The sequence below is a fragment of the Natator depressus genome, chromosome 4, assembly GCF_965152275.1.
Source record: "Natator depressus isolate rNatDep1 chromosome 4, rNatDep2.hap1, whole genome shotgun sequence".
NCBI lineage: Eukaryota > Metazoa > Chordata > Testudines > Cheloniidae > Natator > Natator depressus.
Genome location: NC_134237.1, coordinates 11,435,289 through 11,496,236, shown reverse-complemented (window position 1 = coordinate 11,496,236; position 60,948 = coordinate 11,435,289). Strand labels below are relative to the sequence as shown.

Sequence of the window (60,948 nt, the reverse complement as noted above, 5' to 3'; positions counted from 1 at the left end):
ACTGCAATAAGACCATCACGAAAAGTTAAGTATGAGCTCAGGTGCTTTGCGGGATCAGGGCCAGAGTCAAGGACTGCACCCTTATTGGTTGAGTAAGAACTGCTGCCAACTGATTCACTGTTGACCACATTCCTTCTGCAGGAAGCCACCATGCACCAGACACCTATCAAGAGATTTTTATCAGGTACGGAGGCTACCCCATCTTCTCATGATGGCCTTGCAGTAACAGCACATGCTCAGATACTGCAGCTCTCTGAGCGGGGCTGCTCCACCATGTGGAATGAAGCAGCATGTTAGTGGAACCCACACCCATGCGGGGTGGTGCTCTGGCCCCGGCTAGTGGTGGTTGGACGGCAGATAGAGGTTGATGATCCTGCTACGGCCTTATAGAGTTGGGCCTTTTAGCTCCAGGAGTAGGGTCTCATAGTTTAAGATCAAGAGGTTGCAGGTTCAGTCCTGGCTCCAATATCCCCCCCCGGGGTGTTGTGTTACAAGTGGCTGCCTGTGTGAGGCTTGGAGCACAGTATTACATTTGCACAGTATCTGGAGCTACCACGATGCCCATCCTCCCTCACCGGCTACCTTTATAACGGCCAGTTGATTTTCATCTAAGACTGTTGGTTTTTAAAGTACGGAATGTTGCACAACCGGGCTGTATTCCAGACCTGCTCCTCTTAGTTTAATGGGTATCTGGGTACGTGCACACCCTTTAAGGATCCCACCGCTGCAACTTGAGTCAGTCAGAGCTGGATTTTCAAAAGAGCTCAGCTCCCATTTATGCTCCAGAAATAAACAGGCAGATTTTCAAACATGCTCAGCCTGTTCTTTTGAAAATCTGATACGTTTTCATCCAGCTTAGAGAGCGGTCACAATTTTTCCAAAATGTGACGTTTCAATGGAAAAATTTCAGGACAATTTTTGGAAAAATTTTGCAAAAGGCTTTCTGCATTTTTTTGACCAGTGCCATCTTTGAAATGCATTTTAATGTATATGTATTATGCAGTACAGTGCCCTGGGATCGTAAGTGTATTTATGTGGAAGGGCTTTATGATTACAATTATTGATGATTTCTCTCAATATTATTACATTTTTTGTTTGCAAAATTCTAAAATAACTTACATTTCATATTTATTTTTGCACTCGCTCTCTCTCTCTCTCGGGTGTACAGTGGTTTTTACTTCTTGTTTGCCGTGTTGTTATACCCATGTTCCTCCCATGATTAGAAAGACAAAATGGGTGAGCTTACATAGAGCTTCTCAGCAGACCTGAAGAAGAGCTCTGTGTAGCTCAGAAGCTTGTCTCTTTGACCAACAGAAGTTGGTCTTTTTACCTTATCTTTTTACTTCTTGGCAGTTGTCAGATTGAGACAGGTTGGAAGTAACTTGTCTAGGTTGTAACTGAAAGAGGAGACCATTCATTGTCAGCGATGCAGGTAAATCAGGGGAAAAAGGAGAATTTTCCTATTACAGGAAATGTGTTAATTATCCAATTCCAGTCATAATAAATCCATCCTGCCCCCACATAGACAAACACCTATCAGGGATGGTCTAGGTATACTTAATCCTGCCTCAGCACAGAGGGCTGGACTAGAGGACCTCTTGAGGTCCCTTCCAGTCCTGCATTTCTATGATTCTGTGTAAAATTTAAACATTTAACCATCATTGACAAAAAAAAAAAAAAAGAGAGAGAGAGAAAGAGAGAGAGAGAGAAATAGTTTTGTATCCAAGTGGCAGATTTCTACCACAACCCTTCTCCTGCTCACCACCAACACGTTTCTTCCTCCAGGGACTGGTGCTCTGAACCAGACTTTCATCTCACATCTCCCTAGTTTTACACCAATTTATTTCCATTGACTTAAGCTGAGCCACCTGTAATTTAAATGGAGAACAGAGTCAGGCTCTAACTCTTCAGGGAGATGTAAGCTGGGGCAGTCCAAAAAGAGGAGAAAGAGGAGTCCAAAAAGTGATGTCCAGTATGCACAAGAGTCTGCCACCCTCACTCACCTTGCTCCAGGGGGAGTCATATTGAAATCAATGGAGCAACTAGTGACGGGACATGTGCCAATACACTTAGTCATGTTGATTAGCCCCTTGCTACACCTGAATAGAGCTTCTCAGGGTGGAAGGTAAAACTCATGTGAGAAGGGTATCAAATCCAGCTAAAAAAACCAAATATTTTTTAAAAAAGGAGTGCTCAGTGGCAGAATGGCTGAATGTGGCCTTGAATAAGCAGAGATATGTGGTAATAGATGTTTGAGGACAAGGGAAGAGATAATCAGCTGAACATGAGCTCCCAATGTGATGCTGTGGTCAAAAGAACTAATGCGATCTTGGGATGCATCAACAGGGGAATCTCGAGTAGGAGTAGAGGGGTTATTTCACCTCTGTATTTGGCACTGGTGCAACCACTGCTGGATACTGTGTCCAGTTCTGGTGTCCACAATTTAAGGAGGATGTAGATACATTGGAGAGGGGTCGGAGAAGAGCCAGGAGAATAATTAAAGGATTAGGAAACCTGCCTTATAGTGTAGTCTCAAAAAGCTCAATTTATTTAGCTTAACAAAGAGAAGGTTTTAAGGGGTGACATGATCACAGTCTATGAGTACCTACATGGGGAACAACTATTTAATACTGGGCTCTTCAGTCTAGCAGAGAAAGGTTTAACATGATCCAATGGCTGTGGAAGTTGAAGCTAGACAAATTCAGATTGGAAAAAAGGTGTACATGTTTAATGGTGAGAGTAATTAACCATTGGGCCGTGGGGGATTCTCCATCAGTGGCAATTTTTAAATCAAGATGGGATGTTTTTCTAAAAGATCTGCTCTGGGAATTACTTTGGGAAGTTCTCTGGCCCGTGTTATACAGGCAGTCAGACTAGATGATCACCGTGGTCCCTTCTGGCTTGGAATCTATACATCTTGGATGTGTGACCAGAACCCAACTCTCCAGTCTTCCTAGCCATGTGTTCTGTCAGAGGGGCTTCTTCATGGCTTCAAAAAGTAGCACTGCTTCTATACAATTGCAAACTTCTCCCTGCCAGAGGAAACAATTAGCTACCGAGTGTGCCTTGGAAGCCTCATTCAGGGCCTGATTGCACAGCCTCTCTGCTAATGAGCAAGTACTCACGCAACGGTCCCCATTGGTGCTCCCCAAGGTGAGTAAGTGATCCACAGTCCAGCCCTGCTCCCTGCGCATAGGAGCCGCTCTAAGAAGTAGAATGGATCACGGTGTGTGCACAAGTTGCAATATGTTCGGATCGGGAGGTTGGTAGTAGCCTTGCAAAGCAGTAACCCCTCAGTGCTATTTCAGCACGTCAAAATCAATGGCCGTATATGGCCGTGGTCGACTTATTCCAATGACACCTTTCACCTTTACAGCGCATTCATTAGGGCCACGGCATAATTAATTAAAAGCCACCAACGTCACAAGAGTGACTCCTATGCAGGCATATGCAGGTACTCCCAGCAAACAATAGGATTTCCAAGGAAGCAAAACAAACATGACTGTAAAATTGAATGCACTCTCGGGTCTCTTTGCTTATTCACAGTTTGTGGGACAATAAAATCCAGCGAGGTCTGCGTAATCATTATGTACGTAGAAAGGCTTGCCTGGGCTTTGTTGTGGTGAAGTTTCTACTTTGTAATAGAGCTAGAAAAATCTAGTTTTGGCAAAGATGTAGAGGAAAGGAATTTTTAATTGCTTCAGTCTTTGCTTTGTGGTTCATTGTTTCTAAACATGTAAAATTCCTTTAGCAGGTAAAGTAAATAGGACATTCAGTACTCGGACGGGAAAAGCTAAATGCAGGGGACACATGGTATAGTCCGTTCAGAGTAATGATGACAGTGAGATGCTGGCTCTGATCCTGCCCTCCCTGAAATGGGTGTAAATCAGGAGGAAATCTATTCAAGTCAGTGGGGATATATGAGCCACATTTACACTGATGCTCCTTTATGCTGCTCAGGCCGTGGGAAGGGACACTAAAGTGAATGTAAATGTACCTTACGCCCACTCTCAGGGCTCTCAGTGGAGATGAGGATCAGGCCCACACAAACGTAAAACTGGTCCAGATGAGAGGAAAATAGGAACTTAATGCACAATTCTAAACTGATTGGTACCCTTTGGGCCTGCTTCTGATCACGCCACTGAGTTCGGCGGAGCTAGAGTACTCCTGGGTCACCTGCTGTAGGATGATCAGCCAGTGCCCCTCCACTGTAGACAATGGGCTTGCAGAGACAGGAGGAGTACTTGGGTCCTGCTTTCGCCCAGCACTTAAGCAGGTCCTTATTTTTAATCCCATGTTTGAGCCTCAAGGAAACTGATGGGAGTTAAGGTCATGTTTAAAACTAAGACCCAAGAAAAGAATTGCATCCAGGCTATTTACCAACCGCAAAGATCAAACTATCTGCAGTGTCAAAAGATGATTCCAAATGATTTCTCAGATTTTACTGTTGGCCCCACTGAAGTCACTGGGAGTTTTGCCATTGAATTCAAGGAGGTAGGGGGAGGTCAGGATTTCACCTCAGATGTTTGTATATGCACAATAGAGCGGGAGCATCTCGGCACAACCATCATAATAACAAACAAATAAATAAATAATATTTAATAATGATTTTGCATTTCTATGTGCTGAGAAAGGCGTTTCTTTTGAAATTCCACCATGGTTATCAGAGGGAAAAGGGGCCACTTTCTCGTTAAATAGCACGAAACATAGGAGAGAAAAAATATGATTGCTCTGTCATGGGCTGCCAACAATTGCCTAAGACTACAATCCCCAAAGTGGACAGATGCCCTAGACCTTGCTTGCATGCAGTGGGTTGCATGGGGACTTTTACATTAGCTGATACGCATTTTCAGATGCATCATATCTAAGCCACTCATATAGAAGTATAATTAACCCTGCTGTACAGAAGCAGTTATTCTGCCTATGCAACCTTCATGTTTTGGACTGTGCTTTGCACTCAAAACATCCCCTTCTGGGAATCCTTTTGCTCAACCCGGAATTGGTGCCACTCCAACCTAGACCCCTTCTGGATAGATCGTCATGATTTATGTATTGCATCAATGTGACCATCATAATACCTCATTTAAATGCTATCTCTGATGGCAGGACTGAGCCCTTGATTGTATCAACGCAAACATGCTTTTTATGGACTAAGGCTAAGGTTGGCCCGTAGTGTCTAAAGAGTTTTAACGGCAGTAGCACCAAGCACGTGCGCTGACAGAAAGTCTTTTATCACAGTTACAGGTAACATGATCATCAGGAAGTAGTGGGAGATGAGCGATGTTAGGGGGCTTATTCCTTCACCCACTTACTTCCCTGGTCCTTCTCGCATGAACAGAGAGCAACAATACCCGAAGTCCAAAGGTGCAAACAATTCGATGTTTATTGGGGTGAACTTCCAGCAAGCATGATTCCAGTTTCCTTCCTTAGTGTCCCACTTCCCACCTCTGACACCACAGAGCCTTATACCTGTGTCCTTGTTCCCATTCCTGCCCTTAGCCAAACATGATTCCAATTTCCTTACCCCCATTCCCTGTTCCCATTTCCCCCTTTAGCAAAACATGATTCCAATTTCCTTACCCCCATTCCCTGTTCCCATCTCCCCCACCCACACACCCAAGCACACACCCACCCCCTCACTTCCTGATTGACTGCAGACTATATAGTAAAACTTGAGTTCGGCTTAGCTACACCTTAACCAATCATTTTCCTGAAATTTAACTAACCAATCCTAACATATTGTAACATGATTATGTAACCAATTATATCCCACCACCTTAATTAGTTTACACCCAGCAACATTAATTATACAGCAGACAGGAACAATCACAGAACCAGACAGAGATTATACAGACAAACAATAGCAAAGAGGGAACTATAATGACAAAACAATACAGAAGTGAGGATTTCACATCCCAGTATTGATAAGTGAGTTCTTGCCAGACAGGATGCTATCAAACTAAGTTTCCTTTTACATCTTCTAGGCACTTCCCTTTCTCTGGAGGTGATAGGCACTATCAGGACAGGATTGTATTCCTAACAGCCCAATAGCACCTTATTTCAATGTGACTAGTTTGGAATGTGAGGATGTGACCGGTCGCTTCCCAACTTATGGCTGCCTCTGTTGCTTAGCCAAAGGCCTTAATTTAAGAACAGGGCCTCAGACTGTCACAGTAAGAGAAGAACCTTACACTGGCAGACAGTGATTTTGATTCTTTCTTTTATACCTCTAACTAGCCAAGTGATAAGAATACACCTAAATTCTTAAAGTACAGGCCTTTGCAGACAGGCCTGAATATCTATATCCTAACAAGCGGAATAGAAGATGCATGACTAACATCCTAGGAACGAAGTAGTAGCCAGACTCAAGCCTTTAAAAAGCACTGGCTGATTTAACATGTTGACAATTTCTCTTTAAATGTTCAGCTCCATGCTCAGGAATTGGCTATCAAACCCCTGGGAGACTGAAGAAAATGCTTATTGTATTGAAGTACCATCATCATTGTCCAACTACTGTACTGAGCATATAATTGTAGTCGGTCTATACATCTCTTGTGTTCTGTACAGTAGCTGTCAGCAGGCTGCGAGAACTTTGAGACCTATTCAATTGCAATAAAGAAGACCGGGCCTTTGAACTTTCCAACATAGCGCCACACTTAAATGGAGGAGCACTTAGAAAATGACATGCTGGCCACATCACAGTCTGAAAACTGACTAAGAGGCTGTTGTACTATACGAGTTGCAGGCTGGCCTTCATCTAATGCTGATTACTGCACAGAAATTTTACCGGGCGAACGCATGAAGTGATCCTAGTGTTAGTCTCTAGCAACTAACTAGGTCTATTAATACGCAGGTTAGCAGCCACAGTTTTATTTTCAAAGCAGCAACAGCCCATGGCATGATAGACAAAGAGCCAGATGCTCAGAACGTCAGTGAAGCTGCAGTAAATCACAGATTCCCCCCTGGTGAGGATCTGGCCCCAAATCCTCATATGACCTGTAACAATGACATGGAACTGTTTATTTCTTTTCGTTCCATAGTGCCAAGCCAGCACAGTCACTAAGACTGTAGCAGTCTGTATTACCATGGAGATCTAGGGCTGGCAGGGAACTTGAGGACTCAGTCCCATGGGTAGGGCTGAGCACAGATGCTCCTGGAGGATTCGGCAGACAGTTTCCCTGTGCCACCTTATCTATATCTAGTAGCAACTGGAAGAAAGGACACAATTTATGTTGCTTTCAAGCACGCCAATAGGCTCGGTCATATCGTACGCTGGCGGAAGTCAGCTGTGGGCCAGATTCTGCTCTTAGTGATATACCAGCATAAATCCAGAGTAACCTCACCAAAATCACTGAGTGGAGTTCCTCTCAATTTGCACGGCTATAAATGAGGTCAGACTCTGTCCCTGAGTGCCTGCAAACTGTCCCTGCACAGAGCTGGTTAGCACTGATGAATTTATTTAGTTATATTTCACATGAGAAGATGCTCTATGCACCATGCATAGAATAAACACACGCCCCGAAAATACAGCAATAATACGCCAGAACTTAGCTCCAACACAACAGAGCTTCTGTGAAACCTTTCTTGGCCTCCAGCAAGGTCTCTGTCATGGCCTCATTCCTGGGAGAATAGGTGAGCCTTGCAGCATGTCTTGAAGATCACTAAATCTCAGAAACTCTGCCAGTTTCTGCCCTCACGTTTGTCCCACCCACAGAGCTCTGGTAAGCACAACCGTGAGGGCAGCATCTGATCCACCAAAGAGCTTTGCTAGACCACATGGAATTTTGGATGGAATGGGTGATTGGACTGCACTTCAAAGAGACTCGCTGCTCCCTTTGCGTTGCTCCTTCAGCACAAGGGAGTGGAAAGCAGCCAGGGATTCCCTTGGCATGGAGAGCCCCCAGCCGGCATAGAGCTAATGGAGCTGGCTCCTCCACCACGTCCCCATCCCTGCAGCCTTGGCAGTATGGGTTGGGAGCCAAGAAGACTGGGTGTGGCTGGAGTGTTGGCAGACAGCCATTTGGGGGCCCTAGCCAGCTGGCATAGTTTAGAGGCTAGATTGTGCTAACCCTCCCTCTCAGCTGCACTCTGAGAAAGCAAATGGACAACAAGGGGGCCAGGATGTGCCCCAACATATGCAGATATTAGGCACCATTCCCCGTGCCATGCCCCTCGGGTGGCTGTTTACACATGTACAAGGCAGATGTTAAAAATCCTGCCATTCTGAGTTGGTAGCATTTTACACCCACTTTGCAGGGGGGCAGGGCTGTGGAGAATCAGGCCAACTGGCCCAAATACTTTAGTACAGTTGTATGTTTCCTATCTGCATGAATTGCTACTCTATTTAATTATGGGCCAGATTCTCAGCTGACTTACCCTAGTTTAACACCAGGGTAACTCCACTGGGCCAGATCACCAGATGGTGTAAATCAGCATTACTCCACTGAAATAACTGGTGTTATGTCAGTTTACACCAGCTGAGGATCTAGCCCATGATTCTAATGGGGCTACTTCTGAGTTACACTGCTGTAAGTGAGAGGGGAAGCTAGCCCTGTTTGTCACGTAGACCCCTGGGTTCAGAGCTTCTATTGTATTTTTTGGAAATGCCACAAAATTCACTTTTGGGTGGGGGTTGATTGTTAAGACACTCAAAATACATGCAGCCAGACAGCTTCCCATTGGCTAACCAACTGATGATGGTCAAAGGTGTCAATTATTCCATCCCCCATCAGTTTTCAATTACACGATCATGCTCCAGTCCAAATCTTTCTGGGAAAAGATAGAAAAATTGCAACAGTTTGGAAATTGCATCTCTCTGGGGCCCAGATCCCAACCCCTTCTGGAGGCTGTGAGCTCAAAATGCATACGTCATGTGGATCTGCAGATCTTGGAGGCTGTGAGAATTTGCATGACCAGCAAAATGGCTACACTCAGGCCTTCACTTGCACTAGAAGTATGACCAGATCCTCAGCTGGTGTGAAATGGTGCAACTCCATTGTCTTCACTAGGGCTGTGCTGATTTACAGGAGCTGAGGCTTGGGAAGGCAGGTCACCAACCCGATTGCAGCACTTCTACCTGATAGATGAGGGCAGTACTGATACCAGAAGACAGTGTCATTTGCCAATCAAAAGCTGAGAGAAAGTCCAGTGAGCCACCCAGACAAATGTAAATTCCGTTTGAGTCATTGCTTTTAGCAGGTTCCCATGCAGTAAGTCATATGCTGGAATGGTGAGAAAGGATAAATCATGCTCTAATACCCAGGTCAGTCATGCCACACCCTTAGAAAATATACATTTTATTCTGCTGGAGCAATTGATGTGTATGCACTTGATCCACTTCCTTTAGATTCATGCATTTCAGTGGCACATTAGTGAAAGCAAATCGGATGAATAATGAGAGATCTTAGTTGGCACATGTACTGTCACTGAGGATGGAGGCCCGAGCCCTCTGCATCATGCCAAGCTGTTGTCAGGCTCAGTGAGTCTGGGGCAGAGCTCACATTCACACCACTTACTGCCACATTCACCGGCATTCTTGAGTAATGGCGTGTGACACAGAGCAGACTAGCTTGTGCCTCAGTGGCTACTGGATTGGGGCTCTGCATTGTTGGGGGGAGCAAAACTATGCAATAAACTAAACCAGGACAACTCGGGGGGGACACAAGGCTTGATCTTCAGCTGTGGCTGAGATACGCTCAGAGCTGAGGAGCGGGATGGGAGAAAAGGAGGTTCTAACCTCCCCAATCCTTTGGCTGACTGGGAGGGGGGTGCCATTCTGGGGCATAATGTAGCTCTAGCAATATATAACTTCACACACCCCTTGCACGTTACCTCTGGAGCTTTGCTCACTCCGTCTCAGAGCGTCTTAGCTGGTGTAATTACCTGGCGAGCCCAGAAGAGAATGGTGTAACAGGAAAAAGCAACTAATACCAGGTGTAAGTTAATACAAGATCTGGCCTAAATCTAGGAGCCTTAAAATTCCACCTGTCGTGTAGCAAGAGAGGGTCCTGTTAACATGAACTCAACGATAGTCAATGGAATTCACCATGTAGCCAGGAAATTCCTGCAGAACAAAGCCTGATTCTTCACTCTGTTATGCCAGCTTATGCCAGTGTGGCCTTCTGGCTTCAGGACTAGACAACGGCAGCCTTTTTATTTATTATGAAATGCAATCGTCTCATTAGATGCTCAGCTGTTCTATGGTGATGAGCACGGGATAAGTGCGATTTGGTAGGTAGACAGATTCACTTAGTCTCCCCGGTGAATTAGGTCTACTGAATAGGAAATTACTGCATTTCATGAAACCAGCGCCAGGATAGCATCCATCCGCTGGTGTCAGGAACAGATACTTTGGGCATTGGGGGCTGCTTCAGCGAGTCAGTGTGTTGTCAAAGTTTCACATGCCCCGGGTTTAACAAAGTCACAACAAAAGTCTTAGTATTACCTGCATGGTCCTAGGCCATTCGTTTCTGTAGGGAAACCTGCAGCAGCCATTCCTCCAGCATAAAGAAAAGGAGTACTTGTGGCACCTTAGAGACTAACCAATTTATTTGAGCATAAGCTTTCGTGAGCTACAGCTCACTTCATCGGCATGTCGTCCCCTAGCTCTGGCCAGGGGGATGGTGGCCTAGCAGGAAGGGAAGGGCTGGGGTCTGTAAACCGGATGGACCCCACATATCCCTGGCTAGAGCCACCCGTCAGAAGAGCCTCTACTTTGCCTCCAGCTCCTGGCTTCCCATCTAGCAGCACAGCTGGTCGATGTGTCACAATGGCACTGGCTGCTCCCTCCAAGGAGGACTTTAATGGCTTGGGGCAGGGACTAAGGCCGGCCTCAAGAGCATTAACATCCGTGGCAACTGGCTGTGGCATTTTAGTCCTGTCCCAGGGAAGCACACAATATAGACGAGCTACTCACTGGCTCCACCCCTTTCTCCTGCCAGCCTCCCACCCATGTACAGCAAAGCCCCAATCACACGGTGTCGATGCAGAATAATTCCCACCTGCTCAAAATAAGGAGCATGCTTCAGAGATACCAAACCCTCCTCCTCCATCCCCCACGAGAGAAGAAGGATGGTCCAGTGATTACAACACTGCCTTGGCTTCAGTTTCTTCCTCTGCTACAGACTTCCTGTGTGACCTTGGGCAAGTCACTTTAGACTTACATCGCATCAGCTCTCCACCTGTAAAATGAAGACGATTTGAGATGCTTGCTCCAATGTTACCTTTCTTCTCTGATGTGAACAATAATTTTCTTCTGGTTTGCAGCCACAACAATGGAGGCGGGGATCGCATCAGGTGTCCTGACCTATGCAGGCTAATGGGTTCCCCGGCCAGGAAAATCCAGGTGCTGCAGGAACGAGGCTGGTGATTCAATAGGTGGCACCCTTCCCTCCATTGGAGTTAGCACTGAACCAGTGTCCGAATGGAATGCTGGAGGCGTTGTCCTCCAGGTGGGGTCTACGTCCATCACCCACAATGAAGAACAATAGATCTTTAAGAATGTTACCAAAACCGATCTTTGAATTATTGCTGGTGAATGATACAGGATGGACAGTCCTGGCATCCTCTGTTTAAACAGAAATCAGCTATGGGATGAGCAATGGCAGTGCCCATTTCCCAGTGCCCCTGCCAATCTGGGCATGAGAACGGAACTTTGTTTCTAAGACCATTTCATCGGTGGCATCTCTGCTGAGACTGGCCAGAAGAGACCAAGGACTGACAAGTGCTGGTATTTTTCATGATGCCACATTCTGCACATGTTTGACACAGGGCATTGGGCAACAATAACTTTCACTCACTACCCGCCCAAGGCAGAGTTGAACCGGCAACCCAGCAGTGAAAGTGTATCTATGTCTATCTATGTGTATCTAGGTCATGCCTGACTAATCTAATCGCCTTTTATGATGAGATTACTGGTTCTGTGGATGAAGGGAAAGCAGTGGATGTATTGTTTCTTGACTTTAGCAAAGCTTTTGACACGGTCTCCCACAGTATTCTTGTCAGCAAGTTAAGGAAGTATGGGCTAGATGAATGCACTATAAGGTGGGTAGAAAGCTGGCTAGATTGTCGGGCTCAACGGGTAGTGATCAATGGCTCCATGTCTAGTTGGCAGGCGGTGTCAAGTGGAGTGCCCCAGGGGTCGGTCCTGGGGCCGGTTTTGTTCAATATCTTCATAAATGATCTGGAGGATGGTGTGGATTGCACTCTCAGCAAATTTGCAGATGATACTAAACTGGGAGGAGTGGTAGATACGCTGGAGGGGAGGGATAGGATACAGAAGGACCTAGACAAATTGGAGGATTGGGCCAAAAGAAATCTGATGAGGTTCAATAAGGATAAGTGCAGGGTCCTGCACTTAGGATGGAAGAATCCAATGCACCGCTACAGACTAGGGACCGAATGGCTAGGCAGCAGTTCTGCGGAAAAGGACCTAGGGGTGACAGTGGACGAGAAGCTGGATATGAGTCAACAGTGTGCCCTTGTTGCCAAGAAGGCCAATGGCATTTTGGGATGTATAAGTAGGGGCATAGCGAGCAGATCGAGGGACGTGATCGTTCCCCTCTATTCGACACTGGTGAGGCCTCATCTGGAGTACTGTGTCCAGTTTTGGGCCCCACACTACAAGAAGGATGTGGATAAATTGGAGAGAGTCCAGCGAAGGGCAACAAAAATGATTAGGGGTCTAGAGCACATGACTTATGACGAGAGGCTGAGGGAGCTGGGATTGTTTAGTCTGCAGAAGAGAAGAATGAGGGGGGATTTGATAGCTGCTTTCAACTACCTGAAAGGGGGTTCCAAAGAGGATGGCTCTAGACTGTTCTCAATGGTAGCAGATGACAGAACAAGGAGTAATGGTCTCAAGTTGCAATGGGGGAGGTTTAGATTGGATATTAGGAAAAACTTTTTCACTAAGAGGGTGGTGAAACACTGGAATGCGTTACCTAGGGAGGTGGTAGAATCTCCTTCCTTAGAGGTTTTTAAGGTCAGGCTTGACAAAGCCCTGGCTGGGATGATTTAACTGGGAATTGGTCCTGCTTCGAGCAGGGGGTTGGACTAGATGACCTTCTGGGGTCCCTTCCAACCCTGATATTCTATGATTCTATGATTCTATGTCACAGCCACATCACCAGTCCCTTGAGCCTCATGGGGACTTGATTATAGACCCTGATGCTGTGGGGGTATCTGACACTGGACTCAGGTGTACATGTTGTTTCCCCAGGAGTAATGGTCCCATTAAGAGCTCTTGATGCTGCTAAGACAGTCCATTGAGAAGGGGCCTTCCAATCCTGCAGTAACACTGTGGCGAATCGGGCCGACTGTCTCCGTAGGGCATGCAGTGAGTTGGGGCATCTGAGATCAGAGACCACAGGCCAAAATCAAAAGGCCATGAACGAAAGAGGGCGCAAATCCTGCCAACTTCACTCAGGCAAAACTCCCAGTGGCTCCAATAACAGTTTAATCTCAGGAAGAATATGGTGAGCACTTCAGGATTTGGCCCTATAGATTTGAAAGGTGGGATTCTCTAAAACAGAGACTTCTATGGAAGCAGAATGAAGCCAGTGCCGAGCGCTTTATGAAGATCCCACCCTACTTGTCTTGTATTAGACACCCTTGAAGAATGGCTACCCTGGGGAGCAATCAAGTTCAGGAGTGGTTTCTCTGCTTCAGATTTCAGAGGCATGAGTTGCATTCTTCCCCAAGCACGAAACCCCCAGTATCTACATTACTGAGTCAGGGCTGGGTTCTGCCTGTCTTACTCACTGAGTAGCACCTACTCCAAGAGTAGTCCCATGCACTATCCTGCACAGTGCTGACACTGTGGCTCTGAGGAGGTCCACAAGGCCAGATGGGGGCAACCACTATAGCTCCAGGGGCGTGGTGCCAATTTTCCCAGGTGGGTATCTGGGCCGTAGGTTTCAATGGGACTAATAATATTCTTAAAGTTAAGCCCTTAGATGCTATTCGGGGTGAGTAAGGATGGCAGAGTTGGGCCCTCAGTAACAGAAACTAATTGAAATGGGCATTAATTTGCAAGGCACGTGTTTATTACATTTCCACAAGGGTTCAGGAATTCTCATGATGCTACCAGCACTCCCACTGACTAGGGACAGGAGACTGTGGCATGAATCGAGATTTGGCCAGACTATCATCGTCCAGAGAAATGAGTGAAGAAAGTTTTTGCATCCACCTTCCAGGGCCTCCAATGAGAGTAATCACATGCCCTTCAGTGGCCTTATTTCCACAGTAAGGCAACCAGAATGTGACTCTGAAAGCACATGGAGAAGGAACAAGTATAGGAAAATATTTGAGATTAATTGAGCATGTATCCAGATTCAAAACTCCCTGGAAGCTAACAAAAGAGGCAGGTAAGGCAAACTTGATGCCTCCAGCAGAAGCGAGTAAACGGTGGCGTTTCTGCTTTCTATTTTTAAAACCGGGCAAGTTCTGAAGAGTGTGAATTAGGCAAATAGCACGCTTCACTATCACAGTTGAACCTCAGCAATGTCACGAAGAACGCCAAAGCTCTCCAAAAAGTTCATTTTTCTTTCAGAGGGGGGAAAAAGGTTTGTTGACTATTCCACATATGTGAAATGTATCGGGGCCAAATTCTCTGCTGCTGTGGATCAGGGAAGCTCCGTTGGCAGGAGAGATGGTGTAGGGTAGAGAACTGCACTGGGAATCAAGAGACCTGGGATTTATTCCTGATTCTGCCACTGACCTGCTGCAGGACCTTGAGAAGACATTTCCCCTCTGTTTCCCTTCCCACCCTTTGCCTGCCTTGCCTATTTAGGCTGTACAAGTCGTATGCTCCTTGGGGCAGGGGCTGTCTCTTAGTATGTGTTTGCATCTAGCACAATGGGACCCTGGTGTTGGCTGGGGTCTCTAATCGCTACTGTTATACGAATAGTTCCAGGCAGCGCTACCAACTAAGGTTGCCCTGTATCCAGTGGCTTGTAACTTTGCTACCTTTCATCGTTTGGGCTGAAATTTTCCACGGCCGGTGTCTGTCTCAGGCCGAACTTTTTGAAAAAGTTTCAGCCATTTCTGAGAACAAGGATAGGTAAAAATATATTGCTTTGCCAGGACTGGAAAAAAAAATGCTTACAGCCCTTTCATTGAGACGGAGCACCTCCATGCTTGGGAGCAGGGACTTGAAATTTGGCAGGGGTGGGGGGTTGACTATATGTCAAGGATGTGCCTTTGCTGCCCTATGAAAAAACATCCACATTTGGCCAAGTTATAAGCCTTCGGGAAACTTCAGGTCACACACACTCAGGGGAGACTTGTTCGAGTTTGGCATCTGAAGTCTCAGAGGATTCCATCTAGACTGAGCGTGTTCCACCCAAGGGTTGCACGGGCTGATTGGGACTTTCTCTGCAACTACTGCTCCTGGCTGCTGTGGAGATGGGCACTGGAGCTGAGAGTGCAGAGAGAGTGGAAAAAATAGGATGTGATCATGTAATTAAAGACTGTATCAAAGTGCACACACGCAAGGGAGCCACATTAAGGCTGCACAGGCGACCACAACTCTTGCATGTCCAAACATCGGAGTGCTTGATTTTACAACCTTCGTGTTCTTTTAATGCATTTCCTTGGTTGTTAAAAAATTCCATCCTGTGTAATCATTAACGCCCACATGGGTCATCAGCTGGGCTGGAATCCCCCTCTTTTGATCTCCCTCTTTTAATAAGCCTGTGTTTTGTGGGTGACAGCAATTAGCAGACACTGGTTGACAATTTGGCCCATTGTCTCTGGGTCAGACTGACCTGGATCTAAATATAGAGCTAACCTGAGTTGGACACCTCTCTGAGAGTTATCTATCGCCCTTCGCAGTGTGTAACACAGGGATGAATGAATGAATAACTTGGAACGCCACCAAGTTCAGCATAGGATTTTATAAGTTTACTGAACTATAAATAAAATACCAACCTATGCAGATTAGAGGAAAAGAGCCAATGCAAAATATCCCTCCAGTTCCCCTTATTCATTTCCAGGAAAGCATGTCCTTGCTTGAGACCTGAATCTTTAGGGGGCCAAAATCTCTCTCCCACACAAGCTAATCAAAAGGAATCCAAGAGATGACGTCACCTATCATGGTGAAAAACCTTGGGGTCACATTCCCAGGGCCAGCTTGTGCCTGACCCTCACCCGGAAGTGCACGTGTGGTGGAAGGACTCAACAAGACTTCCTTTGCCCCCCTCGTGCGACCCGTGCACTCTAGAGACCTGATCCCCTACCCGATGGAGTCCGTGGAGCTGTGCTTTTTTCTAGTGGACACTGAGCACAGGGTCAGTTCCCTCCCTGCTAGAGGGGAGCACAGTGAGTGCCCTAGAGATGGTGAGGAGATGAGGCTATAGCTCCCCTACACAATGGCCCAGCAGATCAGGGAGGCCATGCAGTAATTCAGGCTGCAACCTGCAGAGAGGTGTAGTAGCAGTCACCCAGCATATGTGCACCTGGAGTTCTAGGGAGCATTCTGTCTCTCCAGTGTGAATACCCCTCTCCCTCCCAATCCCCTTTCCCCCCTACTCCCCCCACCCCCGCCTAAGTGACACAATGCAGCTGTTACTCATGCCTTACTCAGGCAAACACTCACTGGCTGAGTAAGGAGATCAGCATCTGTTCCTTTAGTTGCTTTTTTGCTGGTGAAAAATCACATTCACTATCATATCTAGCATGCGTCCACCCACGTGGGGGGCAGGGCGACCTGCCGGGATCGTCCCTGCAATAAACTCCTCATTCCTCTGTGTATGACAAATGACCCGTCCCTATGGCAACTCTTTGCGGCTTCACAATATTTTCACTTTACTGTGTAATTGAGTCACAGCAGAAGCCGGGGGTGGAGGGGTGTCAGATGTGAGGAGGGACTGGCTGACACTTGTACAGAGAATTTTTCAGGGGACTTTATAACATCGTGTACGGTCTGCATGTTGGGGCAATAGTAAAAATACAGGCCCTGATTTTCAGCACATGCTTCAAGTTAACAGGATGTCAGCACAGGCTTAACAGTCAGCAAGTGGTGAAGTCCTTTGCTGAATCGGGGCCCGTTTGATATGGTTTTCAGTCTGATTTCTAGTCAACAGCTGGGATGTAGCGTTGCTCTCTTAATCACGGAGCCAGGGTGGCAGGAGCCTTGCCAGGCTCATGGGTCATGCAGAACTGCAATGGGGTATTTAGGTAGTCCTCTCCTCCGAACACCCGCAGGAAGCCCCAAAGGGGCAGGGAAGGGATGGAATCATGGCTCCGTCCATGCCAGCCAGCCCCGTGAGGAGGAAGCCACATGGGGGCAGGGCGGGGGTGTCATCAGGGCTGCACACCCCGAAGCATTGTTCCCCCAAGGCAGCGCTCCCCCTGCAGCACACTGATAAGACAGTGCCCCGCGGGGAGATGATGCAGAGGCAGAATGGAATGCTCTCGCACGGGGGAACCTATTGGCATTTACCCATAAAACTCTAATCCTTCCAAGCCTGCAAGGAAGGAAAAGCCCGGCCCTGCACTAAATCTCCTACAATCTTAGGTGCAGATCTTGCAGACCCTTATGCACCATCTTAGCCGTACACAGCCAGGCAGTCCCATGGACATCCAGGCGAAGTTTGGGCATAAGGTTTTGTAAGGCTGGACTCTGGGTATATGAGGAGAGCCAGCAGAGGGCTACAGCAAGCCATCCTTTCCAGGCAACAGGTGCTAGCAACACCCACTTTCCTTAGGCACCCAAAGTCTGTTCTCAGAAATAAAACAGTCAGTATGAAGGACAGTTAGAACAGATGCAGCAAGGAGGGAAATCTTATTGGCACGCCAGATGTTGCTCTCCCCATAAGCTGGCTGAAAAGCAGCAAACACTTGTCGGGATCTTTTTGAGAAAAACGGGGTGGGAAGGGGGAGGGGGGGAGCATTTGCCAAAGATTTCGACATTTGCCTTCTTTGGACCAGGTGTAACTGGAAGGAGGCCAACCTAGGCCAGCGCCAGGGTCAGTCAGCCGGGCGGACTCTGCGATCAGATGATTGCCCGCGGAGCCTCTCTGGGGGGACAAACACGTGCCTTGAGCCCGCACGTGGACCGGGGTGGGTGCAAGGCGCTGCAGGCGGGCAGCTCACGTGTAAGGGGAAGCCCTGCCCGACTTTCACGGCCTGCCCGGGCTCTTCCCCCCCACGGCCCCGCTGGCGGGTCCCCCCTTTTCGCTCCGGGCCACGCATTCCTCCCGGCGGCCGCCCTGCGCACCCAGGGGTGGCGCCCGCCCCGCCTCTAGCCGCGCTCCACTGGGCTGACGTAGGCCGACGCTCCTGCCCCAGCCCCGCCGGCCGCGGCCAGGGCTATATAGAGCGGCGGCCGCAGGCGGCTCCCCATGGAGCGCGGGCAGCTGGGGCCGGGAGCTCAGCGCGCACAGGGACCCCGCCCCGTAGTGAAGCCGGCCGGGAGGCCAGGACGCCGCCGTCTCCGATGCGAGCCCTGCTGCTGCTCTGCGCGCTGGCCGGGCTCTGCGGTGAGTTGCGGGGGGCGCTGAGCCCGGAGCCGCCGCGGTCCGGTCGCGGGGCGTTCCGCCGGCCCTCCGGGGAGGGAGGCGCGGGGCTTCCCGCTGCAGGGCAGGCAGGGCGCTCGGGCTGAGCAGCGGTCAGGTCTCCTAACCCGTGGCTTTCCGTGCGGGACCCGGCTGAAAGAGCCCGTGGTGCTGTAATCCGGATTAGAACCCCCTGTTTCCTTCAGCCCGGCCAGCTGAGTCGGTTTTGCTCCTCTCATACTACTGACCATGGGCCTGTGTTGCGCTGTCCCGGGGGGTCCGCTTTCCCCTGGTGGCCAGATGGAGGGAGGCTATTCACTCTTTAGCAATTTGGGAACTGCTGAAATCCCTCTAGAAACTGACTTAGGTCAACCCCTGCTCTGTCTCGTGGGGTAGACTGGCCCCCTGCAGTCCCCCTGGGTTTTAGGTCTGTCCTAGCTAAGAAGAAAAACTTAAAACCCAGTCTTTGGTTTTTAAATCCTTGGACTGGCATAAGTGAGCTTGCATTTGAAAAGCTCAGCGCTGATTCTTTAGTGACTCACTTGCGGGTGATGGCATGTGTCCAGTAGCTGCTTAATGTGTGCTCCGAGGTAAACCCTTTTGCCAGCTTTGATTTGAGGGGTAGGCCTGGGATCCTGATTCACTTCAACATGTCTTCATTCTGTTCTGTAGGGTGCCAACCTGCTGCTAGATTAGAACTAAATGCGACCGAGCAGGAGGAAAATGTGCCTATGGTATGGGACCACAGCGTGGATGGGAGCACCAGGCCTTCAGGAATTGACTATGAAGATGCTGAAGAAGACGACGAGGAGGAGGAGGAGGACCAGGACCCAGCAGTGCCTATGTACATTGTAGATGATTCAATTAGAGGTGAGTTGAAGTGACGCTTCTGCGTGTTTGACCAGGATAATGTATCACATGGACACAGGTCACTTAAAAGATGGAGAAATCTCTTCGGGTGAGCTTGCTCAGTACTTCGCTACTAACTGTTACATACAAGAATAATCTTATTGTTCTAAAGATGACTATTTTGACAAGCCTTGAACTTGCCTTCCATTGATTCGTGCATCCTAATATTACACTGCTTGGTTTGCCAAATATATTGGCAACCAGTGGTGTGCAGGATGTTGAAGCAGTGTAGCATTCCCAAAAACCTAAAACTTTCTAGCCGCTATTCTCTGCTAGTGTAAAAAAGAGTACCTGTGGCACCTTAGAGACTAACCAATTTATTTGAGCATGAGCTTTCGTGAGCTACAGCTCACTTCATCGGATGTGAGCTGTAGCTCACGAAAGCTCATGCTCAAATAAATTGGTTAGTCTCTAAGGTGCCACAAGTCCTCCTTTTCTTTTTGCGAATACAGACTAACACGGCTGTTACTCTGAAATCTGCTAGTGTAGTTACTTTAAAGTCAGACCTATGAAGTGGCTGGACTTTCATATGTGCCCTGTACTTCCTGCTCTCACGAGGTGCTAGTTGGTGTGGAGTACTTGCAAAAATCTGGCTTAGAATTTTTTGACTTGCAATAAAATCAATGCAAATTCTCTGCTGGGGAGTAGCTACAGGGTGACTAGCAAGCACCAGTTTATTGTGCAATGATTGGAGTATGTCTAGACTAGGATAAAAGGTGGGTTTTTAAATGGTAGCTACTTGTCTTGTCCAACATGTTCTTAAAACATTAGTGTAGGTGGGGCAAGCTTGTATTGTAACATGTTAGGTGGTTGAGGTGAACCCTAAATACAGCTTGTCCGCACCAAAGCTTTTAACTTAAAATTCACATTAGCAAACATTGTATCTTTCTGTTTAGATGAAGCCTCCAAGTTGCCCGTAACTGTTTTGTATGCCTGCGATCCAGGAAAGCACTAGTATATCTAAAATGGTGACTAATAGTACAAGGGCTTTGCCTGTTTCCTGTTTGGCCCATGCCCTTGTATGTTAGGGAGGCTTAATAGGGAATGGCAATGGAAAAAGTCGGAGAGCTACTTACAGGACTTGAGGTCAGATCTGCAGTCTATAAGGTTGTCCTTGTATTTAACATCCAATAGTCTGCAAGCTCCAGTGTGCCATGGGGCATGATCTGGTTGCCATTAGTCAGCGGAAAGATGCCCATGATTCCAGTGATAGTTCAAAGGATCTGGCTCTTAGACACAAGCCTGAGCTACAATGTTCTAAGTAGAACTTGCTTCTTGTGCAAGGTGGGTTTGGTCTGGGCCCATCTCTGATCTGTTGTGCCGAATGGTCTAGGCTTCCGTGAGAAAATGAATCTGTCAACATAAGTTGGGCCTGAAATGTATTGGTTCATGGGCTAGATAATAGTTGCACTTGAAACTGGGCTGTTAACCAGAGGCTGCTGTTTTATTGATGGCTATGGACTTTTTGCACTGGGCTGCTTAAAGTCTTAAATTAAATTTAAACTTAAATTCTTAAACTTAAACAAACTTAAATTCTGCATCAGATTGCTTCCCACACCGTACCCGAAGATGCCTCGGCAGCTTTCTAAGGATATACAACTTGCAAACTATTGTTGGTTTGTATTAATAAAACCACCAGGACAATTGGACAACAGCCTTTTCCTTTAAACCCAAACTTACAGGTTGAGTCCTGTAAGGTAAGGGATGAAAGAAGGACCTGCTGTCAAAGTAGATCGATTGTCTTGATCTGCCAAAGTTAACTGAACAGCTGACGCCCTTGTCCTGACCATGTGGCTATTGATGGCTTTATTCTTCTAGGGGAAAAGAAACCAGACAACTAGGCCAGTACTTTTTGGTTTGCCTGCTGGTATAACTAATATCACTTCACAGTCAAAAATGTCTGCTAGCTGACGATGTCGTCTTTTGAGTAACCAAAATACATGAGAAATGTAGTTAATAAGAACTTAAAATGCTCAGGTGTATATTTGGAGGCTTTTCTGCAGCTAAGTAGACCCTGGTTTTATGATAACCAGGGGGTTGAACTAGCCTTTATGAGAATGGTAAGGTCATGAAGCAAAGATCATTGAGAATCTATGGCTTATCAAATTGGTTTGTAAGTTGCATCATGCTGTGAGAGAGAGTAAAATATTTATTCTAGAGTATGTGGTGTACTGCTTGCACCCATCTGCAAAGAAAGCAAGATCAATAACTGTAGTTAACAATATATTTCCATATTTCATGAAAAGGACTAACACTATAAATGGATTTTCCTTGCTGTGCATTCATGTGTATATTATCTGCATTCTAGAGGCTGCTAGGACTGTATATTATAGCTAAAGAGAAGTAGCTTGTCCTCTGTATTTAAGGATGCTACCATCTTCCTTTTGGAATGTAAAGAGAGGCCGTATAATTGCCTAGGCTAGCAGCTGAAGTTAAAAAATCATTTGCAGCATCATTAGTTTTCTCAAATGTATCTAATCTGGGATGACAATAGCAACAGTAGAAGTAGTAGACCTGAAGTGACTTCAACTCTGGTGTGAATTTCCTTTCCAGTGTAAGATGTGAAGAGCTCTGAAGTAGGCGTAGTTACACACAATCTAGCATATTGCACACACTTATTCTCTATCTGTGTATCCCACATAGCCATTGGGGATACCATCACTAAGGTGTGAGGTCAAATTCTGCCTTTACAGGGGCCTGCTGGCACCTGGTTGACAAGCGCTACCTCCACTCACTGATGCGGTGGGGTGGGGAAGTCCTAAGTCAATGGTTGCGGAACTTCACTCAAGTGGACCAAATCCTGTTTGTCTTGCAATTATTGTGAATAGTCCATTTGGGCCAGTTCTTCATCTTGGCTTAAATGTGCCCCTGTAAACTAATACAGCGAGGATACCTTAATCAGTGTTTTATCTAAACTAAAAACCATGTGAAACAATGCTTAAGTTTTCCCTTCTTCCTTCTATAGGGGTCATGTCTGAGGCTAAGTGAAAGAATCTTGGCCACAGAATGCTTAGCTATAAATATTCATTTGCATACGAATGCTTGCGTTGTTTTTTTTTCTTCCCCAAGACTCACTTCCTCACCCTTTTGCTGTAGGGTTAAGGCCTAAGGTATAATTCCATGTTGAACGGGATTAGCTGTTATAAATTCTGGACTGAACGTGACTTTGTCTCTTTCCCAGTTGAACCGGTGATTAAACCCAAGCAAACGAAAACAGATCGGGAAAAGAATCCTGACAAAACAAAAAAGAGAAACAAAGGGAAGAAAAATAAAAAGAAGAAGAAGAAAGGGACACCATGTGAAGCAGAATACAAAAATTTTTGTATTCATGGTGAATGCAAATACCTAGAAGACCTCAAAGAAGTAACATGCAAGTAAGTTACAACTCAGATGTTGTCTAGATTATAAGAGTGTATCTGAATCTAGGGCAAGGTACTCATTGCGAATAATGGCTTAGTCAGAGGGAAATCAACTTGGTTCAACCTCTTGGATTGTCACGCAAGAGAAACTTTCCGCCATGTAAATTAGATGATGGTGGAATTCATAAGCTGCATAACGAGCCACTGAACTCATCAGTTGGCCATAAAATTGAAAGCAGAAGGAATGAAAAGGCGTGCCTTCCTGAAACATCACACCCAAACTGATCTCAACTTGTTTTAATACCAGCAAACCTTGGGCTAGAATGATGACTGCATTTCCTGCAAATTCTCTAACACTAGCACCTGGACCCCTGTGTCAATTGACTGAAATGTCACCTGAAGGTGTCTGTCTGCTTGCTTGGCTTCAGACAGGCCACCCAATGCTGCTGGAACTAATGCTGATCTTAATGTGGGTTATTTTCAGGTGTCGTCAGGATTATTTTGGTGAACGCTGTGGTGAACAGTTCATGAAGACTCAGAAGAGAAATGACACAGACAACTATTCAACAACGATATTGGTGGTGGTAGCTGTTCTGCTCTCCAGCATCAGCTTCATTGCGATTGTCGTCATTGTTATAGCACAGTAAGTATAGCACTTCCAAGTCCATCTGTCTAGCTTAATTAAATAGGAGCTTGCGCAGTACGGTACCATTACGGAAAAATACTCTGGGGTTACACTGCCGCAGAGCAGGTTAAGTGTGCTCGGCCCTTCACGTGCATAAAATAAGACTGGTCCCTAGTTTACAGTCCCAGCGCGGATTTAAAAAAAAAAGTGAACTGATCGATCAATGGAGATGAGTTTGTAAGGTGACGACAAAGGTGGTTGGCCGTGCATGGAGCACGGGGAGTCTGGGTCGGTCACTCATGTTCTGTTGTATAGCTTTGCCGTAGCTGGGAGCAGAAGTGGCACTGGAGGACACGCAAGTGGAGACTAGTAGTGAAAAATGCTAACTTGTTTAGTTGAACAGTCTCTGTTACAAGTAGATAATGTCCTCTAACAGGAACATGGAGCTCCCATTGATGTCCGTGGGGAAGGTGGGAAGTGGAGGTGGAGTATGACTGTATAGACCTCTAAATGTACTCTTAACTTCATAGGAGTAGGCCATCTAGATCACTAATCCCAGCCAGAAAAACTGTGTAATATATATGCTTAGTGTAATCTCTATGGACAAGAGGTTGATTGGCAAGAAACTCAGGCAAAACTCTACCTCTATACTCGACCAAACCTCAATATATTGGACACATAACGGGAGGGAACAAAAGTCATTCTTGTCAAGAGCAAACTACATCAGTTTACAAACAAAAAACGAAGTTGCATAAGTAGCTGCCTCTTGGAAAACTGAACATGAGGGACATGGAGTAACTGCCAACCCCAAATCTCACTGATTTTTACCAGCATCTTGGTTCAGATGGTGATCTAAATGACGTTTATCTTGGATAGGCATATGCAGGGGCGGGGAAGTAAATGGGAACTGTAGACTTCCGCCATGCCAGGTTCACAAGATCATGTCTTCAAGGCTAGGTGCCCAGAAAGCACAGTGAACTTGTGCTCTAGTATATTGCCTTGATTCTTATCTCCATGATGTTACTCATGCAACTGGGTGACCACAAATGAAGTAATTCCATTGTTACACTGGTGAACTAGAGCCCAGGCTTCAGTGAAGCATTCCTCATGTGGGCATGTGTCAATCAGATATCTGTCCCTTCCTCTATTCCCCTAAAATGTACAGAACCGCCCTTCCCAGATAAAGGCGGAGGGCATTGAATGTAGCCAAAATCTGGAGCTCTATCCACAATAAACCATTTGAAAGCTGTTCTTCCTATCCTTGGCAAAATTAGCCAGTTGTGAGCACTGTGTGGTAGCTGATAATGTGTGAAATGCATTGATGACACTCTGGTTTGTGCTTATGTCCCCCTTTTTAAAAACTTTCATGTCAGTTAGGGCAGGCTGCTATATGATGTGTAGTGAACTAGCATAGAATGCCACTGTGGAACTTAAGCTGGCTACGCAATAAATTGTACTGTACTGCAGCCTGGGATAATGCAAAGCAAACCCCAAAGCCAGGATCTAAAATTAGACTAGACAGACTACACTATAATAACTGAATCAGGTACATGCTGTACCTATTCCTGCAATTCAGGAAACCAAGGTGTGCACTTCTGTCTGTTTGTTGCTTCATACTTAAGTCTCATTTAAGAAATGCTGATACAGACACAAATGGCCTTAAGTATTCACCACATTACAGATGGGATACTTCTTTCATACTCTGTGGCATTGTGAAGAGTAACTAGTTCACATTTGAAAAGCACGGGGGGGGTGATTAAAATAGGGATTATATATTAGTGTGGGATAAGACCAGTTTAATTTTATTTGATCAAACTAGGACCTTCCACAAATGTATCTTTAGGCATAAGTCTCAAGTTTGCAAAAAACTGTCTAAAATCGTCCAGATCTGAAGCCACCCTTGGAAAGAGCCGCTGGAGCTGAAAGTTCATTGAGCATGCTATGTGGTGTCCAAGTGCTCTGAAGATGAAGTACTAACACCCTTATAACAACCACATGGAGTAGTTAAATGCGACTTAATTTTCTGTCGGATATGGAAGCTGCTTATCTTTCTGAAATAGAATGTGGGGTTTTTTTACATTCTCCTGCAGACCTATGCTTTGGGCAAGAAGCCCTCAAAGTCTTAAGAACAGAAATAAGACAGTAGTTAAAGCAGGTGCAGTTGCAGGTGGTGGTGAATTCTTGGCTTCTATTCCGGAACCGTTGTATAATCTTGGACAAGTTACTTAGGGTAGAATTTATCAAAAGCGCTCAGCCTTGGCCTGTTCCCATTGGAAATCAATTGGAAAACCGATCAAAATGAGGATTGTGATATTTAACCCTTTCTTGTAAAGCACATGGATGAAAAGTCCCATGGAAATGTCCAGTATTCTAGAACTTGGAATTTCCTTTTGCTGGACCCAGCCCTGGAGCTGTGCATGGATTACAGCAGTGTATGTTCAGAGCTGGAGAATGCTTGGCAAACAAAAGCAGTTCTCCTGCCTTCTACAGGCTGGTTCCTTAGAGCTACAGTCTGACTATTGGAGGATACGCTTTAGGGATGGGGGGCAAACATACTCACTCAGAATGAGCTCTAAACCCAATGCTTTGACTCCACAGGCTCAGGAAAACGTATCCTCAATGTGAAGAAAAGGAGGAAAGAAAAAAGCTCAGACAAGAGACTGGAAATGGCCATGTCGGCGTGTAAAGGAGAGCGCAGGTACAGAATGACATTGCCTTAGTTTGATATTCTAAGCTTGTACCATCCACAAAACACTTGCACGCTTCATAATTTCTGCATAACCGGGAGTTTTAGACTCTTGCTCTGTGCACAGCTGTTTGGAAACAGGATCCTAAACTCCTGGTGTGGGTAATAGCCTTGTGGGTACTTGGAGAACCTGTTTCTTGTCTTATGCAGAGGCAAGGGATGGGAAGACCTTGAAATGCCTGATCACAGTGAATGACCTGGTAGCCTCTTGTCTCCGTCAAACCTTGACAAACATAGACCTGTGCAGAAATTCCTGCGGCTGTAATAGCATCCACGCTCCCTTCTGTGTCTGCTTTCCCCTGGCTCACAGGAAGGGCTGGAGCTGAGGGAAAGGCTCACAAAGGGAGCCATTGGCAGTATGGGAGTCGTACAGAGCCTCCCTCCCCATGGGCTCTCTGGCAGTTTGAAGCGTGTGCTCCTTCTGAGGCCACAGACTGCTTCTGAGTCATGACAGAAGAAGAAACTGAGCGTGGGCCGCCTGAGGGGAGGGTGCCAAGCACTCCTTTCCCTGTCACGGCCTTTTCTATTCATTCTGTTACCGAGGGAGGCTGCGTAGTATCTAAGTGACGTCCGCACTTAGCTCCATGAAAGTTCATTCAGACTTGGCCTTGGAGACCAAATTTCCTCCATATTAGGAAGCTTGTGCTGTTCTAACGGCTTGTCCCCACCTCGGACTGCAGGAGCTGTATTTAAACATGAGGAAAGGAAATGTGTCTAGTCAGTCAATACAGACCTCGTCCACTTGAGTGCCTACAGTGCTGCCAGCCTGCCATGATGTGGGCATCTGTCCTGTTGGAGAACTGACACCACCAGCATGTATTTGCAGGGGAGGGGTAAGAGGAGAAGGCAGCACATGTCCTAACTGAGTGCTGTAAAGCAAATTCTCTTGCATGTCACGTGTTGGCTAAAACCTTGTCATGTCCTAGCTGCATCTAAATGTGAACTAGTGATCTCCATGTGACTTGGTATCCTGGCAGTTCTTTGAGCCATCCAGTTCTTCTTGGTCTTCCAGTCCTCCCTAAAATCTAGCTTTATCTCACCTACTTATGCAAAATCCAGATCGCTTACTGCATTAAAAAAAGCAATCTCTTCCCCCTCTCTTGGCTAAAGGACTAGGTCTGATCTCAGAGCCAAGGACCCCAGGCATATCTAGCTCATTGACTATAAGGGGCTGATGCAGATGGCCAAGAAATAACTGGAAAGAATAATCTTGAGTACAAGCCATGGGGCCACACCTTGAACTGTTGTAAACTGTAGTTGGTGGATATATGCAGATTTACACCAGCTGGGCATCTGGCCCCATAGCTTTAGATTTATGCCTGGACCAGTTGATACTTACTGCTTTTTCAAGGAAATAAGTATTCAGGCCTTAATAGAAAGGCAGTAAGAAACCCCAAATCTTTCAACATATAGACTCTGACAGCAAAGACTGTGTTCAGTCTGCTGTGGCTTGACTTTCAAATCGGGTCATAACTTGCATTGCCCTTCACATGGTATGATTTAGTGTTTGTCTCTTGCAGAACATGAAGCTGAAATGACCTTTGCCAAAGCGACAGAGTAACTCCTTCATGAAGATGCATGCAGGAGATGGCCAGTGTTGGAGCCACTAGGAGCTGTTGCCAGGAGGCCCCACTCAATCAACATGGATCCTGTAAGGAGGCATCTGAAGAACAACTTGATGCTGAGAAGCTAGCTGGGCAGGGCTGCTGCCTCCACATTGGGCAGCCAGGATGTGATGGATGTTGCAACTAGAGGGTTAAAAGCACCACTGTTAGGAGCTACAGGAACTTCTGACATTGGGCCCCATCCAGTCATTGATGGAAGACTACTATCTTTCTGCTGCTACCTGGATAATATTCCTTCTGACTCTTGCTGTTTGCTGCAAATGTTGTAGAAAGTCTCCCTTTAAGGGAGATCATGGCTTTAAGGAGAACAGAGAGCTTGTTGCCCCTCTCTGCCCCATTGTTACACAAAAGGAAGTGGGACCAGATTTGATTAAGCTTGTTCCCCAGACCTTTATGACTGGAGGTGCACTACAGGTGTGGGGATGAGCTTTCTTCTCCCACCCCTGTGATCCTACGTGCTGTATCTGCTTTATTAGCAGCAGGCCAGGAATCTGAAGGCTTGTCTGCACCACCGGGGTCTGAATTCTAGGGTGCTGTGGACTAACTGGTCTGTGTCGACCTTGCTGGTGCACGCTACAGATTTACCTAGTGCAGAGTTATAGTCCTGTTCCAAGCAGTAATGCACACTGGGAAACTTGCAATGCCAGCAGGGTCCACATAGTCCAGTTTGCGCATGACATACTAGTTCAGACTAAAGCATGGTGTAGACAAGCCTGACTCTGGTTCTTCCCCAAAATCTACTCATGATATCTCACTGAAGATCCCTTTTGTAATAAACCTGCGCCCTGATCCTGCGAACGCTTAAGCACGAGTAATTCCATTGACTTCAATGGGACTATTCATATGAGTGAAGTTATGCACCCATTTGCTGGACTGAGTGATTGCTTTGGAGTCTCAATTAGAATCATAGAATATCAGGGTTGGAAGGGACCTCAGGAGGTCATCTAGTCCAATCCCCTGCTCAAAGCAGGACCAGTCCCCCACTAAATCATCCCAGCCAGGGCTTTGTCAAGCCGGGCCTTAAAAACCGCTAAGGATGGAGATTCCACCACCTCCTTAGGTAACCCATTCCAGTGCTTCACCACCCTCCTAGTGAAAGATTTTTCCTAATATCCAACCTAAACCTCCCCACTGCAACTTGAGACCAGTACTCCTTGTAGATTGTCTCCAGGTTTTTCTTCTAGTACCTTGGACAATGAAAACCTTTGTTCTAATTTTAAGTTCATAAGATCAAGAACGAGGTGCTGTTGCCCAGCTAAGATGCACATTAAAGAAAACATGAGCACTCTGAAATTCCAGAAAATGTGGAACCAAACCCTTAGTTTTCAGGCATTCCTTGGGTCTTTTTTACAGAACCTCTGCCAGATAATTTATTAGTCATTTGTCTGTGATCTCATTGTCCATAGCTTCCTCCCTGGGCTTCCAGATCTTGGTACACCAGACCCTCGCTAGAACGCAGGATTTGGGATCCATGCATGGTACTGCATTAATGCAGGGACCGCATTAAAATGAATTGCAATTAAAGTAATTAAATTTGGCATCCATGGCTGCGACTGCGTTAAATGCGAATTCGTGCTCTATAGAGGTGCGTTCTAGCGAGGGTCTGGTGTACTTCCAACTAAACATCAAGTAATAAAAGATATATAAAATGTTGTTGTTTTCTAGATTCAGTAATAGAGAACCTCTTCTGGAGAAGAGCTAGAGTCAGATACTACTGCTTGCTGAATATCAACAATATCTTTTATAGATGTTGTGACACACACACACACACACACACACACACACACGAAATGCACAGAATTTTCTAAAGTACTTTGTCTTAATCTCCTTTTGCTGACCTGTGTCCTTATGATCTCATTTGAGAACTTTCCTTAACAGATTCAAACCAAATCTTATGCATGAAGTATTGCATTCTTTTCAGGAGTCAAGTATGTTTATAATTTATTTCAAAGGCTTAATAGAAAAATCTTTTCTGATGGTTAAGCAAAACTGTAAAATTAAATTTTATTTCTGTAAAGTATGTAAGTACAGAGTTTTATACTATTGTAAATATTTATTACTGTATTTAATATTTAAGGTATGTGCACAACATAAAGGAAACCTATTTATTTTGTAATTAAACTTCTTTTTACATAAATAGTCTAGTTTATTCTGATCAAGGGGTGTTGAGATAAAAGAAAAATGATGACCCAAAACTTGATCCCTTAACTAGGGGTTGCGAACAGGGAGAGAGACTGTAAACACACCCCCTTCTTAATGAGAAGGGTAAGGTCTCAGTTTTCTGTTGTGAATCTCCAGTTTCCAGGGCAAGGCTGCAAACCAGTGATCTAAAGAACTTAGAGTAAACTAGTTATATGGGCACAGATCTCCAAAGGTATGTAGCCTCACCCACATGCTGCTCTAACCAAATATGGAAAAGGAAGACGCTGATTTGGTAAAATAGGAGCACTTTGTTCAGTAACTCCTGTAAAAGGAACTAAGCTTCCAAGCCTTGCATTAATGAATGGGGGAACTGGACCTAATATCCGCGGTTCTGTAGGAGAAAGTTTAACTCTAGTTAGCTGTACAGACCATCAGCCCGACAGTATGGAATGGGAGAGACTAATACTATTTAGTCTTTCCTATCCTGCAGCTCTTTAATGAGTTTAGTGGCACGCTCTACTATGGCTCCTCATCGTCTTGGAATGGTATGTAGAACAGGAAAAGCAGAATGTTTGAAGGTTATTAGTCTGTCCGCATGTTGCCTTAAAGCCACAACTAGCCTCTGAATTGAAAGTGTCTTGCCAGTTTTAGTCTGTGTCCTCCACCTCTTTCACCTTGTGTTGCTACCTGAGTCTGCCTTTATTGACAAGATTTCAGAGATGACAAAAACAGAAGTGTAGGCGCACGTGGGGTGACACCAAGGGCAGGGATAAGAGACCTTTCTGGGAAACGTCACTCCGCCTGGACCAGGTTACAGCCTTATCTCTTGACTTTTCTAAGTTAAAGGCTGGATGTTACTGACCGCTTCCATTACAAACAACGTCTCTGTAGCGGGCTGGGATTCTGTAAGGGATGTTGGTTCTAGAAGTACAGTCAAGTATGTCCCTTGGGAGGGCTGTTTGATGTTACTGCCTAGGCATTGCCTTGGTGGCCTTTACCCCATGAGCATAGAACAAATTCCTAGTTTTCTTCACATAAGCTTGTGGCCCTAATTATCTTAGCTGCAGCCTATTACCAGGAAACACTCCATGTACCTCATTCTTTCTGTCCTACTTGTGAGTGTGAAATTGGATTGAACATCAAGGAGACAGCTTCCGCCTGACTGGAATGTATTGTGACATTTTATGGCTAAGATTGCAGCACTTTGTTCCATGGAACCAGCCTCTAAGTAAACAGCATCTTCCCCCCACCCAAGGTGGCTTTTTCTGCTGTTTCTTGCTACTAAAACTGGCAGGAAAGGCTGCCATCCTGTCTTAGGCGTCATGTGAGCCGTTTCCATTTTGCCTTAATAAGCCGTTTAAAGACTCCATGCTGTGAGAACCCAGTGTGTAGAATCAAACCGCCATGATCCTTTCCCTGTAAGCTCCAGCAACCTCACAATCTCTCATTCACATGACAGCTGCCTACCTGCAGAATAAGTCCCATCATTTATTATTTGTATTCCTGTACAGCCTAGGAGTCCCAGTCACAAACAAGGACCCCATGTGCTAGGGTCTGTACAAGCTGACTAAATAAATAAAATGGTGAGCCTATGTTTAAGATCTGCAGCGTCTGCCATGATGTGCTAGATTCCACTTTGCGTCTCAGTGTGAAGCACGTGCCACCTGGCTGGGTTGTGAACTGATGTAAAGGTTTATATGTTAAAAGTCTCATGAGTCAGATTAAATAGTAATTATGTCCTCCAGCCAAAATAGTCATGGACTACAATTGTTTTTTAAACATGTGCTAATTTTTCCCTCATACAGCCTTTAACACTGAATGATTACTGCCCGTTACCAGCTTTTACTATGAATCAAATATGCAAGTGCTGGCACGATCTGGTGCGTGAATGAGTGTATTCATGCCAATGGGCCAGCCCACACATCAACGCTGCGAGGAAGAGCTTTCAGCATGGCTCCCCCACTTTACGCAGACAGGTGGTTCCCAGACTTTTTGATGCCATGACCTCCTTTGGGCTCAGTGCTGGTAACACGGCCTTCAGGGTCCCTAACTACAAGTGTTGGATGTGGGTTGGGTCAGAAACCAACCCAGCTTTGGGTTGGGCCAGGCTGGGTTCCCTCGCCCGGCCTGTGAGCTCCGCACTGCAGCAGCTGACGCCTCCCTGTGGCGTGGCATGAGCGTGCCAACGTGTTTCAGCACACACAGCGAGGGGCCGGCGGAAGCAGGGCACGCCGCTCTCTCGCACTGCGCAGCACCCGTCTCACCACACTCTGGACCCAAAGTTTGGGAGATGCTGACAGGGAGGGAAAGGGAGGCGTATGGAGGGTCGTTACTTGCCCACGGTCCTGCAAGAGTCTATGGCAGAGCTAGGACTGTTGCCTAGACTATTTCCTCTGGTTTCTAATCACACCCAGAAAACTCACCTGCCTCCCGTCAGCCTACTTGTGCTTAAATAAATGCCATACCCAGGTTAGCTTTCAGAAAACCGTGGGGATGGGGCTTTCACAAGGGCTCCGATTGGATTTAAAAGGAGCCGAGTTGGATTTAACAGGCCAATGCTGCGCACCTTTGAAAAAAATCCTCAACTGAATGTATATAAAGCAATTGCATCTCTCTGACAGCAAAGCACTTGTAGCTCTTTCCTTTGGAATCTCACCGATTGACTTGATACTTGGTTTAAATAAGGAGCCTCATTTCACGGGGATTTTTTAACACTTTTTTTATATATATATCTATATAGCGCTAGAAAGGCCAATTTATTCCCAACACCAAGAAAAGAGGCTAGTCCCTAGTAGGCTAGTCCCTTTTTCCTACAATGGCCATCAGGTACAAATGGGAGCCAATAGTTATTTGTTTTGGCAGCTTCTACCTATGAATGTAACACAGTGAGTTGTCTTTCTCATATCCTTGATGGCATTTCCAGTAATGGGTGTAAGAGCCAATTCCTTAAAATAACTCCTGGCAGCTTTTAAATCAATATGCTAACAACACTGATTAATAGGCCAAATCTGTTGGTAAACGTCACACATTCGAAAGCTCTATTATTGTCAGGAAGAAATCCCTCTCCATCTGAATCTTTATCAGTAAAAAAACCCACCCCACTCTCCTGCTGGTAATAGCTCATCTTAAGCGATCACTCTCCTTACAATGTACATTTTTTCATGGTCTGTGTGTATATATAAAATCTCCTCACTGTACTTTCCACTTTATGCATCCAGTGAAGTGAGCTGTAGCTCACGAAAGCTTATGCTCAAATAAATTGGTTAGTCTCTAAGGTGCCACAAGTCCTCCTTTTCTTTTTGCGAGTACAGACTAACACGGCTGCTACTCTGAAATTTATCAGTACAGACTCTCTAAGCAGCTGCTCCTTAAAAACATATGGAATGGTATACATACTACAAAGGGCTTCTATAAGACAGCTTCAGAAGCACACTGGGCTAGTGCCAGTCTGTGGAGAGGCATATAACTTTGAGCTATCGAGTGGTTTAATGAGGCATCTATCATTTGTCAACATAGAACAGTGGTAGATCAAACGATACCAAGCTCAAATATTTTCCTGCCACTGCACTGTCTTGCAGCTCCAAGTCTGGTGCAATTTCATGCCTTGTGAGCAGTTTAAAACAAAACGTGAGCAAGGGGAGCACTAGTCACCTGTGAATTTGCATATTCATCCCCCATCACATGAGTGCAATCAGTGGACAAAAGTGTCAGATAAGCTTTAATAAGCAAAGTTACATCACTCCTACTTTGCTGGCTAAAGCCATGCCTACCTATCATTCTCTCACTTGTTACAGCGCCCTGAAGCAAGCTACCCTCATTTACTGCAGCTCTGGCTTTGCCTGTCGCTAAAGATTGCTCCTTTTAGCGCACTGTATCCGGGAGGGTGGAAGGGAAACGGTGTCAGAGTAACACCCGTGTTAGTCTGTATTCGCAAAAAGAAAAGGAGGACTTGTGGCACCTTAGAGACTAACCAATTTATTTGAGCATGAACTTTCGTGAGCTACAGCTCACTTCATCGGATGCATATTGTGGAAAGTGTAGAAGATCTTTTTATACACACAAAGCATGAAAAAATACCTCCCCCCACCCCACTCTCCTGCTGGTAATAGCTTATCTAAAGTGATCACTCTCCTTACAATGTGTATGATAATCAAGTTGGGCCATTTCCAACACAAATCCAGGTTTTCTCACCACCCCCCCCCCCACACACACACACAAACCCACTCTCCTGCTGGTAATAGCTTATCTAAAGTGACCACTCTCCTTACAATGTGTATGATAATCAAGGTGGGCCATTTCCAGCAAAAAATCCAGGGTTTAACAAGAACGTCTGAGGGGGGGGGGGTAGGAAAAAACAAGGGGAAATAGGTTACCTTGCATAATGACTTAGCCACTCCCAGTCTCTATTCAAGCCTAAGTTAATTGTATCTAATTTGCAAATGAATTCCAATTCAACAGTTTCTCGCTGGAGTCTGGATTTGAAGTTTTTTTGTTGTAATATCACAACTTTCATGTCTGTAATCGCGTGACCAGAGAGATTGAAGTATTCTCCGACTGGTTTATGAATGTTATAATTCTTGACATCTGATTTGTGTCCATTTATTCTTTTACCTAGAGACTGTCCAGTTTGACCAACGTACATGGCAGAGGGGCATTGCTGGCACATGATGGCATATATCACATTGGTGGATGTGCAGGTGAACGAGCCTCTGATAGTGTGGCTGATGTTATTAGGCCCTGTGATGGTGTCCCCTGAATAGATATGTGGGCACAGTTGGCAACGGGCTTTGTTGCAAGGATAGGTTTTTGGGTTAGTGGTTCTGTTGTGTGGTATGTGGTTGCTGGTGAGTATTTGCTTCAGGTTGGGGGGCTGTCTGTAGGCAAGGACTGGCCTGTCTCCCAAGATTTGTGAGAGTGTTGGGTCATCCTTCAGGATAGGTTGTAGATCCTTGATGATGCGTTGGAGAGGTTTTAGTTGGGGGCTGAAGGTGATGGCTAGTGGCGTTCTGTTATTTTCTTTGTTGGGCCTGTCCTGTAGTAGGTGACTTCTGGGAACTCTTCTGGCTCTGTCAATCTGTTTCTTCACTTCCGCAGGTGGGTATTGTAGTTGTAAGAATGCTTGATAGAGATCTTGTAGGTGTTTCTCTCTGCCTGAGGGGTTGGAGCAAATGCGGTTGTATCGCAGAGCTTGGCTGTAGACGATGGATCGTGTGGTGTGGTCAGGGTGAAAGCTGGAGGCATGTGGGTAGGAATAGCGGTGAGTAGGTTTCCGGTATAGGGTGGTGTTTATGTGACCATCGTTTATTAGCACTGTAGTGTCCAGGAAGTGGATCTCTGGTGAGGACTGGACCAGGCTGAGGTTGATGGTGTCATACCAGCCAGTGTTCACTTGCTGTAGATGTACAGCCTGACAGAAGCATGAAAGACGTGTAGCATCCTCACTCAGACATGCCCTAGAAGCTGAGAGATACCAGTGCCAACGTAGCATGACTATTTCAATAACGTTGTCAAGGTTTTTTTGTTTTTTGTTTTTAAACTATAGAAAAAGGCATGATTCCCCCTCCCCCCCCGAAAAAAAACAAACGTCAACAATGTCAACAACTTTTAGGGTATGAACACACTTCAGTTTAAATTGGTATAAATTATGTCGCTCGGGGGTGTGCACAAGCCACTCCCTGGAGCGATGTAAGTTATACCAGCCTAAGCGTAGGTGTGGACAGCGCTATGTCGGGGACAGGGAGTGCTTCTCCGGCCACCATAGCTACCGCCACTCGCAGCAGCTGGAGGAATTAAGTCAACGGGAGGGCTATGCACTTGCAGTGCTATGGGTAGTGCAGCTGTAACCTCTGAAGTGTAGCCGTAACCTTCATTTGAAAAATTTTCACCTGCTTTATTGGCAGATGTTAGGGGCCAGGATGCGAAACCAAATGGTCCATTGGTCTGATCCACTCTGGCCATTCCTCTGATCCCATCCGTATTCCCCTTCTCTTCATGCATAATTCAGACACAGGTAACATCAACATAGCTTCCATCTGCTTTTGGCCAGATTTTTCAGCAATAGTATCCTTCTTGCATGTGCGATTTTCGAATCCCAGTTAGCTGTGAGTGCAAAGACCACAATTAAGTACCGGATTGAAACCACAAATCAGGTCATTCCAAATGGTGACCCTTCAAACTTTGCCAGTTTTACTGAAGACAGATAAGCTATCATCAGCCTCAGAAGTATTCCCTTGTACTTGTTAAAGGCAAGCCCTTGAATACTGCAGCTAACTAATTTCAAAGACATATTTAGTTAGCTAAAACAATTAGCAAGTTTTTAAGGGCCATGACTGTATAGTCTATCTACTAAGTGCTTTGAGATCGATGGATGAAAAGCACTATATAAGAGCGAGGAAATGTTATTATATGGCTCCCACCACTGTAATGTCTGAGCACCTCAAAAACATTCACGACTTTCCCTTCACAAGACCCCTGTGAAGTAGGCAGGTGTTCTCATCCCGGTTTCACCAATGGGGCCAGAGGTACAGGATGATTACGCAAGTTGCCCAAGGTCTCACAGGAAGGCTGTAGCAGAGCCAGGAATTGACCCTTGTGCCAGTCCAATGCCTTAACCGTGAAACCATCCTTCCTCTCACAACTATCATCTGTGTAAGTGGCATGATTTGTGCTCACAACTGCTTACAGGTGTGACAATGCAGAGGGAAATAATTGCAAGCGCAAATTTCTGACCTGATTTTCAGAGGTGCTGAGCATCTGCGGCTTCCACTGACTTCAGTCCCTACTTTTGCGTTCTAAGATCTCCACCAGAACCCCTTGGCTCTCTAGGTTTTAGCTGAACACTTTGCATGAGGGTGATCTCACATTTATAGGGCTCCTTCCAATCACATGGATTCCAGAGCACTTTACAATCTATGCACAGGGATCACTTCAACCAATTCTGAAGTGCAGCCTCCTCTTGGGTGAAGCATGGCAACTGGCTTACAGAGTTGAACAAAACTGCACCATGGTTTTGGACAAGAAACGCCCTCCCAGTCGCCACACTATTCATTTATGATGAAAGCCAAATTGAGAAACATGAACATGAACTGTGAGTCTCAATCTTATTTAGATGTTATGTGAGCATGTAGAAAAATTGCCTTAACAAGATAACAGAGTTTGGGATATTATAATATTCCTAGTCTTGCAGGTGGAGTGAGGTGAGTGAATAGTGTCCAAACAAAACAGCCAGGAATCAAAAATAACTCCAAGGTGTTACATCTTGGTAACACAACAATAAAACTGCCATGAAAAATGATACAGGATTTTTCTCTCTCTAAATACAACAAAAGGACAATTTGAATTAGTTCTATCATCAGACTTAAATCAACACTTTAAGTGTTAAATGCCCAAAATCTGACCTAGGTTTTCTTCCCCCTATCTCTTTGCCAAGCCCATGCAGATGTTAAAAACAAAATACCATCAATAAGCCACATTCCATTTTTAAAATAAAACAAACAGAGCATCCATAACAATGCCAGCATTCCTGTACATACAGTCCACCCTACATTAAAGACCTTTGTACATCTGTGCAACAGCAGAACGGCATTATGGGAATGTGGGAAGGTAGTGCGTACTGTGACAAGAAAACAGATTTACCTTTCAAGCTTCCAAGAAGTTCATATAAACAGCTGTGAGAATAAAAAAGGATTTTTTAAAAAGCTGGAAAGCATCTTAGAGAATGCACCCTTTCGAGCTTTACCAATTGCCACATAGGTATGAGGAGTTTTTGTTCCGCTATTTTTACAGTTAACATAAGACCAAAAGAACGGCCATACTGGGTCAGAGACCAATGGTCCATCTAGCCCAGTACCCTGTCTTCTGACAAGTAGCCGGTGAGAAGATGCTTTACAGGAAATGAACAGAACAGGGCACTTACCGAGTGATCCACCCTTGTCATCCACTCCCACTTAGAGGCTTAGGGACACCCAGAGCATGGGGTGGCTCTGAAATGGCTGAGGAGCTACCTAGATGGGGAATAAACTGTAACTGTCAGCCACACAACCATCTCTTTCAAAGATAAGGTCAATGTTTTAAAACAAGTTTGAGATCCAAAAATACACGTCAATCTGGACGTAGGTTGCACACCCAGTGACTGCAGTTGTACATACAAATTAGGTGTCTGCATGCACAAAGGGGTAGTTAGGTGAATTTGTATTTTCAACTGGCCAGTTTGCACACACAGCTCTAATTCGGCTTGCAGCTGTACAGTTGTAATTGAATGCATATTTAGATACATGCCCTTTGGATTTTCTTCTTTAAAAACTGGGCCCTAAAGGTGTGTCTGTACTGCAATCAAACACCTGCAGCTGGCCCATGCCAGCTGTCTCGGGCTCACAGGGCTTGGGCTGGGTAGCTGTAAAACTGCAGTGTAGACTTTCAGGCTCAGGCTGGCACTCAAGCTCTGGGCCCCCGCGACAGGGAGGGTCCCAGAGCCCGGACTCCAGCCTGAGCCCAAAAGTCGACACCGTGATTTTGCAGCCCCATACCCTGAGCCCCGTGGACCCGAGACAGCTGGCATGGGCCAGCTGTGGGTGTTTCAATGCCGTGCAGACGTATTCTCAATGTCTGTGTCAGTGGTTCTCAACCTGGGGCCCAAGCAGCACACAGCTGCCTCCCAGGTGACACCCTCAGGGCCATACAGGCAGTATAGACATTGTGTGGACGTGGCCCACATCACATACAGAGAGCTGCACGTTCAGTCCACAAAGGTAAATAGGTTGAGAACCAATGGTCTGTTGTTCTCTTGGTTTCATCAAAGAGCACATAGAGAGTTTTCCATTGTGGCAGTGCAAACTGGACCTAAATGAGTTACACTGTGGCTCTTATGATTGACACAAGCATTCCCAAAATGCAGTGGCTTTGTGCAAACAGTACAAAACCCGACAATGCCCCTCTGTTACCCAGGGTATCATTAGGAAAGCCAAGGTGGGATTTTCATAAACTGTCAGCATTGGCCTAAATGTTCCGACTGAAATCAAGAGGAGTTTTTACCATTTAGTTCGAACATGACCAACGCTGAATGGATTTGAAAATCCAAGCTTTACTGCTGTTATGTCGCATGACAAAGTGTTCTTTAGGACTTGATTAAAGCCCTTCATAATTCTCACTTCTGGAGATTATCCTGCCAGTGTTTAACAGCTACTTTCACTCAGGAAAATATACATGGCTGGATAAGGTCATTCTGTTGCGTTCAAATGTACTTTAAACACACTGTTTTAATTTGCATCCCTAACTGCCTATGAAAACCTTGTTTCTTGAGTTACTTTATTATGTGTAAAACCTTATTGAATAGACTTGAACCAGGTCCAGTTCAGTTGTTACCTCTAATCTTCAGGTTGCATTTAAATCCCAATTCTGATAAGTGGGTTTTAGCCCACGAAAGCTTATGCTCAAATAAATTGGTTAGTCTCTAAGGTGCCACAAGTACTCCTGTTCTTTTTAGGGACTATTTAGTAATTCAGAGTGGGAATGGAATTAATATGGACGTCAAACCAGACCAGTCCTTTAGCTGTCACTTGGGAACGTTGCATAACAGCAATCGCAAACTCTACATGAGATCCACATTTGCATCATGCGTGATTGCAATACATCTCCTCCACGTATGTATTGTTAGGGTGACCAGATGTCCTGACTGTATATAGACAGTCCCGATATTTGGGACTTTTTCTTACATAGGTGCCAATTACCCGCCACCCCCGTCCCAATTTTTCACACTTACTATCTGGTCACCGTGTGTATTGTTATTATTAAACATGTTTATTACAGTAGTGTCCAAGGACCAACCAAAAATGAGGCTCTGTGTACTCTGTACACAAGCATAGAGTGATGGACAGCCTCTGCCCTGATGAGCTTTCAATTGAAATAGACCAGCCAGACAGCAGGTGGCGGGGAGGAGCAGAACACATATGCAGAATGAGCTGGTGATGGAGGAAAATGTCATGTTAGTTCCATGGTTTTATTTTAAGGTGGGTTTAATTAGGAGCTGATCTGGTGGTCCCTCCTGGCCTTAAACCCTACAAGGAGAGGATCAGCTACATGGAAAGAAAAGGGACGAGAGAGGGGCCATTGAAGCGAAGGGGGGTGAGGTAGGTCAGGGGAGAAGAGGGTAAGGAGCAGGTGTGGAGTGACCCTGAGGTGAAGAGTCTGGGAAGGAAGTGGGAGGGTTGGAGCAAACAGCCAATCAGCACAGGGCAGAAAAAGTCCAGCCAACACTGTAACTTCTCTGCCTGTGCAAAGGGCCTTGCTTTGGCTGCTTCTGTTCCTACCAGCCAGAGTCTCTTGCTGGTTCCTCTGCAATTTTCCCACGCTACAGAGTGTGGGGGAGGGGAAGGACCGCCTGGGTCTTAGTTTCCCTAGGATGTGTATGGGGGTCTTCCCTGCACAGTTATGGGTCCTGGGCTGGCTGGCATGGAAGGGTGGCTCCAAGTGGGCCCCATTTTATTCCCCACCCCCAGTTGTTTGCTTTGGCTGCTTCTGCTGCTGCTCCTACCGGTTGGAGATACGCCCAATGGAATGGTCAGCCTGTAGGAAAACAATACATACAATCCATTATTTGTGAAGAGGAGCTGATTAATAACACCAGCTATCATCAAATGCAACTTCACACATTTTCATTTTTATGATGCTTCGAACTGGAAACCTTTTCTGCGGCCTTACGCACCACCCAGTAATTCTAGCTAACCCCCTCCCGGCCAAATTCCAATAGGCAACGTTGAGTTTGGAGCAAGGGTCTGAGCCAGTCCAGAAGGACATGGTTAGAAAATAGCTAGCTGGTTCGTTAAGAGATTTAATTCAATTGCACGAGCACTGGAGATGGAATGCTCACCTAGCTGGAGAGACCAGTTCTGACGGTTTCCACAAGACTCCGCCCACCGGGGCTCCAGCATGGCATTTCAATTATAAGCATGACATCGCCAGACCAGACTCTCATTGGATGAGCCAGTGAGCCTGAAAGTAGAACAGTGTCACCTGGAGAAAAAAACCAGCGAGAAGATTAACTCTTTCATGGGTGTGGGATACACCACAGGCAACCTGGTGAAATAAGAAATGGTACCATTCAAGTAATGTTGCCATCCCGGGCAATAACCAACCATCCCCAAAGTGACAGCTACATCACCACAAAACAGATGGGGCAGATTCTCAGCTAGTATAATTTGAAATCAATGGAGCTATCCTCATTTACACCACCTACGGGTCTGGCCCCAAACATGAACCCCACTTCAGCTTTTCCAGGAAGGACGGCTTTGATTCACTATGTCATCTGCTCATGATTTGATCGTAAGTCTCACCCTTTTGGCAAAAAGAATGAGGAATACTTGTGGCACCTTAGAGACTAACAAATTTATTTGAGCATAAGCTTTCGTGAGCTAAAACCCACTTCATCGGATGGATGAAGTGGGTTTTAGCCCACGAAAGCTTATGCTCAAATAAATTTGTTAGTCTCTAAGGTGTCAGAAGTACTCCTCATTCTTTCTGCTGATACAGACTAACACGGCTACCACTCTCAAACCTGTCACCCTTTTGGGTATATTTCCTAAAGCCCCCGCTCCCGCTATCCTGAGCATCTCAGCTGTCATTAAAAATAATACATTTCTAGCCCTCAGGGCTGTGCCGGAAACCTTGAAAACATGAAGAGCGTGCACCCCAGTGGCTAGGAAACCAGAAGACAAATAAAAAGCACAATAGATAGTCAATGATTCGCAAGCCAATCTTATGATTTTTGGGGGCGTTTCATGTTTTTTGAATGCTGGGCAATAACTGCCCTATAGCCAGGGGGAAAGAACTATGGGCCCTCAAAGGAGAAATGCCCATCTCCTGCCCAGTCCGTGTTAGACCATGAGATAGTCAGAGGTTCCAACCTGCTGATCTCATGTGGAGCGACGGGAAGTAGGGCAGTCCTCAGCAGACAATCCCTCAGGCCTGGTTGTGAAACATACATGTACAGTACCTCCAATTACGAAGCGTACCAAGGCCCACAGCTGTGGTGAGTATTTTACTAATTATGTCCCTGCCAGTGCAAGGAGGCGTCTGGCTCTCGCACCCCCACACTATTACTCCTGTCTTGAAAAAGCTGCATTGGGAATGACATTGCAGCCTAGAGAATGCTGATTAAACAGGTGATATCACAGGGTAGTGCCACAGAGTGGCCACAGCTACCGCTCAGCTGTCTTTGCAAAACAGGATACATGATACAGCACCCATTGTCAGCAGGCACAGCCGCATCGTTCAGTGCCATGGAGCCAAGAGCTTGGATGGTCTGTCATGGACGTGCAACCTCGCCCATAGCTATGCTGCTTCTAGTAATGGAGATTTTGGCCCTCATAGCTCACATACATTGCCAGAAAGAGTCCAGATATGTATGTTAGCAAACCTGATGATAACAGCAAGAGCCATGAAGTGCAGGCTGCCCTGAAGATTTTGGATTTTATGCCACTTGATCATGGGAGAATTCCTCGCTCCATGGGCGTTCCCCAAGTACACCCACCCTTTTCTCCATGTTACATTCCTGTCCTTGACGTGGTGCAGAAAGTCCTGTTTCCAGCTGCCAACATGCTAATGATTAGGTGTTTCTGCCTTATGGATGCTCTCCTAGGCATTCCAGTGTACTCAGCTACTTCTCACAGAGGGGCCTACCCAACCGAATTCAGCGGCACCTAAATTTCCTCTTTACCCCTAGGTGTTGAAGGACGTGGTGCTGGTGTTCAGTGGGTAGGGGAGGCAGTGCACCTTGTGTACTCAGTGACAGCTGTGCAAATGGGGTGTGTCACCCTAGCATGTCAGAACGAGGCAGTCTCCATTAAAGATATCATGATGCTTTTCACTAGAGTGTTCTGGCCAAATTGCAACTTGGGTAATTATAGCGTGCCCGCCTGCCTGTCTTCCCCCTGAAAGCTTTAATTGGTGAAGACATTCTTCACTTGCAATCCCATACTTCAGGGGTGTTGTATGTTGTTGATGCAGTTGGACGACAGGTGATGTGATCCCTGTGTGATTACTGGGGGCCCGCTGGTTACGTTTGCAAAGTATTTGGAGATCCTTCAGGATAAAAGGAGCAATTCAACACATATAGGATACTTACCGCGGGTAGCCTAACTTGAAGATTAAGCTGCCTGATTCTCCTTGACACTAATTCTCCTCCCACTACGCCACTCTGGCAGCAGAAATGTAATGCCCTCCACCACTCTCTTCAGACGTTTTTAGTCTGCCACAGAGGTGCAAGGGGGCCTCCCTGCAAAGGAGAACCAAGCCTATCTTGTCTAGCCTGCAGGAGACTACCAACAAGGTGTGGAGCATCACTTCGGGCACTAGCCAAGAATATGGTACTTGGTTCTAAATGGCCGCTGGTTTCAGCACTACTAGGACACCATATCTCAGTGCCTCAGCTTTGAAATACAAATTTTAACCTTGGGTAAAAGACACCAGAGTGATTTGCACGCTATGGCAACCAGTGCTCTCTAGATACGATAGATAGATAGATAGATAGATAGATAGATAGATAGATAGATAGATAGATAGATAGATAGATAGATGTTTCACCTATTTATGGCTATTTAAGATTAATTTCCACTAAAATGAAAGTATTGCATGAAATTATAGTCCTTGCACACCAGCATCCCAAAAGGAATCTAAACCTTCTAGAGATACTCTCAGGGAAGAATAGCTTCTTAGCGCTATGCAGGTCCTTTGTGACCATCATCATCAACGAGGCACATGGGTTAAAACCCCCATGGATGTGTTTCTCTCCAACTCCCACCCAACTGTGGGACAGACTTAGCCTCACAAAGGGACCACAGAGCAAATCCTTAAAACCCAGCCTCCCTTTTTGTACGGGCTATAAATACTTAGAGTTTCACACCTGTAATTATGCGCTGGAGCAACTGGTGTTTAACTCGCTGTCACGCAGGCACAATCACAGAGATGTTTAAATTACACCAACTGCATGCACAATAGTCTTCCAGCTGCAAAAGTTTAGGCCCAACAAGTGAGCCTGGGTTGAGGGCCCATTCGAAATCAGGCCTTTCTCAATGTGCATTTCCACTGGTGGCCAGTGGGGCTTTTTAATAAGCTGCAAAATGCAATAAATAAAAAATTACAAGAGAATATTTCCTCGTATCTAGGAGGAGTGCTACGCAGTCACTTCCAGTCTTTGTTTTTTCTGTGCCACCAGGACAATGCATAGAGTTTCTGTAACAGGTTCTCACCAATCCACTATTTCAGGATCTAGGTGTATCTACGTACTAGCAAAAATTTATATAAGTTAATTCCCACACTCCCAAGTCGTGAATCATTAAGGGAACAAAGAAAGGTGCCTCCTTTTAAGCATCATTGCCACCTGCATTCTGAACATACGCCCAAGAATACCTGCTGCCTATTTAACCCTTTATGAAAGCTAATATATACTGCAGTCAGCTCTGGGATTGCCTTAACCTTCTGACACATATGCCAAGAGGAAATAAATTCCTGCATCTAAAAATGCTAATACAAGTGTGAAAAAAAATCCCATGTTGTACTGGCTGAGCTATGCAGCTAAGTTTCGATCCTCAGAAATGCTAGCAGTGTCAGCTCCCGTTAACTTTGATGGGAGTCTAAGGATGGGCCGCATCTCACAGGTTATGCTTAGCACATTGCAAGATCAAGCCCCGAATGAGCTCTTCATGCTGACCAAGCTTACAACTCTTATTTAGCTATTCACCTTGCTAGTAACTGATCCCTAGTTGAAATGAAGTTTTTGACTTTGTCAAAGCCAGGCAAGAGGCAGGCTCAACTTCCAGCTACAACTTCCATGGCTTCTGGTCACCAGTACTCCAGTTTAGGGTGTAATCTTGAGTTAAGAATCTCCAAGGCAAATGAAAATAGGGGTAGGGTCATAACCTTTGTGGCTGCGTTTGGCACAGAACTGCAGGCTCGGTTGGTTTCTGTGTGAAATGTTGCAAATAGGCGTGCCACAAATAAATGAGATAAGCTCTGTGTGCTGTATTAGCACATGAAAGAAAAAGCAGCAGACGCAGCAAAGGATTGCCACATCTCGTTCACATTTCAAAATACAGTATGTTGGTAGCAAGAGGTAGGTGCTTCTGGGTGATTGCTGCTGGTCACTCCTCCAGCCTGAGGAATCTTTTGTATCATCATTCAGTTTCATGGTACTGTGGACAACTCAAGTGTGAGGTGGGAAAGGAGCAGATGAGCGATCAGTGCCCCTGCTAAGAATTGTCAGTATTCCCTTTATACTCTTGTTGGTAAGGATGAATCTGAGTGGAACGTAGGGATGCCGGGGCCAGATCTCAGCTGCTGTAAACTAGCATAAATCCATAGAAGTTAATGAAGCTATTTATACCAGCCGAGGGTCTTCCTCCAATCTGTCATGGCTGGGTTAAACCAGGACCCCAGATTCGAACGTGGCTGCATTTTGGGAACGTTCACATCAAGAGTGGAATCTGCACTTTGAGAATCAAGCATCTCTTGTCTTAGGGATTTATAACCGGGCTCTAAAACTTTGTTCCATTCTAAAACTTGTCGTCTGGCCAAGACGCGGTTCTAGCCCAGGAACAAACATCCAGTAACGTGTCTTTGTAAAAACTAGGGAGAGATCCCTAGCTAGTCCATATTAGTGTCCCTCCATTCACTTCAATGGCATTCGCAGCACTTGTATTGACTCTTTCTAAGAAATGATGATGAGAATCATGTCTTCCCACTCCCTTGTACCTTGTGTAATCCTGTACACTGGTGCAGAGTAAGCCTGATTCACTGGTGTCACTGGCTACTTTGTGCCTCGCTAGCAACGCAAAGCACCTGTAGAACCAGCCACTTAAACTGAGTTTCTAGCTGCATTGCATTGCCAGAGCACTGCAGATCAACACTGCTCTAACCCTTGGCTCAGGGTGTTTTTGACTAGCTTCTTCGTGTCTTTGAAATCCTCCTTTCTAAAGTTTAGTGTCACTGTCCTAGTTTCTGGTAGATGGTTCTTCCTCCAAGAGGGTTAAATTTAATTATATTGTCACTTTTCTTTAATGGCTTTAATCTCACCCAATACAAACTCATAAAGCGTTAAGGTTCGGCTTAGCACGTCCTACACATGTCTGCTGTGGATTATGCATTTCAGCAGGGGTTTACGTGATAGAGTTTGTTTGATTGATTGGGCGATGCCTCAGGACCCATCTACAGGAATTGTTTGAGTGGGAAGGTCATCGGAATCTTGGTCTCTTAAAAAGGATTGATGTTGATGAGCCAAATGACGTTTAAATCAATTAAACCAAGTGGGATCAAGAATTGTGGTGGTTAAAGTGTCTGGCAGCTGGGACTGAAATGCTATGCCAGGGAGCTCAGCAAAAGCTAGTGATTAGAAATAAGACTCAGAATAAGAAAACCCTAGCAATAATTTTTATGTATATAGCACATTCTGCTGAGTAGCCCCAAGTGCACTGAAAACATTCATTAATCCAATAGGCAGTAAGTCACTCTTATTACCTTTCTACAGATGGGTAAACGGAGGCATCAAATTTGCCTCTTCCACATAATCAGTGACCTTGCTTAGTCAGAAAGGGAGACACTTCCTCCCTTTGCCTAAGGCCTAGGATACAGAAGCCTAGAACACATAAGGGCCTAACCACTTGGCTGTCGAGTACCCTGTCTCAAACTCATATATCCCCAGCCTGTCTTTCATGTCAGGCCCAATCTTCTGGGTGCACTCTGAGAACACCAGCAGGGCCAGGTTTTGCAGGGGGCTAGGTTCGGGAATGCTTAGTCTGGGAATGCTGCGTGGGCTAAAGCTCCAAGCTAAGGGTGACATCAGAACTTAGTCAGCTTTGCGCCTGCCTCCTGGTGGGAATGTAGGGGACTGTAGGCCGCAGCTGAACAGTGGTTTCGATAATGTCAGCAGCATCTAAATGTTGGCGTTAGGTGCCCAAGTACCTTTGTGGCTCTGGCCCCAACTGACTAGGAAGCCTAAATCACATAGGTGCTTTAGAAATGGTGCCTTATTAAGACTTGTCTTTGGATAACTAGGCCCTTGAATTCTTGCTGTGCAGACACAGCAGCTGGTTTTGAAACATCCTTCTCTGTGTCATTTGGAGGCTTGCTTCACCACGGCCTGGATCCAGTTGTACGCAGATATCACTACAATGAAATCACAGGAGCCAGGCAGTGGTGAATCAGGCTGCTGCTTGCCTTTCCACTGCATGAAAATCAGTCCCGTGGGCTAATACATTTTTAGAAATCGAAGCAACTTGTTTTTTTTACTGGGGGAGGAGGGAAACTAAGCAATTTCTTATGAGTTGAGGGAAATGACCTATGTGGCTGGTAGATCTACACAAGCTCCGGATACACTGCATGGCAATCAAATCACTGAATCAGTAATTGTGTTTGGCTGATTACATGCAGGCCTGGCATTTGGTTCCCCTATGCAGCCAGGTCCGGCCGTTGCCCAGGATATGCAAATACCAGGGGCAGCAAAATACTTGGCGGCTGTTGATTGTGTGTGTGTCGCTGCGATCAATGAGGGGCATAGATATGCCAGTTTGCCTAGGGCAGTGAAGAGGGTAAGGGTGACCGGTGAAAAGGTTTCCTTCTGTGTGACCGGATATTTGCTTTGTGAGCACTTTTATATATGGTGTTTGCTCTGGGTGAATGTGGGGTGGGCGTAGCTCTGCCTTTATTGATCCAAAAGCAGTTACAGTAGAGGCCGCAGAGTTCTGATTATTACGCAATACTGTACACAGAGAAAGGAATTTCAATCCCATGCTGTGCCAAAGCGAGATGCCTTCAGTGGCCTTTGTCTTTAATACAATGGGGATCACATTTTTATTATTCTAAAGTATACTGCCAGGCTGAGAGAGATTCCTCCATACATAGCCTAGCGTATAGGAATAGAGTAGTATCCCTTTACATAGTCTGTGTGCCCATCTGCGCTGTGTTTTAGAAGAAACCAGTCAGAGCCGCATTCTCTGTATAGCTCGGCCTTGTGTGTTTGTGGATAGTGAATAAACGTGGTTCTTTGGGACCAGCTCTGCATGGGTGGTTCCTCATCTTGCTTTTGTGGGGTAGAGCCCAAAAGACACTTCACATGTTGCTCAAACACTGCCAGGACTGGTGAAAACTTTCACGACCCTAACAATTCAAATATTTGAGTGCAGAAGTGAGAGAGAATGTAAGAAGCTCCTTTTGAATGAATCTCAAAGGCCTGGGATGGAATGTCTTTGGGCCTTTTTCTTTGGTTGTTTCAATAAGCTAGCCATGAAATCCAAGAGGTGGGAGGTGGAAGGGTTCTTCTTGGTGGGACAAGGAGAAGAATTGTGACGCTAATCAGACAGATCTTCAGCTGGTTTAAATGTAATTTGTGCTTAGTGACAATGTCTTTTTGGAATATATCAGAAGTCCATTGCCATGGTGTAGCATTCCTGTATGCAAGAGGAATACAGTAAAAACCTAGTCAGTGAGTATATAAATTGTATAAATGTTGCCTATTGCTTTCACCCTTCTCCTGACCTCTGTCTTTAGATGGTGAGCTTCTCAGAGCAAGGATTGTCACTAAGAATTTTAAAATGCCCAGCACATAGTGGTGCTACCGCAAATAAATAATATGACCACCAATAATGTCTATCATGCCCTTCTACTGGATGGAATTGGAACTGCATATCTGTGTATCATGTGCCCTATACTGCTTACAGGCGCGGCGGGTTTTCCCATTGCTCAGGTTACAGGGGCTTGTCCTTATGGGGCAGGGCATCAATCCTGAGCATTTCCTATGGTCTGCAGTCTCTGGTCAGCAGTGAAGTCCCGAAGTGACCCATATTTGTTAGAATATTTTTTGCTTCAGTATTGACTTTTGCCCTTTTCTTCCCCTTGTGCCAGAGATTTACCCCAAATTGTATTTAATCTACAAGGGCCAGATGGGATGGAATATGGTCTGAGGTGCTGTGGGGCAATGGGTTTTATTTGATTTTTTTTTTTTTTGGTAAAGAGGTGAAGCTGTTATGGCTGTGGCTTGCATAAATGTTGTAATTTCGAGTGACGGAAGGAGGCCTCTGTATAGGAGCATGTAAAATCGAAATAAATAAATATACAATCCATGTATTCATGCAGGGTTAAATTCTGCCTCTGATGTACACACGCAGCTCCTAGGGACTTGGTGACTACTAATGCTTGCTTGGGATACATAAATACCGACATTCTTGCAAAGGTATCCTGAGTGCACAGCACAGTTCTTGGACCTCACCCACCCCAACCACACCCCAAAGGCCAAAGCAAGTACCTATAAATAGCTACACCGTTTGGGAGCCTGCAGGAGAATGTTGTAGCCGCAGCATTTGATCAAGGCAGAATTTACAACGCAAAAACATGCCTATAAAAACCTGTGATTAAATAACCAAGGCTGGGATTGGCAAAAGCACCCAGCTTTCGCCTAACCCAGGGCAATGGGAGTTTTACCATTTCTTTCAATGGAAGCAGAGTTAAGCTGGTGCGAAGCACTTTAGAGTATCCTGCCCACTAAGTAATCCTTACGCTGGAACCTGCTACAAGACAGCAGTCCGTTACCGCAGAGCGCCTAAACGTGAGTACATGCAACTTAAAACCCCGCAGACGGCAAAGATCTCCACAGCATGTGAATGCCTGCCAGGTGTTTACGGATTTCTCCTCCCAGCATTCTGGGAAAGAGGGAACGGCCATTATCTCCATATTGCAGCAGCTTGCCTAGGGTCACAGAGAGCCACCGTCTGAATCCAGGTCCTTTTCACCCAAGATCGCTTCCACCTGCAAATCTGCAGGTCTACAGTCGTACACACAAACAGAACATAAATGGATTCAACACAATGTCTCACCCTTTGGGATGAGCTCAGGCCCCACCCGCTTTCCTCCCAGGCTTGGGATTTGTACTCCAGGGATCAGGTAACTGAGAGCTGCATGGCCGGCTGAGAAGGCAGAAGCAGGACATAAAGTGCTTCCTGTTCTCGCTAGGGAAGAGAGATCAGAGGGGAACAGCAGCTGTCTGGGGAAGCCCTCCGAGAGCAAGGGGTCTGGGTCAGGGCTGCCATGATTCCTGGTGGAGAGGAGGTCAGAAATGGATGGCGGGAGAGGCTTGCCTGAAGCCACTTGGGAAGGTGTGGGAGGAGAACTGGGGAAGAGCTGCAGCAAGGTGTCTGGATCCAGGCAAACAGTAGCTCCCAGGGAGAGGGGACAAGGGTGGCGGAAGGGCTTGGCAGACAGCTGCTGGGGGAGGTTTCAGAGAAGGCTGAAGGAGATAGGGAGAAGTAGGAAGTGGCCCTGGGAACTGTGAAGCAAGACAGTTTGGAGCTCAGGGCAGACACAGAGTAAAGGGTTCCAGCCCCATGACGCATTCTGATATTTCGGTGTTTGGTTTTGTCCCAAATTGGGATGAAAATTCATGGAACAAAAAGGTCAGAGAAATTTCTTGGAAATCTTGAAACGTTTGGTTTCTACTTGGTTCAACACTGAATTGTGCCAGCCTGAGCCACTGTGGTGCCTCATGGAAGCTGTAGTTCAAGTGCCTCATGCCCCAGTTCTCCTCTATGGATGGGGCTTCCCCATCAGACTACATCTCCCAAGATGCACTGTGGTCATGGGACTCCCAGGATGCACCACAGTGGTTACGCTAGAAAGGACCCTGCAGTGCATCATGGGAGATGTATATCCAACCAGACATCCTGGCCCTCAGAGGAGAATGAGAGCAGGAGGCATCCAAGATACATCCCCATGAAGCATCGTGGTAGCTTGGGTGGACACCGACTAGTGTTGAAACGATCCAGTGTTTTGCTTTACGTCAACCTGAGACCAAATAAACTATTTTGTTTCAATTTTCCATTTGGGCAAAATTAAAATTTTCCTTGAAAAAATTGCCTATCATCCCCCTCCCCCATCTCCTGTTCTGTTACACCAACAGAAAAGACTGACACTGATGCAAGTTATCGTTTGTTGGTATAAAGTACATTCTGCACACGGTATAAAGTAACCACACAGACATCAGCGGCTCCTCCACCAAGTGGATTGACTAGCTAGATGCATCTTGAAAGAATAGCCCAGGCTAATGCTCATGGCCCAGACTGAGCAAAAGCATGGTGTCCCAAACCCCATGCTTCCTTCTCTATGATTGTATGAAGTCTGGACATTCTGGGATACCCATGAAAAATCCCATGGAGTGGGGAATATACAGAGCATAGCCCGCAAGTCAGCCAGTCTGTTTAACCCAGTTTTAATCCATCACTGAAGATAGGAAATGTAGTGTTTGCTCCAAGATGTTGATTTACCGGAAACTTTATCACGTTTCTCCAGAACACTATCTCAGAAGGATAAACTAAACATTGCACAAGTGACAATGGGCATTGAGTGCTGTTGCCCTGCTGGCCTGCCTCTGTGATGACTGTCTTCCACCCCAGAAGTGAGTGCATTTGAGTGCTGGGGTCTTTCTGACTCTGAAATCTATCTGCAATGGAAATTAGCGGAATCTAGTGTGCATGAGGGTGGGGTTGCATATGTGCACCCCCTACAGGCGACTCATCCACACTACCAGCTAAATCCAGTTGTCTTGTGTAAGGAAGAGGTCTTTATGGATGCAGATGATCTGAGCAGGTTCTGCTGCGGCCTGTAATGGTTCGATTATTAACACGTCATCCTGCGCAAAAGTTAGAGCCTGCTTACCGCAGGGCTGAATAGAGGGAAACTCTGCAGCCAAGGAACGATTGTCTGAACAGGTACTCCAAACATCTCGGGCTAGCGTCTCCTCGACACCTTTGTAAATCTGGAGTAGCTCCATTGAAGGGAATGGAGCTGTTGTTAAATAGATGAGACTAAGAGCACCACCAGGCCCCTACTTCCTTGAATCTGGCTCTACTGAAGTATTTCAGACACGCAGGGATCTAATGACTGCTGCAGCATGCAGGTGTGGCCTACAATCTGGTTAAATATGCTGTCTGAGCTGTTCTGTAGACTGTAATCAAGGACAAGCTGCGGGAGATGGGTGTACAGCTCAGCACGATGGGCACAGGGAAACACAGAGCCACTGCTCACTAATTGCAGCCTGGATAAACCACATTTTTCATTTTGATCCAGTTCCTCCATGGGCCCAGACAACCTTTTGTTCCTATATTTATATCAGTTAATGGTATTAAAGCATATTTCTGGCCATTTGATATTATTTATTATTTTCATTATGGTTTGCTTAGGGGCCCCGGTCAGGATCTGTTGTATCAAGTAGTTTGCATTAGATATAGGACTTCTGATTTTCAGTTTTCACTGATAAAATATCCCAACCAAAAGGAAATTGGTGTTTACCCAATAAACAGTGGCTAGCCACCAGAAATGTTACTTGTATCTAAGGGCTTGTCTACATGGAGCAGTAATATGGACTATGGGGTGGGGGGTGATTTCTAAAGCGGAGTAATGTGTTGTGCATTAATTGGACCCTGCTGGTGCGCACTAAACGGTCCCTAGTGTGGTTTAACATAGGGCTGTTTGAAACAGTTAGAGTACACTAGGGAACATTACAGAGAGATTACTCATTACAGTACAGTATATGCTACTGTAGTTGGTAATGTAAATCATGTACATTACTCATTACAGTAGATACAAAGAGACAATTCTGAAAAATAAACCCAATTTTGGACATCTACCTAAAAGTGAACCATTGCTAAACATAAACTCCAAAAAATGAAATGAACAAACCCCTGCAAAACAGAAGCCTTAATTATATACATATAGCATTTAAGGAACATTGATCCTAATTTTCACTTGCCATACTTCTCCATCTTACAGGGCCTGATCCTGCAATCCGAGATGCTATGGCCGACCTTTGTGGCTATATGGAGCCCTATTAATTGCAGTGGGATTCCAGCAGGTTGCATTGGCCTGAATGGATCCTACTGCAGGACCTGGGCCTAAATACGGGACTGAGTCTGAGCCAAAGATCGAGCAATGAGAGGCAGAATAAAAACGATGAACACAAAAAGAAAAATGAGCTGCAATTGTATTTTTAAATGACTCTGTCGGACCATTGTCTTTAGCACAAGCAGCACTGCTTATTGTAATGTTTGATAAGTACTCTGGTGCCTCTGGTACCCTGGTGTCAGCAGTAGCAACCTCTGATAATTCATGAGCACCCAGCTCAGTTTGAACATGCTCAGGCTTCTGGAGACACAAGGACAGATTGTAAAGCTGGTGTAAAGTGATATCGCTGTGCTGATTTGCACCATTGAGTTCACTCTGGGCATGCTCAGAGGTGTAACACAGGTGTTAGACCAGGCACTCCCATAGTAGCAATTTGGTGACTATTAGAGCCAAGTGAAATCCAGCATTTCCATCCTGCAGGAAATTCAACATTTGTTCTTTGTCCCATAGCACCCTGGTGGTCTCTCCTTGTGGTGGAGGGCAGGCAAATGCCCCATGGAAGTTCCTGTCCACGGCGCGCAATAGGAGATGTCGTCTGGCTGGGAAGCCCAGCCTATAGAGGAGAATGGGGGCCAGGGAAAGTGAACTATAATGCCCAGGAGGCACTGGAACAGGATGTCCGATTCATTTGGGGGGGATTTGGTTTCTGATTAAAAAAAAAAATCAAAATTTTCCATGGACAGCAGGCATGGTTTGTGAAAAAATACCATTTGGTTGAAAACCCAATTTGCCCCTGAAAAGCAGTTTTGGTGGACATTTTTTGGCCAGCCGCGTTCTCTGCACTTCACGCATGCAAAGCGCACGCAGGACCTGTGTATTACTTATGCCCTATTTTGAGGGCTTTCATGAGACTTAAATGGTACACAGGCCTTTTGGCTGGCCCTCTCCATGAGGGTGCCTCGTTCACCCAGAAGGAATGCTATGGTTATGTTAATTACTTGCAAACACTCATTATAAAGATTCTAATGTATATTGAGTTGCCTATAACAGCACAGAAGGACCTAGCAGGGAGACATCTTGATAAGGAGGAATGAACACAGGATTGGAAGGCACAAAGCCCTGAGTAGTAATCTTTGTTCTGACACCGATTTGCTCTTGTAGCCTTGAGCAAGTCACTTCCTCTCTGTCACAGTACTGCCATCTAGACAATGGGGATGATAAAGCACATCAAACCACCTCAAAAGGGCACTGTGAAGGTTACTTAGATAATGTTTATGAAGGGCTCTAAAGCGCTATTGAAGTGTTACGTGTTGTTATTGATAAAGAATGATCACTTGGCTTACAGAAGCCACGTGACTTTCTCATGGGACTGCACTCTAAGAATCTCTGCAAGTGGAGTGAGATGTGTGTAAAAGGGAGAGAGGAAAAGGATCATTATCCAGCATAGGTGCTGACTTCTAGTTTTCCCTGGGGGTGCTCCACCCCCAAGGCCCAGCACTATTCTGCCCCTTCCTCCAAGGCTCCGCCCTCGCTCCGCCTCTTCCTGCCCCTGCTCTGCCTCCCTCCCCTGAGGCCCCCCCTCACTGCACCCCCTCCCTGAGGCCCCCGCCCGCTGGCTGCTCTCACCCAAGCCCCTCCCCGAGCTGCCAAACAGCTGTTTGGTGGCATCGCCAAACATCTGTGGCTGGTGGGTGCTAAGCACCACCACTATTTTAATTCCGTGTGTGCTCCAGCCCCAGAGCATGCACACAGCCAGCACCACGGCTACCCAGAGTGCCTAGGTTTGGGAAGACTTCGGTATTTGAGTTGGTTTTTATTTTAACTTTGCAAGTCCCAATTCCTGTAAATCCACATTTTTTGAACATATCACAAGATCTGTTTTATTAATAGATTCTTTGATTTTACAACCATTACGATCATCTAGTCTGCATAATATGGGCCAGAGAATTCCAACTGCGAAGGGGGAATTATCCTTCCTGGCTATGTAAGGCCTGATGTAGTAGGCCATATTATTCATCAAAGCACTTAAGCAGGTGCTTAAAGTTAAGCATGTGCTCAAATGCTTTGCTGACCTGAATACTATTGAGCGCAATAATCAGTGGGTGAAGTAGAAAGACATCTAATCTTCATTTAAAGACTCCAAGTGATAATGAATTTACCATTTCCTTCAGTAATCTGTTCAAATGACTGATTACATTCCTGCTTTAAAAGTTGCATGGCGGGGCAGGGTATGCCCCAGTTCTAATTTGCTGCAGTGTTGCCAGCTCTTATGATTTTTACCATGATTCTTGTGATATTGGGGGGGGAGGGTAGGCATGTTCTGAAAGTCCCAGCTCCTGGAGTCAAGTGAGAATCTCAGCTTCATTTGAAAAACAAGTGTGGTTTTGGCCCTCATAATTACAAAAAAAAAAAAAAAAAAGTGTGAAAACGTGTCTCCTGTGCACCCTAAAGGCTCAGCATCCAGAAGGCAAACTAAAATCATTCAGAAGGTACTATTTTAAAGCCAAGCTCGTGGTTTTCGAAATGCTGGGGTTGGCAGTACTGCTGATGTGACCTAACCAGCAGTGATACTACCGGCAGTGGCGGAAAGAATCAGTTTGCTTATTGGAAAATGAGCGCAAAGTTGGGCCCCAGGAACTCCTGAGTTCTAATCCCAGCTCTGTCACCAACTCATCGCATGGCTTTCTGCAAGGCCCACCACCTCTCTGCCTCGGTTATCCCCATCTGTAAAACAGAGATAATAGCACTTACCCTACTTAATGCATTGCACACGTAAAGTGCTCCGTATTGTCTCATTCTGTGCACAGGTTCCAAATGTCTCCTGACCTTGCTCTTCTTTTTTGAAAATGAATAGGCTCTAGGTTATTTGTGTGTCTGTCTTCCCACCTCCTGTACTGTGGACAAACCACTGCCCTCTACTGGACGGAAAGTGTGTGTTTGCCTTCTGGGGAATTCAAACAGTAGTGAGCAGCAGCTGTATAGAAATTACATATTTGTACTGCAGGTTCGCAGACTGGTTGGGGCAAAATCATATAACAGTCCCAGGGTTGGTTTTTGGTGGGAGGTTCCCTATCCCTGTTCATTATTGGCAGGCTCTGAAATAAACAGCCTGTGAAGCTGCTAGGGAAACAATCTGCATGCATGTAGGTCTAACAGGCCTGAGTTTGCTTAAGGAGGACCACTGTCCTGAAAAAACATCACCTTTTAAAACAAGGAGGAGGAGAATACAGTGACCGTCCCATTTGACAGCCAATTCCATGGATTTTAACTGAAAGGCAGTGTCAAATATTATCCTGAGTGCCCCCCCTGCCACTCCCATTTTTAATTGCCTTTTAAGGGCTGTTTGTGTCCTGAATTGCCTGTGTAATTAGGGTGAGAAACAAAGAGGGGACAAACCCATAATGTTTTGTGATGACTGTAGGTATAGCTTAATGAAGCACCTCATCATGGAAATTGCATACAGTTGAACAGCTGGAAAAATCTTCCTGCCTCCCAACAGCCAGAGGGGTGGGGGTGTGGGTTAAGGATGGCTGTGTGGTTAAGGCCCTGGCTTGCGACTAAGGAGATCAGGGTTTCATTTCAGTTCCCTGATCTGTGTGACCTTGGATAAGTCACTTAATCTCTCTTGTGCCTCAGTTCCCCGGGTACAAAATGAGAAGAGGAATACTTGTATGTGTTGCCTATTTAGACAATAAATTCTTTGGGGGAAGGGACTGTGTCTCATTATGCGTAGCACCCAACACAATTGGGCCTCTAGGCACTCCTTTAGTACAAATAACAAACAATGGTATTTGGTACTCTGAAGAGCACTAAAAACTGCTATTCATGACAACCCTAGATCTAAGTACACTCAGCAAGGAGAGAAGGTAATTCAATGAGTTGTATTTTTTGTCTTTGATTTACTTCTCCACTGAGGATCAAAGGTAATGAAAATTGGAGCAGATTACACACAATTCTACACTTTGATTTCTTTTTTTAATCCTTGCTCTAATTTGGTCTTCTCAGATCCACCTATTTTTGTTCTTCAACTGTACTAATGTGGTTTTCCTCCTTAAATATACATTAGTCCATGCTAGTATGTGCCAGGATCACACGCATTCTTCAGCTTCATTCACGGTTTATTTGCCTCCTTTCTTTTGCTAAATCTTAACCTTTCTTTCTCTTCATTCTGTAAAACGTTAGGAACCCTTTCCACCGGAGCATTGTGAACAGGCTGTTCTTGTAAATAGTCCCTTTGTTCTCACATTCCTTCATTAAACAACCCCAAAAATGAATTGTCAAAATGTTATGTTTGCAAATGTCAAGTACAGTACTTAAACTAACAAAGGCTTATTTAAAAAGGACAAATACCCAACTTCTATTAATTCTGAATGCACACAGCCAAGTTTATTTTTAGCCATTATTACTAGGTATTCAGAATCAATTTTCATTGCCATTATATTAAGTGTGTAAAGAACATGCCAAACCTGACCCAAAGCCCATACCAGTCCCTGGGATGACTCCCATTGTGACCAATAGGCTTTGGATTAGATCCATGGATTAATGCTTGCTTAGCGTTCGTGGCAGGGTTAGAAAGCACCAGAAACAATGCTGAGATTGCCTATAACACACGTAGGCAGATATTCTGCTCATGGGAACAGCAGTGAAATGGTTAGCAGCCTCGAAAGTTAGGGCCATGTTTGTAAAAGACAACAATGGGGTCCTACTTCCATATGTAAAACACATGGAGAGGAGTGAATTTGTGCTGGAAATGGCCCAACTTGATGATCACTTTAGATAAGCTATCACCAGCAGGAGAGTGGGGTGGGAGGAGGTATTGTTTCATGGTGTCTGTGTATATAATAATGTCTTCTGCAATTTCCACAGTATGCATCCGATGCAGTGAGCTGTAGCTCACGAAAGCTCATGCTCAAATAAATTGGTTAGTCTCTAAGGTGCCACAAGTACTCCTTTTCTTTTTAAGAACATAATAATAATAATTAATAATACATAGCTCTTTCCAGTGCTTTTTCATCCATAGATCTCACAGCACTTTACAAAGGAGGTAAGTATCATCATTAAATGCCTCTCATCACATTGCATATATTTTTCTTTGCAATCATGAGGGCTAGCAACTTAAGCCAAAACTCTCAAATTTTGGCAACAGACTCCTCAATGAAAGATTTGCTTACAGCATTGGGTCATATGAGTTTATCTGTTTCTATCACTTGTTCCCTTCATGAAGTCATAGTTTTCTGTTTGTGACATCATAATCATCTCCATAGCAACAGGTTGTGACTTATAAACAGAGATTTATGGCTTCAAGTTAAGAATAAGTCACGTGAATATGTGAATTCTTAATAACAAACAGCATGCAAAAAAAAAGAAAAAGTCAAGGAAACACAAAAGTAGGACCCTGCACAGTATGAACTCTAAAGAGAATGTTTTCCCCAAGTCATTAGCAGGCATTCAAACATATTCAAAATGCGATTTTTTAGTGACCGTATTGAGCCTGATTTTTGGGGAAAGGGAAATTCCCAGTCTGAGCATGTGGCAAGAAAAATTCTTTTAAGGCATGCACAAAGGTATGTACTCACTTCCAAGTGTCAAATTTTGAAAATTATGCCACTTGCTTCTTATTTGTCTTTCAGTGATCTGTGACAATGTAAGGATCAATAGAGACTTATCAGTAAGAAAAGCTATTTAAATTAGCCATGGAATTATTATACCCTCATCAATGGAATGCTAACATAAAATCTGACTACAAATGAATTTTATCATCTGTTTATATTTTGTTGCTATTTGCTCTTAGTGATGATAATCATCGGGCTGGTTGGAAGCTGACATTTGTACTGTATCAGCTATCTGGGTTATTTTTTACTATCCCTTTCATGTTTTATTTGCTGATTTATTTCACAGGTAGAGCTGGATGAAAATTTTCTGATGGAACTTTTAACGCCTTTTAATCAAGATTGAAATTTTCCATGGGAACATGTCAATTTTGATCCAATTTTGTTGCAAAATCAAATATCGGAACAGTTCCATTTCAACCGTATCAGAACAGAACACTTTGATTTTTCATTTCAAAATGATTTTTTGTTTAGAAATGTATTTACTTTATATCATAAACCAGGGATCGGCAACCTTTGGCCCGCGGCCCGTCAGGGAAATCCACTGGCGGGCCGGGCTGGTTTGTTTACCTGCAGCGTCCACAGGTTCGGCCGATCGCAGGTCCCACTGGCCGCAGTTTGCCATCCCAGGCCAACGGGGGCAGCGGGAAGTGGCGAGGGCCAAGGAGAAAGCTTTTGCCGCGGGTTTCCCAGACATGGGATTTGTTAAAAAAAGCAAAATGATCTTAAACAGCTTGCAAACTTTTCTCACTAGATCATATCAGTTTTTAAACAGGGCAATTTGTGAAGGGCTCAGTTATTTGACAGTACAGTACCTTGTTAAAGCCAGATGCTCATGACCAGTTATCCAATGTATATATTTGTGGTTTATTTTTCACACTTTATATTTAACTGAAAAGGGAAGGTACAAATGAAAGTAGACTAACATTTATATTCCCAAACCACTAAGCAATTCTTCTAAACCCTCAGTCATTTAACTCCAGCTTTCATGTTCCAAAACGGGGAAGAAATTTGTCTGAAAATGAAGGATTTCTGCCTTCGCAGAGTGGCCGAAAAGGAAAAGAGCACTGGACATCTTTAAACTTGCTGCCACCACAAGGAGGAGTTTAGCCACTTGGCCAGCGTTCTCATAACTGCTGCTGCCTCACCTCAAAGTCTGGCTAACTGCATGAGAACCCGAGAAACCGTGCCAGATCCTCAGCAGAGGTGAATCTGCCTAGCTTCATGCGGGTAGATCACAGTATGGTCGGCCACCCCTGGGAATCTGGTTTTCTGTGACCAATACGCATAAAACTTTTTCTTTATATGCGTGTCCCATGTTTAAAGGACACGGTGAGAATCATCTACCAGGTTCATTTATAAGGAGAGACTAGAGGAATCCGTAGGGCATATTGGCCCACGGGGTGGGGGAGGAGGAAGGGGGTGCTATCCTTCACCCCTAGATCTGTAGAGTTCCTGTGGGGAAGGAAGGGGGCCGTTATTATTTACTTTACTTGGCCTACACTACTCCTGCATGAAATGTCAGATATCAGTGTCTGGCACAAGAGGGTCATTCTGAAGCAGTTATCACACGGCAACAATCTCTTTCCTGCAACCGCACCAAGCTGGAAATCCACCAGCTGCACCCAATGCTTTGCACCCCTTCAGAATTTGCCACCTTTTATCATTCCAGTGAAAAACAACTTAGGTACACAACAACCATGACCAGCAACAGAAGATAGAGAAACTCACTGTCCTTCGAAGGTCAAATGGTTAATAAAATTAGCATTTAAGTGGCTTCATTAGGCTTCAACATTAACATAACCCTGTTCTGATGAAAGTTGCAATCTCACCCTCCTTTCAGTGTTGGTGTCACTCTCAGGCTCCCTGCACAACCCGACGTGCTACAAACTTCATTCACCTTTACACTCTAGAGACAAAAGCAATACCTGTGAAGAGGCTCCAGCTCCCTCTTTTTTCCATGCCTGTGGATTTTTATTTGCCCAGTGTATAAGTCTTTTACAAATATTTGACTGGAAATGGGAATGCTAACGGCAAACCAGAATATGATTGTGTAAATCTAGTGCTAACACGGCTGTTGCTGAGGAAAGCATGCCCATAGAGATCTATTGGGTTGCCTTGGAGATACTTTGTAATTGATCAGAGGGTGTAGTTTAGTATATATACACGATGTGGCTATTCCTGAGAAACTGTCTGTAGCCTCTGGATTGTATTTACACATTTGTCCAGTATCAACTTGGTTTGAATATATGAAATAAAGGCCATCACGTCTTTATGGCTCATCCCTCCCTCCTACCCCAAACTCAGGCAAACTTGAAAAAGGTGGCATCCACTTCCATTACTATGTGACTATAATTCCAAGACAGTCCTTTTAAAGATTAACGTTCACCTGGTAGAGGTGGTATATTGTGGAATCCTGCCTCAGAGTCAGTTCTTCAGCTCTGTCCTGCATGGAGATCATTTTCTGGTCAAAAAGGAAAGGAGTACTTGTATCCCTCTTGTTGCACATTCCCCTATTGCTATTCTCCTCCTAACATTACTGCCATAAAACATCCCTCTTACTC

At 45.4% G+C, this 60,948-nt stretch overlaps 1 protein-coding gene across 1 annotated transcript; it reads left to right on the top strand.

The window, feature by feature from the left end:
* The first annotated feature begins 18,308 nt into the window (after window positions 1-18,308).
* On the top strand, window positions 18,309-29,542 carry AREG (amphiregulin). The gene is made up of 6 exons (XM_074949919.1): window positions 18,309-18,482; window positions 19,170-19,367; window positions 22,588-22,780; window positions 23,250-23,408; window positions 25,989-26,088; window positions 27,657-29,542. The coding sequence occupies exons 1-5, from the start codon at window positions 18,440-18,442 to the stop codon at window positions 26,074-26,076; spliced, it is 681 nt and encodes a 226-aa protein (XP_074806020.1). The 5' UTR covers window positions 18,309-18,439; the 3' UTR covers window positions 26,077-26,088; window positions 27,657-29,542.
* Window positions 29,543-60,948: the final 31,406 nt, after the last annotated feature.

Coding starts and splice junctions, on each gene's coding strand:
- AREG (XM_074949919.1), top strand. CDS start 18,440: ATGCGAGCCCTGCTGCTGCTCTGCGCGCTGGCCGGGCTCTGCG. Junction 18,483..19,169: donor CGCGCTGGCCGGGCTCTGCG/GTGAGTTGCGGG, acceptor TCTGTTCTGTAG/GGTGCCAACCTGCTGCTAGA. Junction 19,368..22,587: donor TGTAGATGATTCAATTAGAG/GTGAGTTGAAGT, acceptor TCTCTTTCCCAG/TTGAACCGGTGATTAAACCC.